At 46.6% G+C, this 72,089-nt stretch overlaps 1 protein-coding gene across 1 annotated transcript; it reads left to right on the forward strand.

Moving 5' to 3' along the window:
- The first annotated feature begins 28,605 nt into the window (after positions 1 to 28,605).
- Positions 28,606 to 33,137, forward strand: LOC120062195 (sporozoite surface protein 2-like). Its single transcript, XM_039011997.1, has 8 exons — positions 28,606 to 29,376; positions 29,526 to 29,626; positions 29,902 to 30,386; positions 30,883 to 30,890; positions 30,928 to 30,935; positions 31,171 to 31,412; positions 32,764 to 32,812; positions 32,900 to 33,137. Exons 1-8 carry the CDS (start codon positions 28,606 to 28,608, stop codon positions 33,135 to 33,137), a joined length of 1,902 nt encoding a protein of 633 aa, XP_038867925.1.
- The last annotated feature ends 38,952 nt before the right edge of the window (positions 33,138 to 72,089 follow it).

Genomic DNA, 72,089 nt, shown 5'->3' on the forward strand with positions numbered 1-72,089 from the left:
TCCAGCATCACTCTACACCCATGCACATCTAGAGGATAGCTGCTCCAGCACCACTCTACACCTGTCACGTTCCTGACCTGTTTTCTGTTAGTTTTTGTATGTGTTAGTTGGTAAGGACGTGAGTTTGGGTGGGCAGTCTATGTTTTCTGTTTCTATGTTGGTTTAAGGGTGACCTGATATGGCTCTCAATTAGAGGCAGGTGGTTTTCATTTCCTCTGATTGAGAGTCATATTAAGGTAGGTGTTTTCACACTGTTTGTTGTGGGTGGTTGTCTTCCGTGTCAGTGTATGTTGCGCCACACGGGACTGTTTCGGTATGTTTGTTCGTTCGGTTTTTGTGTAGTCTATTTTCCTGTTCGTGCGTTCTTCGTGTCATGTAAGTTCGTTTGTTCAGGTCTGTTGACTGCGTTTGTTATTTTGTATATTCTCAAGTGTTTCGTGTTTGTCTATCATTTAAATAAATTCATTATGACTGCATACCTCGATGCGTATTGGTCCGACCCATGCTTCTCCTCTTCAGACGAAGAGGAGGAGAGCAGCCGTTACGGAACCACCCACCAATCCAGAACCAAGCAACATAAGTTCGAGCAGTGGAACACGAAACAGGAATGGACATGGGAGGACGTATTAAACGGCAAGGGTTGCTACACATGGGAGGAGATCCTGGCTGGAAGGGATCGCCTCCCATGGGAACAGCTGGAGGCACTGAGGAGAGCAGAGGCAACCGGACAAGGGAACCGGAGATATGAAGGTACGCGGCTAGCGAGGAAGCCCGAGAAGAAACCCCAAAAATTTCTTGGGGGGGGGCTAAGAGGTAGTGGGCCAAGGGCAGGTAGGAGACCTGCGCCCACTTCTCAGGCTAACCGTGGAGAGCGGGAGTACGGGCAGACACCGTGTTACGCAGTAGAGCGCACGGTGTCTCCTGTACGTGTGCATAGCCCGGTGCGGGTTATTCCACCTCCCCGCACTGGTAGGGCTAGATTGAGCGTTGAGCCGGATGTCATGAAGCCGGCTCTACATATCTGGCCACCAGTACGTCTCCTTGGGCCGGCTTACATGGCACCAGCCTTACGCATGGTGTCCCCGGTTCGCCTACATAGCCCGGTGCGGGTTATTCCACCTCCCCGCACTGGTCGGGCGACGGGGAGCATTCAACCAGGTAAGGTTGGGCAGGCTCAATGCTCAAGGGAGCCAGTACGCCTGCACGGTCCGGTATTTCCGGCGCCACCTCCCCGCCCCAGCCCAGTACCACCAGTGCCTACTCCACGCACCAGGCTTCCAGTGCGTTTTCAGAGCCCTGTTCCTCCTCCACGCACTCTCCCTATGGTGCGTGTCTCCAGCCCAGTGCCTCCAGTTTCGGCACCACGCAGCAAGCCTCCTGTGCGTCTCCAGAGCCCTGTACGCACTGTTCCTTCTCCCCGTACTCGTCCTGATGTGCGTGCACTCAGCCCGGTGCCACCAGTGCCGGTACCACGCACCAGGCCTATAGTGCGCTTCGAGAGGTCAGTGTGCCCTGTCCCTGCTCCCCGCACTAGGCTTGAAGTGCGTGTCTCCAGTCCGGTGCCTCCAGTTCCGGCACCACGCACCAGGCCTACAGTGCGTCTCAGCCGGCCAGAGTCTGCCGTCTGCCCAACGGCGCCTGAACTGTCCGTCTGCCAAGCGCCGCATGAACTGCCCGTCTGTATTGAGCCTTCAAAGCCGCCCGTCTGCCATGAGCCTGCAAAGCCGCCCGTCTGCCATGAGCCTACAGAGCCTTCCGCCAGACAGGAGCCGCTAGAGCCTTCCGCCAGACAGGAGCCGCTAGAGCCTTCCGCCAGACAGGAGCAGCCAAAGCCTTCCGCCAGACAGGATCAGCCAGAGCCATCCGTCTCCGCAGCGCCATCTGAGCCATCCGTCTCCGCAGCGCCATCTGAGCCATCCGTCTCCTCAGCGCCATCTGAGCCATCCGTCTCCTCAGCGCCGTCTGAGCCATCCGTCTCCCCAGCGCCGTCTGAGCCATCCGTCTCCCCAGCGCCGTCTGAGCCATCCGTCTCCCCAGCGCCGTCTGAGCCATCCGTCTCCCCAGCGCCGTCTGAGCCATCCGTCTCCCCAGCGCCGTCTGAGCCATCCGTCTCCCCAGCGCCGTCTGAGCCATCCGTCTCCCCAGCGCCGTCTGAGCCATCCGTCTGTCCCGAGCCATTAGAGCCGCCCGTCTGTCCCGAGCCGTCAGAGCCGTTAGTCAGTCAGGAGCCGCTAGAGCCATTCGTCAGTCAGGATCTGCCAGAGCCGCCAACCAGACAGGATCTGCCAGAGCCGCCAACCAGACAGGATCTGCCAGAGCCGCCAACCAGACAGGATCTGCCAGAGCCGCCAACCAGACAGGATCTGCCAGAGCCGCCAACCAGACAGGATCTGCCAGAGCCGCCAACCAGACAGGATCTGCCAGAGCCGTCAGCGAGCCATGAGCGTCCAGAGCCGTCAGCCAGCCATGAGCGTCCAGAGCCGTCAGCTAGCCATGAGCGTCCAGAGCCGTCAGCTAGCCATGAGCGTCCAGAGCCGTCAGCCAGTCATGAGCTGCCCCTCAGCCCAGAGCTGCCATTGATCCAGAACTGTCCCTCAGTCCAGAGCTGTCTCTCTGTCCGGAGCTGCCCTTCAGTCCGGAGTTGCCCCTCTATCCTGAGCTACCTCTCTATCCTGACCTACCTCTCGGTCTTGAGCTATCTCTCTATCCCGGTGCTGCCCCTTGTCCTGGTGCTGCCCCTTATCTTAAGGTTAACATTTAAATTAAGTGGGTGTAAGATGAGGGTGGTCATTCTAAGGGGGAAACGTAAACTGGGATTGACTATGGTGGGGTGGGGACCTCGCCCAGAGCCTGAGCCACCACCGTGGTCAGATGCCCACCAAGACCCTCCCCTAAACTTTGTGCTGGTGCGCCCGGAGTTCGCACCTTAAGGGGGGGGTTATGTCACGTTCCTGACCTGTTTTCTGTTAGTTTTTGTATGTGTTAGTTGGTCAGGACGTGAGTTTGGGTGGGCAGTCTATGTTTTCTGTTTCTATGTTGGTTTAAGGGTGACCTGATATGGCTCTCAATTAGAGGCAGGTGGTTTTCATTTCCTCTGATTGAGAGTCATATTAAGGTAGGTGTTTTCACACTGTTTGTTGTGGGTGGTTGTCTTCCGTGTCAGTGTATGTTGCGCCACACGGGACTGTTTCGGTATGTTTGTTCGTTCGGTTTTTGTGTAGTCTATTTTCCTGTTCGTGCGTTCTTCGTGTCATGTAAGTTCGTTTGTTCAGGTCTGTTGACTGCGTTTGTTATTTTGTATATTCTCAAGTGTTTCGTGTTTGTCTATCATTTAAATAAATTCATTATGACTGCATACCTCGATGCGTATTGGTCCGACCCATGCTTCTCCTCTTCAGACGAAGAGGAGGAGAGCAGCCGTTACAACACCCACGCACATCTAGTGGATATCTGCTCCAGCATCACTCTACACCCACGCACATCTAGTGGATAGCTGCTCCAGCATCACTCTACACCCAAGCACATCTAGTGGATATCTGCTCCAGCATCACTCTACACCCACGCACATCTAGTGGATAGCTGCTCCAGCATCACTCTACACCCACGCACATCTAGTGGATAGCTGCTCCAGCATCACTCTACACCCACGCACATCTAGTGGATGTCATCTCCAGCATCACTCTACACCCATGCATATCTAGCGGATAGCTGCTCCAGCATCACTCTACACCCACGCACATCTAGTGGATATCTGCTCCAGCATCACTCTACACCCACGCACATCTAGTGGATAGCTGCTCCAGCATCACTCTACACCCACGCACATCTAGTGGATGTCATCTCCAGCATCACTCTACACCCATGCATATCTAGCGGATAGCTGCTCCAGCATCACTCTACACCCACACACATCTAGCGGATAGTGGCTCCAGCATCACTCTACACCCACGCACATCTAGCGGATAGTGGCTCCAGCATCACTCTACACCCACGCACATCTAGCGGATAGTGGCTCCAGCATCACTCTACACCCATGCACATCTAGTGGATATCTGCTCCAGCATCACTCTACACCCACGCACATCTAGCGGATAGCTGCTCCAGCATCACTCTACACCCACGCACATCTAGTGGATGGCATCTCCAGCATCACTCTACACCCACGCACATCTAGCGGATAGCTGCTCCAGCATCACTCTACACCCACGCACATCTAGAGTATAGCTGCTCCAGCACCACTCTACACCCACGCACATCTAGTGGATAGCTGCTCCAGCATCACTCGACACCCACGCACATCTAGCGGATAGCTGCTCCAGCATCACTCTACACCCACGCACATCTAGTGGATAGCTGCTCCAGCATCACTCTACACCCACGCACATCTAGAGGATAGCTGCTCCAGCATCACTCTACACCCACACACATCTAGAGGATAGCTGCTCAAGCATCACTCTACACCCACGCACATCTAGAGTATAGCTGCTCAATCATCACTCTACACCCACGCACATCTAGTGGATAGCTGCTCCAGCATCACTCTACACCCACGCACATCTAGCGGATAGCTGCTCCAGCATCACTCTACACCCACACACATCTAGAGGATAGCTGCTCAAGCATCACTCTACACCCACGCACATCTAGAGGATAGCTGCTCCAGCATCACTCTACACCCACGCACATCTAGTGGATAGCTGCTCCAGCATCACTCTACACCCACGCACATCTAGCGGATAGCTGCTCAAGCATCACTCTACACCCACGCACATCTAGAGTATAGCTGCTCAAGCATCACTCTACACCCACGCACATCTAGCGGATAGCTGCTCCAGCATCACTCTACACCCACGCACATCTAGCGGATAGATGCTCCAGCATCACTCTACACCCACGCACATCTAGTGGATAGATGCTCCAGCATCACTCTACACCCACGCACATCTAGTGGATAGATGCTCCAGCATCACTCTACACCCACGCACATCTAGTGGATAGATGCTCCAGCATCACTCTACACCCACGCACATCTAGTGGATAGATGCTCCAGCATCACTCTACACCCATGCACATCTAGTGGATAGATGCTCCAGCATCACTCTACACCCATGCACATCTAGCGGATAGCTGCTGGAGCATCAGACCACAGTTGGAAAGAGGAGATGTAGAAAGTTTAATAGACAGACAAAGTTAGCTAAACAATCACTTATAATCATTAGTAAACACTCCCACTATTAGGTCAAGTTAATCTACATGACAATTAAGTGAATACTTTTTAAAAAAGTGACACAGACATGCACAAACTCCAGTCCAGGTATGTCCTCACTTAGACAAAGCGCTAACTCTGAGTTCCTACCACACATAGACATCTCCACAGTCACTAAAACATGTCTTGTTTGACACAATAACCACACTGAACATTACCATTAACAGGCTAAGTCTTCCTTTAAACATTACCAGGCTGTGGAAAGCGACCCTATGCTAATAATAGGTTGGTTTCATTGCCTGTGGTTGTTGGGGTAGCACAGGGTGACAACAGCTCGTCATGATCAAAATACCACTTACCAGCTAACTGAATCAAAATGCTAACTTAGTCTAATCCTCTTTCCTGCTTGGTGTTTCAACGTTTTTATTTTGTCTTTATGTTTGGAAAGGCAGTTACCATTTCAAAGTAATGTAGTAGTTTAATAGTTCACTGTGTCTGATGATAGAGACACAAAACCCTGAGAGGCAAGTTCACCTTCACTTACTGCTATGAATCAGCAGATTTGGAGACTGCATGCTCAGTGACTAGTAGTGCTCCGTCCATGTGAACTCTACTTGGGACATCAAATGAATGGAAGGATTCTGATGAAGATAAGCAACTCGGTATCTCCACAACAGTCACAGGCCTAAGGCATCCATCCTCTAGAGCAGGAAGTGTCCCTGACTCCACTCTCTCTGTTCCTGTCTCCAGTTATCCCTCTATAACCCTCTCTCTGCGCACGGCCATTTTTATGCAAATAAGCCTTATCTCTAATGCCTTGCAGCATTTCCTGCCATACAGGAAATGCTCGTCTGGATACGAGGAACTGGGACAGGAAGTAATTAGGACTATAACACACACACAGACACAAGCAGAGAGAAACGCGCACACAAAGTAAAGACACGTGCACAAACACACACAGCGACACACACACACACACACACACACACACACACACACACACACACACACACACACACACACACACACACACACACACACACACACACACACACACACACACACACACACACACACACACACAGAGAGATACCCACACACCAATACTTAACTGACATAAAGACTATAAATACCGTCTAACAAACGTAGTCCTGTTGCCTTGTTTCCCCTTACTTCCAGAGTTTAACTCTGTTATCAAGCTGATAATATAATATAATGCTTTCACGATGTTCATTATTCCAGTTCACACCAGCAGAGCAACAGTAGACTGTTAACCAGAGCCCCCATTGAGACATCAGGGACTAATTTTAGGATTTGACCCCCAGGGGCCACAGGACCTAAATATACAGGTCAGCCAGGAACCATGCTCACATTACTGTAAGCCTACACCATAACACAGCTCCACATTACTGTAAACCTACACCATAACACAGCTCCACATTACTGTAAACCTACACCATAACACAGCTCCACATTACTGTAAGCCTACACCATAACACAGCTCCACATGACTGTATACTGACACCATAACACAGCTCCACATGCCTGTATACTGACACCATAACACAGCTCCACATTACTGTAAACCTATACCATAACACAGCTCCACATTACTGTAAACCTACACCATAACACAGCTCCACATGACTGTATACTGACACCATAACACAGCTCCACATTACTGTAAACCTACACCATAACACAGCTCCACATTACTGTAAACCTACACCATAACACAGCTCCACATTACTGTAAGCCTACACCATAACACAGCTCAACATGACTGTATACTGACACCATAACACAGCTCCACATTACTGTAAACCTACACCATAACACAGCTCCACATTACTGTAAGCCTACACCATAACACAGCTCCACATTACTGTAAGCCTACACCATAACACAGCTCCACATGATTGTATACTGACACCATAACACAGCTCCACATGACTGTATACTGACACCATAACACAGCTCCACATTACTGTAAACCTACACCATAACACAGCTCCACATTACTGTAAGCCTACACCATAACACAGCTCCACATTACTGTAAGTCTACACCATAACACAGCTCCACATGACAGTAAACCTACACCAAAACACAGCTCCACATTATTGTAAGCTTACATCATAACACAGCTCCACATTACTGTAAACATTACACCATAACACAGCTCCACATTATTATAAACCTACACCATAACACAGCTCCACATGACAGTAAACCTACACCATAACACAGCTCCACATTATTATAAACCTACACCATAACACAGCTCCACATTACTATTAGCCTACACCATAACACAGCTCCACATTACTATTAGCCTACACCATAACACAGCTCCACATTACTATTAGCCTACACCATAACACAGCTCCACATTACTATTAGCCTACACCATAATACAGCTCCACATTACTGTAAACCTACACCATAATGCAGTTCCACATTACTGTAAGCCTACACCATAACACAGCTCCACATTATTATAAACCTACACCATAACACAGCTCCACATTACTGTAAACCCACACCATAATGCAGTTCCACATTACTGTAAGCCTACACTATATGTCAGAAATGCATATTACACAAATTGAAATCCAATCTAATCACTGTGTTGGTGTTCATTTCATTCTAAATATACGAGTCACTAAACGTACACCTTTGTCAATCCAGTGGTAGCTTTTTTTCTCCCTAACATCGTGAGAGATGAATGACCAGCATGTCAAACACTTCAAACAGGAGTTCCAAAAACAAATCTCCTTAATTACCGTGGCAACACAGTTTTCAACTCAGATGATTATGGTTTTAGCATAATCACTTTTAACTGAAGAGTTTAGTAGAAGTATTCATCCTCTTTGTTCCCATTAGGTCTGTCTCCGACTAAAACAAATCTTGATTGACCAAGAGTCGTCTGTTTAAACAATGTGAATAAATAATTAGACACACCTTACGTTTGAATAAAATCAACTATATGTAGGCTACTGAGCTTGTCTGATGCTTTAAGCACTGTGATTAAACATTAAGACACAAACAAATTACTAAAGAGGAAGTCAGCCTCCTCCTCCTGCTGCCCGCTGCTGCAGGTCTTCTGCCATTACACTCCTGAAGTTGTCGGTAATAGGCTACACCAACGGTCGGCAACCTTTTCCATTTGGAGTGCCAAGTTATCATACCATTTCTACTGATCTGCGTGCGAGGGTTTTCATATGCACATTTTCATGGAACAGTTTCATTTCATTTACAATAAAGTCTTCATATCTCAAAATCAATGTCATGACCTGTTATGGCTGCAAGGGAAAGTATTGAGTAGCCAGATAAAAGATGCCCATTTCAAACGGCCTTGTACTCAATTCTTGCTCGTACAATATGCATATTATTATTACTATTGGATAGAAAACACTCTCTAGTTTCTAAAACCGTTTGAATTATTTCTCTGAGTGAAACAGAACTCATTATGCAGCACTTTTCCTGACCAGGAAGTGGAATGTCAGAAATATATGCTCTGTTCAACTTCCTGCCTATACATGGTCATGATACGTAAGAGTCTACGTACACTTCTTACGCCTTCCTCTGGGTGTCAAGAGGATGTGAGAGAAGAAATTTTGTGTTTATCTTGGTCTGAGGTGGAATAAAAGCTATTTCTTTGACGTGACCGTCCACTTCCGGTACTCTGAAGCGCGCGACTTGGACATGGATATGCCTTCTGTTTAGCTGTCGTTATGAACGACTAACATCTCCGTCTTAGATTTTATTTGATACATGTGACCATATCATAGTAACGTATGTTTTTTCAATATAGTTTAATCAGATTATTGAAATTTTTTCGGGAGTTTTGCCGTGTTCCGTTCTCTGACTTTGTTTACGTTGGAGAGATTCGTACCACTTGGCAAGTGCCCATGCTAAATGAAGAGGGATATTTGCCGTTCCAGATCAAAACAACGACTCTTCTGGACAAAGGACACCTTGTCCAACATTCTGACGGAAGATCACCAAAAGTAAGAAACATTTTATGATGCTATTTCTAATATCTGTCGTGCATGTGAACTGGTCGTGGGCGCCCAAGTGTTTCTGGCTATTGTGGCTACGCTAATATAGCGCTACATTTTGTTTTCGCTGTAAAACATTTAATAAATCGGAAATATTGTCTGGAATCACAAGATGCCTGTCTTTCAATTGCTGTACACTATGTATTTTTCTGAAATGTTTTATGATGAGTAATTAGGTATTTGACGTTGGTGTCTGTAAATATTATGGCTGCTTTCGGTGCAATTTCTGATTGTAGCTGAAATGTAAACTATGATTTATACCTGAAATATGCAAATTTTTCGAACAAAACATATGCTATACAATAAATATGTTATCAGACTGTCATCTGATGAAGTTTTTTCTTGGTTAGTGGCTATTTATTTCTTTATTTGGTCGAATTTGTGATAGCTAGTGATGGAGTAAGAAACTGATGGAGTTAGAAAAGTGGTGTCTTTTGCTAACGTGGTTAGCTAATAGATTTACATATTTTGTCTTCCCTGTAAAACATTTTAAAAATCGGACATGTTGGCTTGATTCACAAGATGTGTACCTTTCATATGCTGTATTGGACTTGTTAATGTGTGAAAGTTAAATATTTAAAAAAATATATCTTTTGAATTTCGCGCCCTGCACTTTGAGCTGGCTGTTGTCATAAGTGTACCGGTGTCGGGCTGCAGTTAATCAAAATTCTATCTGAATGAAAATGATACAAATCTAAAAGTAACGTTTATTGCCATTGCCAATATGTAAAAATAGCCTACATAAAGCCAACAAATAAAAACATTGCAGCCCACAGGTAGAAAATATCCTGATGAAGATAAATATCCTATAAATCACATTGGCTACACATGGCCTGTCTGCAAGAAACTTGAAACATTGTATCAACTATTAACTTGGTCCTGCCGCAAACTTGCAACATTGTACAAAATATTCGGGGCCCTCAGAGTTTCCCACACCAGTGAGCTCCGGACAGACAGACACAGCTATTTGGGATAAGAAGTAATCAGGTAGGCCTTTTTTATATGACGTTTCCACCAGATCAGAGCATTTCATGCTGAGTGGATATCGAAATGGAGAGAGCTGGAAAGATATTTTCAAATGGGCTACATTGAGGAACTATTGTCATTCTCAATGGATGTAAAAATAGACTTGGTTTACTTGCTGTTTGAGGCGAAGAAAAAATTACTTTGAGAAGCTCCACAGTGATGGTGAGTTAAGACAATCAGAAATGGTATCAGATCCCCAAATGGGAACATTTATAGACCTACATTTACAAGCAGGCCAGGTAGCCTAGGCCTACTTCATGCGTCATCAGGTGTGTGTCCTTACACAAGATGAGCTCTCCAAACAAAAGACAATGAATAAATTGAAAACTTGTAAATGGAATGAAATAAACCAAAACTTTTTTCTCAAGTGTAGCCTAGGTTGTACGCTCTGCAAAACAACAAAACATCTTGGTCGACCAACAGCCTACCGACCAAACAATCGACCAGTTGACTAAATGGGGTCAGCCCTAGTTCCCATGCACAGGTCTGAACCAGACCAGACCTCTTCTCCTATTACCCCACCTAGCACCATCTGTGCTGTGACCTAGGCTCTCTTCATGTTCCTCACACCTGACCTTTGACATGATCCCTGACCACTATAGCCCCCCCCCAGGATCCCTTATCAGCAGCCAGCCCAGGCAACCCTCCCCAGCATGGGCTAAATGAAGATGGAGTGAAGAAGAATAGATCAAAGTCACCATTCATGACTAATCTATCACTGATCTATCACTGAAAGAGTCTGGATGTGAGTGATCTGTGAGTCCCAGTCCAAGTTGGGGGGGGGGGGGTAGTAGAATACTGTGAAGGAAACTATTTTGATTCACTTTTTTTTATTCCCCAATAAAAGCAGAAAGTGAATTTCCAAGTCAGACATCCATGTCACAGGTATAGCGTATGGAGAAAATGTTGACCATAAAGCAGAGCATGGTGTGTGTGTGTGTGTGTGTGTGTGTGTGTGTGTGTGTGTGTGTGTGTGTGTGTGTGTGTGTGTGTGTGTGTGTGTGTGTGTGTGTGTGTGTGTGTGTGTGTGTGTGGATACAGTAAGTGCAGGAGAAAAGAGATACGATCGAGATGTCTCCAGTGCGCCACAGCTGTCCAGACCAGCATGAAGCAGCTAGAGCCCAGTAAATACCTGGCATACATACAGGCCAACCTCTGCTAATACTATTATGTAAAACAAATCCATTTCTCCATCAGTAACATTGGTGGATCATCTTTCTCACACTCTCGTCTGATCTACAAAACTTCCACATCTGGAATAGTGTGTCTACTCAAAGAGAAGAGAGATGTAGTGATATTGAATGGATGAATGTGTGTTTCTTTGTTCCACTTACAGGTAAAGATGTACAGTACTTCACTTGGGCCAATACCCAGAAGCCAACATGGACATCCTTGCTAATGTGTGGGCGGGTCACAGTTTCCGTTCTAGGTATGGTTGAATCAATTAGGGGGTAGGAAACTGGCTTTGTGCTGGGCTCACTCTACTGTAGGCAGTGGGGGAGTGATGTTTCCATTCCTGGTACAGAACAGTCACTCAGGGACCAGACTCAGATGTCAGCGCTGTTATATTAGCTTAGCATCATATCCCAGTTATGACTCAACTCACGTGCACACACACTCTCTCACAAACACATACACACATAACACACATGTGCGATGTATGTAAGTGCACACTCTACATCCAGCCCAGAGCAAGGCAATGGAAGAGGACCAGGTGACTGTGATCATTAGAATAATAGACAGCCATTATTCATTTAGTGTTTATTCCTTACAGACAGAAAGATGGTCCATAAAGGAAGATTGATTGTGGAGCTGCAGTATTAAATTGATCATCTGAGTCCACAGGAACCACATAATGTTTCTATTCATCACCTGTCTTCAATGTCAGACCACAGTTAGTGTTTCCCTCATACACACACATGCACGCACGCACGCACGCACGCACGCACGCACGCACGCACGCACGCACGCACGCACGCACGCACGCAAGTTTTGAGGGAGGACAGATGGCTGCCATTTCTCATCTTCTCAATAAAGTGAACTCACATCTGACCCAGGGAGCAGGGCTACAGGGCACAGTGTGTGTGTGTGTGTGTGTGTGTGTGTGTGTGTGTGTGTGTGTGTGTGTGTGTGTGTGTGTGTGTGTGTGTGTGTGTGTGTGTGTGTGTGTGTGTGTGTGTGTGTGTGTGTGTGTGTGTGTGTGTGTGTGTGTGACATTTGAAATGCTTGAAACCTTCTTTATGTATTGTGATTTGTGGATTCAAATAAAGTATTTAAATTGTGTGTGTGTGTGCACATGCGAGCGTGTCTCTGAGTGCATGCTTGCGTTTGTGTGTGCCATTACATAGAGGACCTCCAGCCCTTAACCCCTCCAACAGCAGAGGACAGGGGTAGGGGGTAGGAGAGGGGACATTCCTCTCCCCAGCGCCAGGCTCTGCATTGGTGAGCTAGGTAGAGGGGTGGAGGAGTGGAGGGTGGACGACCGGGGGGCCAAAGGCTGCTGTTCACTGTCCATGTCAATCACTCACAGGGGTACATCTGGGCCTCATGAGAACTGACAATCATAGGATGGGGTAAAGGGTCCGGAGCCCTAGGACCAAGCCTCAGAACTACCTGGCCTGACAACTCCTGGCTGTTCCCAGTCCACCTGGTCGTGCTGCTGATCCAGTTTCTGCTATTTTGACTGGGGCTATGGAACCCTTACCTGTCCCTAGATGTGCTACCTTATCCCGGACCTGCTGTTTCGACCCTCTTTCTCTCCCTCTCCCTTTCTGCCTCTCTCTCTCTCTACCGCACCTGCTGTCTCGACCACTGAATGCTCGGCTGTGAAAACTAACTGACATTTGCTTATTTTAGTCTGGGTTTCTGTATAGGCACTTTGTGAAAATACATTTGATCGATTGATTTAATGATTGATTGGGGTAAGGGGGCATGGGGGGGAGATGAGGTAAGGGTGGGGCACAGGGGCAGAAAGGTAAAGGGCCGTACGAGGATGCGAGGATGACCCACTTCAGACAGCATGCCTTAGACAGATCACTACTACTACCATAGTCCTGTCTTCAGACATTCCACTGAGCAGACAGACTGAAAGAGGAGACTGTCTGAGTTCAAACGGGAATCTAGACCAAAATATCTGTTGGTATTGTGTTAAATAAACTACTTGTTAAATGTGTGAGCGGGTCACAGTTTCCATTCTAAGTATGGTTGAATCAATTAGGGGGCAGGAAACAAGCTTTGTGCTGGGCTCACTCTACTGTAGGCAGTGGAGGAGTGATGTTTCCATTCCTGGTACAGAACAGTCACTCACAACAATTCTAACAATTCTTCATTCAAACACCAATGTGGTGGTGGATGGGGTGAGTTAACTTACCCCCGATACAATGTGAATCACATTAAGACCTAGTGAAAGACAGAACATCATTGTGGGAAGTCCATTCATTAGCTAGATCAGTGCTTTAGAAATCAACATGGGGAGAAATAAACACATATACTAAACATTAACATTGACGACGTCCATTACACTCTGGCTCGAGACGTGGGAAGATCACCTGTGCCAAAAGACTTTCATATCCAATCTGTGTATTAATAAATCAGCTATTAAAACAGAGTGAAGTACATATTTCTCCTTTGATTTGCATCTGTAGTGTAGGAGTGTTTACACACAAACATCTGGTAAACACACAGACTGTACACAAGGCCAAACTGGCAGCGGCACAGACACACAGTGTATTATACATGAATTCACAGTCCTCTTCCATCCCCCCGAAATGACTAACGTGCCAAAGACAAACACACACACACAAACACACACTACAGATACATTATTAGAGTATTGTACTGCACCACTCCAGTGTCCAGACCACATAGGGTTAATCTGCCCTGAGCGCCTGAAGAGAGGGATTTTATAGACACAGAGTTTTAATATACACTTTAACACTAGAACCGCTAAAGCAGTCATTTTCACTGCTCATGAATTTGTTTTGTTTATTACTCTGCCATTATTAAATCATGCCCCCCTCCGTCCTTGAATTTTCCTAAATAAGTCTATAAAACACACTGTCTTGTTAGAATCTTAATAACACAAACAGAACTGAAGTTATAATACATTTTTTGAATGGTTTTCCCCGTTGCTCCCCCTTCTCCCAACAGTAGGGCCTGATCCGTTTCTTCTACCAACAGTTGAACGTTCCTAGCTGATAATCACCCCGATAATTGCCTCGAAACTGAACCTAAACTATACTGGAATAAATTTCACAGATACTGTACAACAACAGATAAAATAAATGAAGTATGATGGGGAGAAAGGGGGAGAATGGGTGAGTTGATGAGTGAGGGGAACTATTGTATTGATCTATTCTAATTATAATCTTAAAATGGTATGTATCCTATATCATTCCACCCAATCAAATCAGTCTACTCTTGCCTACTTTATGTCGGCAAGGGGAGAAATGTCACCATTGACAATTCTGCCACTTTCATATGCGAACAATTTAATTGCAAAGAAAACAAATCTGGCCGGCAGACGGGAGCAGTCCCAAATGTTAGGAAAAGGAATAACAGCTAAATTAAATCCAACTGAAGCCATTGTGTGTAGATGCACGCACGCATGAGCTAACAATATCTTACTATTTTTGACTGCTGTCACTTCGCCACATTCACTATAATGTCATTATTGCTTTAGTTTCGCTATTTATCAAGGCCACTTGGTGCTTATAATGATGTTTAGGCTACTGATGTTTTCATCATTTGACCGTGTCTTGACCGTGTCTTGACCGTGTCTTGAACGTGTCTTGACCGTGTCTTGACCGTGTCTTGAACGTGTCTTGACCGTGTCTTGAACGTGTCTTGACCGTGTCTTGACCGTGCGTCTTGGTGGTTGAGGTATTTTTTTATATTTTGAAGCTGTTACTGTGTTCCAACACATATGTTTTCTATTTCACAGTTGTAACAAAGCCACTCCACAAATACAATTGACTGAACAGTTGAATTTAGTTGTTTTTAGTGGTTTGTGTTATATAGCCTACAGTAACATAAACTAATGAGAATGCTATTGTGTTAAAATAAAATAAACAATGTATTCTAATGTTACCAAAGCCCTTCATAAACACAATCAAATTATTATTTTTGCTATAGCATGCATGAAATGAATTACACCATTAGAATGTTGCAGTCAGAATGACTGCTCGTTAGCTTGAAGAGTGTCTGTTGAGGCCCAGCAGTTCTAGTGTTAATTTAGGGCTAGGCGTCCCGCTAGCGGGACAACTTTCGGTGAAACTGGAGGGCGCGCAATTCAAATAAATAATCATACAATTATGGATATTAAACATTTAGGTACATATAAGTGTCTTATATCGGTTGAAAGCTTAAATTCTTGTTAATCTAACTGCACTGTCCGATTTACAGTAGCTATTACAGTGAAAACATGCCATGCGATTGTTTGAGAACGGCGCCCCAAATCAAAATATTTTTCAGCCGGCACAGGTTTCATAAATTCACAAATAGAGATTAAATATTCACTTACTTTTTGAAAATCTTCCTCTGATTTGTCATCCAAAGGGTCTCAGCTATAACATGTAGTGTCGTTTTGTTAGATAAAATCCTTCTTTATAGCCCAAAAAGTCTGTTTAGTTGGCGCCATCGATTTGAGTAATCCACTCGTTCAACTTGCAAAGAAAAGAATCCGAAAATATACCCCTAAACTTTGTTTCAACAAGTCAAAATATGTTTCTATTTACTCCTCAGATACATTAAAATGTAATCAAACTATAATATTTCTTACGGAAAGAGGTGCATCCTGTCTTCATGGCGTGCACAAACACAAATTTCCAAGACTGTGTCCTTCTACTAAAACTGTTATTTCTTATTAGTTTTTGAAGTTACAAGCCTGAAACCTTGAACATAGACTGCTGACACCCTGTGGAAGCTACAGGAATTGCATCCAGGGAGCTAATTTTCAGTATGACCTCATACTTGCCATTGTAAGAGGATGGTCTCTCTCAAAACAAATGCTGGTTGTTTTTTCTTTGGATTTTCTCCTACCATATCTATTGTGTTATATTCTCCTACATTATTTTTACATTTCTACAAACTTCAAAGTGTTTTCTTTCCAATGGTACCAATTATATGCATATCCTGGTTTCAGGGCCTGAGAAACAGGCAGTTTACTTTGGGCATGTCATTCAGGCGGAAATTGAGAAAAAAGGGGCCTAGCCCTTAATTAAATAATGTTTCATTTGACATTTTAAAGCTTATAATACCATACCACTACGTCAATGTGTAAATCAGTCAGCTGTAAATGTGTCACACAGGCATGGCAACGAGGCACACGATTCTAGTCCAACAACACCACTTGCACACCCTGCTGAATAAAATAGCATAGACCAGCAAACATTTCAAGCTGGTCCATGCTGGTCTACGCTGGTCAGTGCTGGCCAAGCTGGTCTGACCAGCATGGTCTAGCTGGTCAAGCTGCATTGTCTAACTGGTTCTACTGGCCGACCAGCAGGGCCTAGCTAGTCAAGCTGGTCAACCAGCAGGGTCTAGCTAGTCAAGCTGGTCAACCAGCAGGGTCTAGCTAGTCAAGCTGGTCAACCAGCAGGGTCTAGCTATTCAAGCTGGTTGACCTGCATGGTCTAGCTAGTCAAGCTGGTCAACCAGCATGGTCTAGCTAGTCAAGCTGGTCAACCAGCATGGTCTAGCTAGTCAAGCTGGTCAACCAGCATGGTCTAGCTATTCAAGCTGGTCAACCAGCATGGTCTAGCTAGTCAAGCTGGACAACCAGCATGGTCTAGCTAGTCAAGCTGGTCAACCAGCATGGTCTAGCTAGTCAAGCTGGACAACCAGCATGGTCTAGCTAGTCAAGCTGGTCAACCAGCATGGTCTAGCTATTCAAGCTGGTCGACCAGCATGGTCTAGCTGGTTATTCTGGCAGACCCGCCTTCGTTGTGTTTTTGCTGGAGACCAGCCTTCGTTGTGCCCCCCAGATAGCATATGAACATATGACGCACACAAAATGTATGGTCTCAGTTTTGTGTATATTTGATATGTTTTAGATTTTTAAGAAATGTTTTATATTTGTGAGCCATAACCTTTCTTACTTTGATTTCATTATTGGAGTCCTCCAGGTTTCTGCATGAATTGAAATGCATAGAAAGGTATTGGTACCACAAGGTGGAGCGAGCAGATCTGTTGGTTGGCGGCCTTTACACTTTTGATCGTGACCTCACACATTGTTTGTGTGATGTTAAAGTGCATTTTTTATTAAATTTTTTCATAGCTAGAAAATGCTGAGTCTCCCCATTATAAGTAATGAAGCCAGACTAGGTGAAAAGGATTTAACATTGAGGTGAACCTAACAAAATGGCATTGCAGATTTTTCAAAGTTATATATAAATGTTTACGCTCCGGATGACTTTATTTTATAAAACGAAGGCTCCGATGTATATAGATATATGTTGCACTATTGAATCCTTGTAGATAATGTTTTAATGATTTATATTATTGTGTTAATTAATGATTAGAAAGTTCTCTAGCTAGCCTCATGCTAAGTGCTAGTTTAGCCCTAGCTATACACTTAGTTGTTCAAGTACATTACTGTTAGCTGATCGATTGTGTAGCAATGGGTAACATCAATGTTTACACTACTATAGTAAGTAATCTGTTGAGATGTGTTGGACAAATATACATACAATTTGATAGTTTTAGATTCTAGATAGCTTATCTTTTGCACTGGACTTCCTGATGGGCCGCCCCCAGGTGGTGAAGGTAGGAAACAACACCTCCACTACGCTGATCCTCAACACAGGGGCCCCACAAGTGTGCCTGCTCACTTATCTGGTGTCTTCTGATCTTCCATATATGATCACTTATCTGGTATCTGGTTTCTTCAGATCTAGGGTTTGTTTAAGGACACACACACACACACACACACACACACACACACACACACACACACACACACACACACACACACACACACACACGCACACACACACACACACACACACACACACACACACACACTATATCGCTGTCTCTCTTCTGTCTTTATCCCAATTGGCGGACTCTCACCACTCTCACTCCATCCCACATTTCATTTTCCATTTCTAAAAGTGATTGTGTTGGAATATTCTAGAACACTCAGGCCTGAAACCTCTTACAGAAAGCCTTGATGGGACAGTGGTAAGACAAGCCTCCCTGAGGGGATAGAAAGCATTTATACCATTTAGAACAGTGTGGTATGATGGTGAGAGAGTGAGAGAGAGCAGGCCAGGCCAGGCCATGCATGGCCACACACAGCGTTGGCTTGTGTTCTATCATTTAACTGGTTAATTATGGTCACCGTAGGGAAGCTGAAGTTCATTATCAACTGTGCAGTCAGCAGTATGATACCCCACAGTTCTCACACAGACAAACAATGACGAAATGACTTTGGGGTGGCATTAAGTTAATAATACAGCTTTATAATGCCACTAAGTCTCCAATGTCTCATCTTGGTATAACATGGCATGTAAAATGCTATCAGGGGTGAGTGGGATGACAGGGGGTGAGGGGGCTGACGGGGAGAGGGGGCTGACAGGGGGAGAGGGGGTTGACAGGGGGAGAGGGGGCTGACAGGGGGTGAGTGGGATGACAGGGGGAGAGGGGGCTGACAGGGGGTGAAGGGGCTGACAGGGGGAGAGGGGGCTGACAGGGGGAGAGGGGACTGACAGGGGGTGAGGGGGACTGACAGGGGGTGAGTGGGATGACAGGGGGTGAGTGGGATGACAGGGGGAGAGGGGGCTGACAGGGGGTGTGGGGGCTGACAGGGGGAGAGTGGGCTGACAGGGGGTGAGGGGGCTGACAGGGGGAGAGGGGGCTGACAGGGGGAGAGGGGACTGACAGGGGGTGAGTGGGATGACAGGGGGTGAGTGGGATGACAGGGGGAGAGGGGGCTGACAGGGGGTGAGGGGGATGACAGGGGATGAGGGGGATGAGAGTGGGTGAGGGGGCTGACAGGGGGAGATGGGGCTGACAGGGGGTGAGGGGGCTGACAGGGGGAGAGGGGGGCTGACAGGGGGAGAGGGGGCTGACAGGGGGAGAGGGGGCTGATTAATTGAAAAGTGAAAGACTAAAGTTACATACATGGGATGCTTTAGTGAATTTCAGAATGTCTGGAATAGAAAAGGCAGAAATAAAACAATTCAATAAGCATTCGCAGCCAGTCATCCAAAACATGTATAAGCCACTCATCCCGCTGGCCTGCTCTACAATAATGCCCAGCTTGTACATGCCATGGAGGCATCAGGCTGTCTAACGTTACACACCCAGGGGGCAGAGGGCCGTGGAGAATGCTAACTAGACACGCACAAACACACACACACACAGACAGAGAATATGACACCAGGCATTCAGCATCACATCACAGAGACAACAGCAGGCCAGGAAATCCCACCCTGGTCTTACTGATCCATTAGAACCTTCAGTGTTCCACGTGTAGCCCTGACACTTCTAAAGGAGCGTTCAATATTTCATATGTCATTTTATGGAACATTCCACAGGTAATCCTCAGTGTTCTAAGCAACGTTCAGTTCCACAGGTAATCCTCAGTGTTCTAAGCAACGTTCAATTCCACAGGTAATCCTCAGTGTTCTAAGCAACGTTCAGTTCCACAGGTAATCCTCAGTGTTCTAAGCAACGTTCAGTTCCACAGGTAATCCTCAGTGTTCTAAGCAACGTTCAATTCCACAGGTAATCCTCGGTGTTCTAAGCAACGTTCAGTTCCACAGGTAATCCTCAGTGTTCTAAGCAACGTTCAGTTCCACAGGTAATCCTCAGTGTTCTAAGCAACGTTCAATTCCACAGGTAATCCTCAGTGTTCTAAGCAACGTTCAGTTCCACAGGTAATCCTCAGTGTTCTAAGCAACGTTCAGTTCCACAGGTAATCCTCAGTGTTCTAAGCAACGTTCAGTTCCACAGGTAATCGTCAAATTCCATGCATATAATTTGGACATGTGATCTAACCATCACCATTTGTTTTCTATACATACTGCACTTCTCATCAATCAGTCTGTTTACTGTATGTCTTTTTATACAGCATGACGTGTAAAGTGTCAACATGTTAACACAAGGATTAATGACAGAGGTCCTTCTTGGACAGCATGATCACGGCACCTCGTTAACGTAGGCATAAACACATACTCCATATGTACCATAGAGATGGCTCGAGGACAGCTTGATGACATGTCAGGAAGTAGAGAGAACAGTGGCATACGAAAGATATAAAAATGACCTGCCTATTTCTAACTAATCTTCCTTCCGATCCCTAGTCATTTTAAACAGATTACTTCTTAATTAAACAGCTCATCAAAAACGGCCAAATATAGACAGAACGGAATGAGAATGTTAATCAAACTAGAACCAGTTCAGTGTTAAACAGCGTGTAAAGGTTAGATGCCTTTTAAATGAAACACGCTCCCATATATTGGGAGTCTATTTCCACAGACACTCATGGAAAATATATTAGCGGTCCCACAGCTAGTGGCTAGACGTCACTATGTCTGAAGAGGAGACCTTATACCCAAGGATGATCAACCCTCACTAGGATATCCCTCACACACACACACAGGTCATCAAGGAAGAGCACACAGCATCACGGAAGGGTCACCGCGGGGTCATCAAGGAAGGGCACACAGCATCACGGAAGGGTCACCGCGGAAGGGAACAGAGCTTCCTGAAGGTGCCTCGTCAGTGAGAGATGAGATGGACGGGTAGCCCCTACACATCCATCTTCTACTCTGTACCATGGCCACAATACACCAATCCTCCTTTACACACCTACTCCTTTACACCACTCCTCCTCTACACCACACCTCCTCCTCTACACCCCACCTCCTCCTCTACACCACTCCTCCTCTACACCACACCTCCTCCTCTACACCACTCCTCCTCTACACCACACCTCCTCCTCTGCACCACACCTCCTCCTCTACACCACTCCTCCTCTACATCACACCTCCTCCTCTACACCACACCTCCTCCTCTACACCACTCCTCCTCTACACCACTCCTCCTCTACACCACACCTCCTCCTCTACACCACTCCTCCTCTACACCACACCTCCTCCTCTACACCACACCTCCTCCTCTACACCACTCCTCCTCCTCTACACCACTCCTCCTCTACACCACCCCTCCTCCTCTACACCACTCCTCCTCTACACCACCACTCCTCCTCTACACCACACCTCCTCCTCTACACCACTCCTCCTCCTCTACACCACTCCTCCTCTACACCACACCTCCTCCTCTACACCACTCCTCCTCTACACCACACCTCCGCCTCTACACCACTCCTCCTCTACACCACACCTCCTCCTCTACACCACTCCTCCTCTACACCACTCCTCCTCTACACCACTCCTCCTCTACACCACAACTCCTCCTCTACACCACTCCTCCTCCTCTACACCACACCTCCTCCTCTACACACCTCCTCCTCTACACCACTCCTCCTCTACACCACCACTCCTCCTCTACACCACTCCTCCTCCTCTACACCACACCTCCTCCTCTACACCACCCCTCCTCCTCTACACCACTCCTCCTCCTCTACACCACACCTCCTCCTCTACACCACTCCTCCTCTACACCACACCTCCTCCTCTACACCACTCCTCCTCTACACCACTCCTCCTCCTCTACACCACACCTCCTCCTCTACACCACTCCTCCTCTACACCACTCCTCCTCCTCTACACCACACCTCCTCCTCTACACCACTCCTCCTCTACACCACACCTCCTCCTCTACACCACTCCTCCTCCTCTACACCACACCTCCTCCTCTACACCACACCTCCTCCTCTACACCACACCTCCTCCTCTACACCACACCTCCTCCTCTACACCACTCCTCCTCCTCTACACCACAACTCCTCCTCTACACCACTCCTCCTCCTCTACACCACAACTCCTCCTCTACACCACTCCTCCTCTACACCACACCTCCTCCTCTACACCACTCCTCCTCCTCTACACCACAACTCCTCCTCTACACCACTCCTCCTCCTCTACACCACTCCTCCTCCTCTACACCACAACTCCTCCTCTACACCACACCTCCTCCTCTACACCACACCTCCTCCTCTACACCACTCCTCCTCCTCTACACCACACCTCCTCCTCTACACCACTCCTCCTCTACACCACTCCTCCTCTACACCACACCTCCTCCTCTACACCACACCTCCTCCTCTACACCACACCTCCTCCTCTACACCACTCCTCCTCCTCTACACCACACCTCCTCCTCTACACCACTCCCCCTCCTCTACACCACACCTCCTCCTCTACACCACTCCTCCTCCTCTACACCACAACTCCTCGTCTACACCACTCTTCCTCTACACCACACCTCCTCCTCTACACCACTCCTCCTCTACACCACTCCTCCTCCTCTACACCACAACTCCTCCTCTACACCACTCCTCCTCTACACCACTCCTCCTCTACACCACACCTCCTCCTCTACACCACTCCTCCTCTACACCACTCCTCCTCCTCTACACCACACCTCCTCCTCTACACCACTCCTCCTCTACACCACACCTCCTCCTCTACACCACTCCTCCTCTACACCACACCTCCTCCTCTACACCACTCCTCCTCTACACCACACCTCCTCTACACCACACCTCCTCCTCTACACCACTCCTCCTCTACACCACACCTCCTCCTCTACACCACTCCTCCTCCTCTACACCACTCCTCCTCTACACCACCACTCCTCCTCTACACCACACCTCCTCCTCTACACCACTCCTCCTCCTCTACACCACTCCTCCTCTACACCACACCTCCTCCTCTACACCACTCCTCCTCTACACCACACCTCCTCCTCTACACCACTCCTCCTCTACACCACACCTCCTCTTCTACACCACTCCTCCTCTACACCACTCCTCCTCTACACCACTCCTCCTCTACACCACAACTCCTCCTCTACACCACTCCTCCTCCTCTACACACCTCCTCCTCTACACCACTCCTCCTCTACACCACCACTCCTCCTCTACACCACTCCTCCTCCTCTACACCACACCTCCTCCTCTACACCACTCCTCCTCTACACCACTCCTCCTTCTCTACACCACTCCTCCTCTACACCACACCTCCTCCTCTACACCACTCCTCCTCTACACCACTCCTCCTCCTCTACACCACACCTCCTCCTCTACACCACTCCTCCTCTACACCACACCTCCTCCTCTACACCACTCCTCCTCTACACACCTCCTCCTCCTCTACACCACACCTCCTCCTCTACACCACTCCTCCTCTACACCACTCCTCCTCCTCTACACCACACCTCCTCCTCTACACCACTCCTCCTCTACACCACTCCTCCTCCTCTACACCACTCCTCCTCCTCTACACCACACCTCCTCCTCTACACCACACCTCCTCCTCTACACCACACCTCCTCCTCTACACCACTCCTCCTCCTCTACACCACAACTCCTCCTCTACACCACAACTCCTCCTCTACACCACAACTCCTCCTCTACACCACTCCTCCTCTACACCACACCTCCTCCTCTACACCACTCCTCCTCCTCTACACCACAACTCCTCCTCTACACCACTCCTCCTCCTCTACACCACAACTCCTCCTCTACACCACTCCTCCCCTACACCACACCTCCTCCTCTACACCACACCTCCTCCTCTACACCACACCTCCTCCTCTACACCACTCCTCCTCCTCTACACCACACCTCCTCCTCTACACCACTCCTCCTCTACACCACTCCTCCTCTACACCACACCTCCTCCTCTACACCACTCCTCCTCTACACCACACCTCCTCCTCTACACCACACCTCCTCCTCTACACCACTCCTCCTCCTCTACACCACACCTCCTCCTCTACACCACTCCTCCTCCTCTACACCACACCTCCTCCTCTACACCACTCCTCCTCCTCTACACCACAACTCCTCCTCTACACCACTCCTCCTCTACACCACACCTCCTCCTCTACACCACACCTCCTCCTCTACACCACACCTCCTCCTCTACACCACTCCTCCTCTACACCACACCTCCTCCTCTACACCACTCCTCCTCTACACCACACCTCCTCCTCTACACCACACCTCCTCCTCTACACCACTCCTCCTCTACACCACTCCTCCTCCTCTACACCACAACTCCTCCTCTACACCACTCCTCCTCTACACCACTCCTCCTCTACACCACACCTCCTCCTCTACACCACTCCTCCTCTACACCACTCCTCCTCCTCTACACCACACCTCCTCCTCTACACCACTCCTCCTCTACACCACACCTCCTCCTCTACACCACTCCTCCTCTACACCACACCTCCTCCTCTACACTACTCCTCCTCTACACCACACCTCCTCCTCTACACCACACCTCCTCCTGTACACCACTCCTCCTCCTCTACACCACTCCTCCTCCTCTACACCACTCCTCCTCCTCTACACCACACCTCCTCCTCTACACCACTCCTCCTCTACACCACTCCTCCTCCTCTACACCACAACTCCTCCTCTACACCACTCCTCCTCTACACCACTCCTCCTCTACACCACACCTCCTCCTCTACACCACTCCTCCTCTACACCACTCCTCCTCCTCTACACCACACCTCCTCCTCTACACCACTCCTCCTCTACACCACACCTCCTCCTCTACACCACACCTCCTCCTCTACACCACACCTCCTCCTCTACACCACTCCTCCTCCTCTACACCACACCTCCTCCTCTACACCACTCCTCCTCCTCTACACCACAACTCCTCCTCTACACCACTCCTCCTTTACACCACAACTCCTCCTCTACACCACTCCTCCTCTACACCACTCCTCCTCTACACCACACCTCAGTGTCTTACTGCAGGGCCCTGGGTGGTGGTGCATGCTGTGTGTATCTCCACAGTCAGAATCAGTCCAGATCCCATCCTCACCTGGATGATGGACATATCACACATTACTGTGTGTGTGTGTGTGTGTGTGTGTGTGTGTGTGTGTGTGTGTGTGTGTGTGTGTGTGTGTGTGTGTGTGTGTGTGTGTGTGTGTGTGTGTGTGTGTGTGTGTGTGTGTGTCTATGTTAACATAGTGAGGTCTGGGTATCTTTCTTTAACTTTTACTACTGTAGTAATGCTAGAGAAATGCAGGCTGGCGTGCCAAGCATTGAAAACAACCTGGGAGAAACATAAATACTGCAACGGGTAATCCAGAGGGTAGAGGTCAAGACTGTAGGTATTCAGTCTGTAGCCAATCATCTCATTCCCCTCTATCAGGACAAACATGTCTTAGATATAACTTGAAAGAAAAGAAAAGTATTTATTGCCGAGGCCTTCATCCAAGCCTATAGGCTTCCAGCAGTGTAGGGACCATAGAACTCTAAGATAGATTATATTTCTATGGTAGGGACAGGGCCAATGTCAGGACTCACCATCAGGTTATCATCGTTATGTTTGACTTGTACCTCTGATTTAACTTTGGCAGGAGAACCTCTCATTAACATACAGGTAACTGTTTGGACTTTGGCAGGAGAACCTGTCACGTTCTGACCATAGTTCTTTTGTATTTTCTTTGTTTTAGTGTGGTCAGGGCGTGAGTTTGGTGGGTAATCTATGTTTTCTATTTCTGTGTTGGTTTTCTGTGTTTGGCCTGATATGGTTCTCAATCAGAGGCAGCTGTCAATCGTTGTCCCTGATTGGGAACCATATTTAGGTAGCCTGTTTTCTGTTGGGTTTTGTGGGTGGTTGTTTTCAGTCTTTGTGTGTCTGCACCAGATAGAACTGTTTCGGTTTTCACTTTGTTGTTTTTGTATTTTGAGTTGTTCACTTCCATTAAATAATGTTTGATCCTTCAAACTTCTCCTCCTCAGACGAGGAGGAAGACGACAGCCGTTACAGAACCTCTCATTAACATACAGGTAACTGTTTGGACTTTGGCAGGAGAACCTCTCATTAACATACAGGTAACTGTTTGGACTTTGGTATCACACAGGTATCACACAGACTATTACAATCACATGTAACACACACACAATCACACACACACACACACACACAGGAGGAGCAGAAGAGGTGAGGCGTTGAAGCGTGACTTGACACCCAGCACTAACCCCTTAGTGGGAGTGTAACTCTTCCCTCTCTCTCCTGTCCTCACCTGTTCCAACAGACGCCACATGGTCAGTCAGCCAATAAGAACCATCCCTCACACCTGTCAGAGGTCATGACCTCTGTAACTCTGTTGGATCAGAGGAATCCATTCCATCACCTCCTTCTGTCTGTCTCTTCATGCCTCCATCAGTCTACTCACAGAGGTGACAATCCCCCTCTTCATTACTCTGTATCTCCGGACCTGATCAGCAGCAGACCAGGTTTACATGCCAAGCCCTTCACACTTGGACACAAGCACGGACACACGCACGCAGGCACGCACGCACACACGCACGCACGCACACACCCACACACACATGCCCACACCCACACACACACACTAAGCCCCTCCACACACCCTCCTGTCTGGAACAGGCCAACACTTGTGCCATCAGTCTTACGATAGACACCTGAGAAGGAACTGGGATCTGAGACAGGGGATAATGAAAGACTATATATAAACCCTGATCCCCAACAGCAAGTGGCTTCATTAAAAACAAACACAGGAATTCACAGAGTGCTACTTAGCGTGCTAATAGGCAAATGTGTGTGTCTCTGGTGACACAATGGGCTATATGGAGGAGAGAGGTAGGGACTGTGTACTGGGCTGTATGGAGGAGAGAGGGAGGGACTGTGTACTGGGCTGTATGGAGGAGAGAGGTAGGGACTGTGTACTGGGCTATATGGAGGAGAGAGAGAGGGACTGAGTACTGGGCTATATGGAGGAGAGAGGTAGGGACTGTGTACTGGGCTGTATGGAGGAGAGAGGGAGGGACTGTGTACTGGGCTGTATGGAGGAGAGAGGTAGGGACTGTGTACTGGGCTGTATGGAGGAGAGAGGGAGGGACTGTGTACTGGGCTGTATGGAGGAGAGAGGTAGGGACTGTGTACTGGGCTGTATGGAGGAGAGAGGTAGGGACTGTGTACTGGGCTGTATGGAGGAGAGAGGGAGGGACTGTGTACTGGGCTGTATGGAGGAGAGAGGTAGGGACTGTGTACTGGGCTGTATGGAGGAGAGAGGGAGGGACTGTGTACTGGGCTGTATGGAGGAGAGAGGTAGGGACTGTGTACTGGGCTATATGGAGGAGAGAGAGAGGGACTGAGTACTGGGCTATATGGAGGAGAGAGGTAGGGACTGTGTACTGGGCTGTATGGAGGAGAGAGGTAGGGACTGTGTACTGGGCTGTATGGAGGAGAGAGGTAGGGACTGTGTACTGGGCTGTATGGAGGAGTTGTCAGACTTGATTTGCCCTAAGGAGAAATGTATCAACCCCTACACAACATGTCCATTCATTATAATCCACATAACAATTCACATTTCCTATGGCAGCAGGAATATTTTCCTGTTCTGTGAACTGTAGAAGGGGAAGGTCACAGAGAGTGATTGTGTGGGTGTCAGAGTGGGAAAGACAATGTTCTGAATGGATGGATGGAGGAAGAGAAAGACTAGAGGTTAAGGTGATAGAGAGATACAGCATATAGGCTAAGGTCATGGATAACGTTACAGCTCGGATCATGTTTAAACATGGTTAGATGGAGGATGGAAGAGAGAGAGAGAGAGAGAGAACAGGAGGAGGACGACATGGGGACAGTTCTATGGAGAGACGCGATCTCAGTAATGATAAGAACAGGTGTAGGATCAGCCAGAGATATGCACCACAGAAGCACATGCCATGATACAATGGAAATATTGAATCACTGTAACCAATAGAAAACACCTTGCTTTGTACTCACTACTCTGTGTATTGGCTGAATCATATAAATACAATCCAGATTATATTGCTATGGGCTGAATGCAGAGACGGAGGAAGGAATAGAAAAAGAAAAATAGAACATATAGAACAGTGGTGACTCAGTGGGTATGGTCATTCTAGTCATTCTTCTCATTCCGTTTCTATAGAGGACTCTGGTGCTAGTTAAACCAGCCAGATGCAGCTAGTCCTAATGGTGCTAACATGCTGGGCCCTGCAGCGCTCAGCTCAGTTTGTTTGTGTGTGTGTGTGTGTGTGTGTGTGTGTGTGTGTGTGTGTGTGTGTGTGTGTGTGTGTGTGTGTGTGTGTGTGTGTGTGTGTGTGTGTGTGTGTGTGTGTGTGTGTGTGTGTGTGTGTGTGTGTGTGTGTGTGTGTCAATGTCTGCTTCTGTGCATGCTCATGTGCCCAGTACCCCAACCCAATACACCCAGTGCCCCCACCCCATTACCCCCAGTAGCCCCCCCAGTACCCCAACCCAATACACCCAGTTCCCCCACCCTATTACCCCCAGTAGCCCCCCCAGTACCACAACCCAATACACCCAGTGCCCCCACCCTATTACCCCCAGTAGCCCCCCCAGTACCCCAACCCAATACACCCAGTTCCCCCACCCCATTACCCCCAGTAGCCCCCCAGTACCCCAACCCAATACACCCAGTGCCCCCACCCTATTACCCCCAGTAGCCCCCCCAGTACCCCAACCCAATACACCCAGTTCCCACACCCTATTACCCCCAGTAGCCCCCCCAGTACCCCAACCCAATACACCCAGTGCCCCCACCCTATTACCCCCAGTAGCCCCCCCCAGTACCCCAACCCAATACACCCAGTTCCCCCACCCCATTACCCCCAGTAGCCCCCCAGTACCCCAACCCAATACACCCAGTGCCCCCACCCTATTAGCCCCAGTAGCCCCCCCAGTACCCCAACCCAATACACCCAGTGCCCCCACCCTATTACCCCCAGTACCCCAACCCAATACACCCAGTGCCCCCACCCTATTACCCCCAGTAGCCCCCCCAGTACCCCAACCCAATACACCCAGTTCCCCCACCCCATTACCCCCAGTATCCCCCCCAGTACCCCCAACCCAGTATACCCAGTGCCCCCACCCCAGTACCACAAGTAGCCCCCCAGTACCCCAACCAGTACACCCAGTTCCCCCACCCCATTACCCCCAGTAGCCCCCCCAGTACCCCAACCCAATACACCCAGTGCCCCCACCCTATTACCCCCAGTAGCCCCCCCAGTACCCAACCCAATACACCCAGTGCCCCCACCCTATTACCCCCAGTAGCCCCCCCAGTACCCCAACCAGTACACCCAGTTCCCCCACCCCATTACCCCCAGTAGCCCCCCCAGTACCCCCAACCCAGTATACCCAGTGCCCCCACCCCAGTACCCCCAGTTCCCACACACCAGTACAGTACACACAGTTCCCCCACCCCTATTAACCCCCAGTACCCCCAACCCAGTGAACCCAGTATCCCCAGTATCCCCAGTATCCCCTTTAACCCCAGTAACCCCAGTATCCCCAGTATCCCCAGTAACCCCAGTATCCCCTTTAACCCCAGTATCCCCAGTATCCCCAGTAACCCCAGTATCCCCAGTATCCCCAGTATCCCCAGTAACCCCAGTATCTCCAGTATCCCCAGTATCCCCAGTATCCCCAGTATCCCCAGTATCCCCAGTAACCCCAGTAACCCCAGTATCCCCTTTAACCCCAGTAACCCCAGTAACCCCAGTAACCCCAGTAACCCCAGTAACCCCAGTAACCCCAGTAACCCCAGTAACCCCAGTAACCCCAGTAACCCCAGTAACCCCAGTAACCCCAGTAACCCCAGTAACCCCAGTAACCCCAGTAACCCCAGTAACCCCAGTAACCACAGTAACCCCAGTAACCCCAGTAACCCCAGTAACCCCAGTAACCCCAGTAACCCCAGTAACCCCAGTAACCCCAGTAACCCCAGTAACCCCAGTAACCCCAGTAACCCCAGTAACCCCAGTAACCCCAGTAACCCCAGTAACCCCAGTAACCCCAGTAACCCCAGTAACCCCAGTAACCCCAGTAACCCCAGTAACCCCAGTAACCCCAGTAACCCCAGTAACCCCAGTAACCCCAGTAACCCCAGTATCCTCAGTAACCCCAGTATCCCCAGTATCCCCAGTATCCCCAGTATCCCCAGTATCCCCAGTAACCCCAGTATCCCCAGTAACCCCAGTATCCCCAGTATCCCCAGTATCCTCAGTATCCCCAGTATCCCCAGTATTCCCAGTATCCCCAGTATCCCCAGTATCCCCAGTATTCTCAGTATCCCCAGTATCCCCAGTAACCCCAGTATCCCCAGTAACCCCTCTAAACCCAGTATCCCCAGTATCCCCAGTAACCCCAGTATCCCCAGTATCCCCAGTATCCCCTCTAACCCCAGTATCCCCAGTATCCCCTCTAACCCCAGTATCCCCAGTATCCCCAGTATCCCCAGTAACCCCAGTATTCTCAGTATCCCCAGTATCCCCAGTATCCCCAGTATCCCCAGTATTCCCAGTATCCCCAGTATCCCCAGTATCCCCAGTATCCCCAGTATCCCCAGTAACCCCAGTATCCTCAGTATCCCCAGTATCCCCAGTATCCCCAGTATCCCCAGTATCCCCAGTATTCCCAGTATCCCCAGTATTCCCAGTATTCCCAGTATCCCCAGTATCCCCAGTAACCCCAGTAACCCCAGTAACCCCAGTAACCCCAGTAACCCCAGTAACCCCAGTAACCACAGTAACCCCAGTAACCCCAGTATCCCCAGTAACCCCAGTAACCCCAGTAACCCCAGTAACCCCAGTAACCCCAGTAACCCCAGTAACCCCAGTAACCCCAGTAACCCCAGTAACCCCAGTAACCCCAGTAACCCCAGTATCCTCAGTATCCCCAGTATCCCCAGTATCCCCAGTAACCCCACTAACCCCAGTAACCCCAGTAACCCCAGTAACCCCAGTAACCCCAGTAACCCCAGTAACCCCAGTAACCCCAGTAACCCCAGTAACCCCAGTAACCCCAGTAACCCCAGTAACCCCAGTAACCCCAGTAACCCCAGTAACCCCAGTAACCCCAGTAACCCCAGTAACCCCAGTAACCCCAGTAACCCCAGTAACCCCAGTAACCCCAGTATCCTCAGTAACCCCAGTATCCCCAGTATCCCCAGTATCCCCAGTATCCCCAGTATCCCCAGTAACCCCAGTATCCCCAGTAACCCCAGTATCCCCAGTATCCCCAGTATCCTCAGTATCCCCAGTATCCCCAGTATTCCCAGTATCCCCAGTATCCCCAGTATCCCCAGTATTCTCAGTATCCCCAGTATCCCCAGTAACCCCAGTATCCCCAGTAACCCCTCTAAACCCAGTATCCCCAGTATCCCCAGTAACCCCAGTATCCCCAGTATCCCCAGTATCCCCTCTAACCCCAGTATCCCCAGTATCCCCTCTAACCCCAGTATCCCCAGTATCCCCAGTATCCCCAGTATTCTCAGTATCCCCAGTATCCCCAGTATCCCCAGTATCCCCAGTATCCCCAGTATCCCCAGTATCCCCTCTAACCCCAGTATCCTCAGTATCCCCAGTATCCCCAGTATTTCCAGTATCCCCAGTATTCCCAGTATCCCCAGTATTCCCAGTATCCCCAGTATCCCCAGTATCCCCAGTATCCTCAGTATCCTCAGTATCCCCAGTATCCCCAGTATCCCCAGTATCCCCAGTAACCCCAGTATCCCCAGTATCCCCTCTAACCCCAGTATCCCCAGTATCCCCAGTAACCCCAGTAACCCCAGTATCCCCAGTATCCCCAGTATCCCCAGTATCCCCAGTAACCCCAGTATCCCCAGTATCCCCAGTATCTCCTCTAACCCCAGTATCCCCAGTAACCCCAGTATCCCCTTTAACCCCAGTATCCCCAGTAACCCCTCTAACCCCAGTATCCCCAGTATCCCCTCTAACCCCAGTATCCCCAGTAACCCCTCTAACCCCAGTATCCCCAGTAACCCCCCTAACCCCAGTATCCCCAATATCCCCAGTAACCCCAGTAACCCCAGTATCCTCAGTATCCCCAATATCCTCAGTAACCCCAGTAACCCCATAATCCCCAGTATCCCCAGTACCCCCAGTAACCCCAGTATCCCCAGTATCCCCAGTATCCCCAGTAACCCCAGTATCCCCAGTATCCCCAGTATCCCCAGTATCCCCAGTAACCCCTCTAACCCCAGTATCCCCTCTAACCCCAGTATCCCCTCTAACCCCAGTATCCCCAGTATCCCCTCTAACCCCAGTATCCCCAGTATCCCCAGTAACCCCAGTATCCCCAGTAACCCCTCTAACCCCAGTATCCCCAGTAACCCCAGTAACCCCTCTAACCCCAGTATCCCCAGTATCCCCAGTATCCCCTCTAACCCCAGTATCCCCAGTAACCCCAGTATCCCCAGTAACCCCTCTAACCCCAGTATCCCCATTATCCCCAGTACCCCCAGTAACCCCAGTATCCCCATTATCCCCAGTAACCCCAGTACCCCCACCCCAGTATCTCCAGTATTCCCAGTTTGCCCAGTATCCCCAGTGTCCTCAGTATACACAGTAACCCCAGTATCCCCAGTAACCCCAGTATCCCCAGTAACCCCAGTACCCCCACCCCAGTATCTCCAGTATTCCCAGTTTTCCCAGTATCCCCAGTGTCCTCAGTATACACAGTAACCCCAGTATTCCCAGTATCCCCAGTATCCTCAGTATCCCCAGTATTCCCAGCATTCCCAGTATCCCCAGTATCCCCAGTATTCCCAGTAACCCCAGTACCCCCACCCCAGTACCCCCACCCCAGTATTCCCAGTTTTCCCAGTATCCCCAGTGTCCCCAGTATTCCCAGTATCCCCAGTAACCCCAGTATTCTCAGTATCCCCAGTAACCCCAGTATTCTCAGTATTCCCAGTAACCCCAGTATCCTCAGTATCCCCAGTATCCCCACCCCAGTATCCCCAGTATCCCCAGTATCCCCACCCCAGTATCCCCAGTATCCCCAGTATTCCCAGTATTCCCAGTATTCCCAGTAACCCCAGTATCCCCAGTATCCTCAGTATCCTCAGTATTCCCAGTAACCCCAGTATCCCCAGTATCCCCACCCCAGTATCCCCAGTATCCCCAGTATTCCCAGTATCCCCAGTATTCCCAGTATCCCCAGTATCCCCAGTATCCCCAGTATCCCCTCTAACCCCAGTATCCCCTCTAACCCCAGTATTCCCAGTATTCCCAGTATTCCCAGTAACCCCAGTATCCCCAGTATCCTCAGTATCCTCAGTATTCCCAGTAACCCCAGTATCCCCAGTATCCCCACCCCAGTATCCCCAGTATCCCCAGTATTCCCAGTATCCCCAGTATTCCCAGTATTCCCAGTAACCCCAGTATCCCCAGTATCCCCACCCCAGTATCCCCAGTATCCCCAGTATTCCCAGTATCCCCAGTATTCCCAGTATCCCCAGTATCCCCAGTATTCCCAGTATCCCCAGTATCCCCAGTATTCCCAGTATCCCCAGTAACCCCAGTATCCCCAGTATTCCCAGTATCCCCAGTATTCCCAGTATCCCCAGTATCCCCAGTATCCCCAGTATCCTCAGTATCCCCAGTATCCCCAGTATCCCCAGTATCCCCAGTATTCCCAGTATCCCCAGTAACCCCAGTACCCCCACCCCAGTATCCCCAGTATCCCCAGTATCCTCAGTATTCCCAGTATTCCCAGTATCCCCAGTATCCCCAGTATCCCCTCTAACCCCAGTATCCCCAGTATCCCCAGTATCCTCAGTATCCCCAGTATCCCCTCTAACCCCAGTATCCCCAGTATCCCCAGTATCCCCTCTAACCCCAGTATCCTCAGTATCCCCAGTATCCCCAGTATCCCCAGTATCCCCTCTAACCCCAGTATCCTCAGTATCCCCAGTATCCCCTCTAACCCCAGTATCCCCTCTAACCCCAGTATCCCCAGTACCCCCAGTAACCCCAGTATCCCCAGTATCCCCAGTATCCTCAGTATCCCCTCTAACCCCAGTATCCTCAGTATCCCCAGTATCCCCAGTATCCCCTCTAACCCCAGTATCCTCAGTATCCCCAGTATCCCCAGTATCCCCTCTAACCCCAGTATCCTCAGTATCCTCAGTATCCCCAGTATCCCCAGTATCCCCTCTAACCCCAGTATCCCCAGTATCCTCAGTATCCCCAGTATCCCCAGTATCCCCTCTAACCCCAGTATCCCCAGTATCCTCAGTATCCCCAGTATCCCCAGTATCCCCTCTAACCCCAGTATCCCCTCTAACCCCAGTATCCCCAGTATCCCCAGTATCCCCTCTAACCCCAGTATCCCCAGTATCCTCAGTATCCCTAGTATCCCCAGTATCCCCTCTAACCCCAGTATCCCCAGTATCCCCAGTATCCCCAGTATCCCCTCTAACCCCACTATCCCCAGTATCCTCAGTATCCCCAGTATCCCCAGTATCCCCAGTATCCTCAGTATCCCCAGTATCCCCAGTATTCCCAGTATCCCCAGTAACCCCAGTATCCCCAGTATCCTCAGTATCCCCAGTATCCCCAGTATTCCCAGTATCCCCTGTATCCCCAGTATCCCCAGTATCCCCAGTATCCCCAGTATCCCCAGTATCCCCAGTATTCCCAGTATCCCCAGTATTCCCAGTATCCCCAGTATCCCCAGTATCCCCAGTATCCTCAGTATCCTCAGTACCCATTACTGGTTTGAAACTGTGTTTCTAAGCTAAACTATGTAACAGTTACAGATCAGATGTCTATCAGTGACCGGTCAAAGTCAATTCAATTTATTCTTGTTATTAGAATCAGAACTCCCTGGCACTTTAATGTAAAATTCAAACAGCGTTCGTTGAAATGTCAGAGATGAGGTCTGTCCTAAAATATCATCATGGACAGGAGGCTAAACAGATATGCATGTGGTCAACAACAACAGCTGTTTTTGTGTGGTCTTCATACCATGCTAGTGCAGCTAAATTTACATGACAGTCATTCCAAGACATCACGGGCGGATTGGGTTTCTTCTCCCAGTCCGTCTCATCTGAAAGCAGTTCATAATGTCCACAATGTTCCAAAGGACCTCCAACACCTTTTCATTTACACTAATGAAGCATAATAAGACAATAGCTAACTAAATTTGCTGAGCGATTAACCAAACATTCATTTTTTAAACAACTAATTGACCAATGTCAGTTCAATTACTTGAATTCCATTCCCTCTGTGTTTTTTTTCTGTGAGCTGTCACGGGTCAGGGCGTGACTGGGGGGTTGTTCTAGTTTAAATTTTCTATGTGGGGTTTGAAGTATATTTTCTATGTTGGTGATTTGTATGATTCCCAATTAGAGGCAGCTGGTTATCATTGTCTCTAATTGGGGATCATACTTAAGCAGCATTTTTTCCACCTGTGTGTTATGGAATATTGTTTATGTTTAGTTGCCTGTTAGCACTGCATTGTCGTCACGGTTCGTTTATTCTTTATTTGTTTTGTCTTTGCTTAAGTTTCACTTTATTCATTAAAATGATGTGGAACTTTACGTACGCTGCACCTTGGTCCAATCCTTCAAACAACGATCGTGACATGAGCTCAACGCAGACATTGCAGTTTCTCTAGAGATAAAGCAGATCAAGACAGAACTGTGCAATGTAGTATGGAATTGAAGTTTCCAACAGGCGAATATTCCACATAGTTTACGCAGAAAACTAGTAATTAACTATAGTCCATTGCACTCCGACTTGTCCGATGTGCTTCTCGTTTACGCTTGCTACGTAAAAGAGACAGAAGAATGCAGGATGGAGAGGGATAGAGAGCAGTTGCTTCGTGAGGTATCACTACCTGAAAATACATGATCTAAGTCATTGATAGTTGGTATTCAGGCATCATAAAAGTACGCCTTATTTACATTAAAGAACTACTAAAATAGTGATTTTGTCAGACAGCATAGGCAGCAGCTCTATAGAGATGAGAGGATGACTTGGAACGAAATAATAAAGTCACTACATTAAAAAAAAAGTAATATACACAACAACAACATATTTTATTAAAGTAAAGTTAATAAATTATAGTTAATAAGTGATAAGCAGTAATGGGCAGTCACTACTATCATGGGAACTTGTATTAATTGTTTTATTATGTGTTGTTACAGCATTCAACCCACATAATGCATAGTGCATTTCATTTTTTATTTTTTATTATTCTAAATCGAAAAACCGTGATGTTTGTTTTATAATGGAACTGAAATCAAACCGACCTCAATACGAACTAAATATTGTGTACAAGCCTGTGAATAGAATGCGTCTGACTATACGATGGGAAGACTACAGTATCTATTTCAGTTTTACCTTTGTGTTTACTAAGAAAAGGCTGTATGTTTTATTTCAGTAGTATGTGTTCAGCAAGCGGAAATGTGTCTGATAAGCTATAAGAAGTATGTTGATGGGTATTTATATTTTGTGTTTTAAGTTTTTATCGTTTCAGTTTTACTTGGTGTTATCACTGTTACACACAATACCTATTCAAATAGACAAAAGCACTAATCGCTAAGCACTACTAACTAGATATTCAAATAGACAAACCTAGTCTGATTTTTGTTGTGTCTTTATCTCAATAAACACACACACACACACACACACACACACACACACACACACACACACACACACACACACACACACACACACACACACACACACACACACACACACACACACACACACACACACACACTATATCGCTGTCTCTCTTCTGTCTTCCTGAGGTCACGCAATGAATTGTTAGATCTACTGTGATGGCAGGGCCGTCAACATGAAAGATGAAATGACTGTTAAAGGTGTTTTTTGATGAATATGGTCAAAGAGCAGAGAAAGTACATAGAAAAGACATGGCATTACACGCCAAGATCTGACCACACTTCACAGGGGTGAGGGAGGAGAGAGGGAGAGATGGAAAGGAGGATGAGAAGTGAGGTAGAGAGGGAGAGGAGGATGAGGAGTGGGGGAGAGAGGGAGAGGAGGATGAGGTGTCAGAGAGAGGAAGAGAGTGCAGGAAGACAGTGCAGGAAGAGAGGCAAAAATACATCTAAGAAAGACAGGAGAGGAGACAGGAGAGAGGAGACAAGAAAGAGGAGACTTGAACGATGAGAGATGAGACAAGAGAAAGGAGACAGGAGAGGGGAGACAGGAGAGGGGAGACAGGAGAGAATAGACAGGAGTCAGGAGAGGGGAGACAGGAGAGGGGAGACAGGAGAGAGTAGACAGGAGAGAGTAGACAGGAGAGAGTAGACAGGAGAGGAGACAGGAGAGGGAAGACAGGAGAGGGAAGACAGGAGAGGGAAGACAGGAGAGGGAAGACAGAAGAGGGAAGACAGAAGAGGGAAGACAGGAGAGGGAAGACAGGAGAGGGAAGACAGGAGAGAGAAGACAGGAGAGAGGAGACCAGAGACAGGAGAGAGGAGAGGGGTGACAGGACACAGGAGAGAAGAGACAGGAGACAGGAGAGTGGAGACAGGAGAGGACAGGCAGGAAAGAGGAGACTGGAGAGGAGACCGGAGAGAGGACACAGGAGATGGGAGACAGCAGAGAGGAGTCAGCAGAGAGGAGACAGGAGAGGGGAGACAGGAGAGGGGAGACAGGAGAGGGGAGAGGGGAGACAGGAGAGGGGAGACAGGAGAGAGGAGACAGGAGAGAGGAGACAGGAGATGGGAGACAGCAGAGAGGAGACAGCAAAGAGGAGTCAACAGAGAGGAGACAGGAGTGGGGAGACATGACAGGAGAGAAGAGACAGGAGAGAGGATACAGGAGAGGGGAGACAGTACAGAGGAGACAGTAGAGGGTGAGAGGAGACAGGAGACAGCAGAGAGGAGACAGGGAGAAAGTAGAAAGTGAAGCAACGGGAGAGAAGACAAGGGGGGGTTGAAGGATAAAGGGAGTGGGGGGAAATGGGGAAAGAGGGGGAAGCATGTGGAGGGAACTGGGGTAATGAGAGAAAAAGGGGTAGAAAGAGGAATGTGTGAGAGGAGGAGGGGGTTAGTTAGGATGGCTTCCAGCAGCTTTCTCTCCACTCTGATCTTATCTGGCCTGTTTGCTTGGCGTACAGAAAACCTCCTTCCCTGTCCCCCTCAATCCCTCCTTCCCTCAATCAATCAATCCATCCACCCACCCCTCTCAATGCCTCAATCCCTCCTTCCCTCTATCCATCCATCCATCCAGCCAGCCAGCCATCCATCCATCCATCCACCCCTCTCAATGCATCAATCCCTCCTTCCCTCTATCCACCCACCCCTCTCTCCATTCATGACCCCAATGAACTGCTTCACCCCTGAACTACCTCCTGTTCTGTGTATTGGATGGTTTCTACCCATACTGCGTCACTCGGGAGCCCGGGGAACAAAAACTATAGACAGCTACTTAATAAACCACTGCAGATATAACAGCACACAATATCAATGGAGGGAAATAGCAAACCAAATGTAATCCAATCAAAAAGATAAAAGGCAATGAGAATTATAATTCGGCAAGTTACTGATGTAAGAATATAAAAAAATTAGCCAATAGCTTTGGCTTGGTCTGTGTACTACAGCTGTAGCACAGAGACCATGTAGAACACTTAACTATGGAGATGTCTTTGTCTCAATGAGTATGGTTACATGCACACAATAATACAATTATTGTAAACACTCAGATCAATAGTTTATTAGGTACACCCATCTAGTATTGGGTCGGACCTCCCTTTGCCTCCAGAACAGCCTGAATTCTTCAGGGCATGGATTCTACAAGTTTCTACAAGTTTTTCAACATGCTATGAAAAATGAGGGGCATGGTGTCCTCTCACCCAGGAAACGGTTTAGGTTGAGGAAGTGGGTCACAACAGTGAGTAAGGGTCTACCTTCAGACACTGTTTAGATGTATAGTTTCTTTCTGCCACTGGGGCTTTTTGAGCTTTGCTATTTCTCTTTCTTTGCTGGCTTTTCTCCCACTTCTTATGGAGACTCTTCGGGTAGGATGGCTCAATATAAATGGCGCCAGAGATGCGGGAAAGAGGAGTGTGTTGGGTGAAAAAGAGGAGTGTGTTGGGTGAATATGTAAAACAAAAAAAGTACAGGTGTTGTTTCTGCAGGAGACACATAGTGATGTGGTGAATGAAGTTGATTGGGGGCTCTGGTGGAAAGGGGCAAGTGTGTTGAGCCATGGTACACATTTTAGTGCAGGGGTGGCAGTCCTTTTTGTACCGGGTCTGTCTGTAAAAATGTGCTCCTCAAAGGAGGTGTGTAGGGGTAGGCTGCTTGTTGTAAAAGCAGAAATTAACAACATGGGTTTTGTCTTTATAAATGTGTATGAGCCTAACACAGGGAGAGAGAGGGGGGTTCTGTTTGGGTCTTAGACAGGTACTCTCACAAGTAGCGCCTGAGGAGACGCTGGTGGTCGGCGGGGATTGGAACTGTACAATGGATTATACGGAAGACAGAAATGGGGAAGAGACTCATTCAGTGTCAGTGGGAGTGTTAAGGGACATCATTAACCAGTTCGACCTAGTGGATGTTTGGAGAACTAAACATCCCAACACAAGACAGTATACAAGGCTGAAGGTTTTTGGGACTAGGGTGAGTGCAGCCCGATCGTTTTTACATGTCCAGAAATCGGAGCAATAGGCTGTTGGGCGCTACCATTCTCCCAGTGGGGTTTTCAGATCACACCATAACCATGGCTCAGCTGTCTATTTCACCAGCGCCCCGGCATGCATCTTATTGGGAATTTAATGTAAAGCTCTTACAAGATGCCACTTTTTGTGGCAGTTTTCCAAACCTTTTGGGAAAGGTGGGGGGTAGCGAAGAGAGGAGTATGAGTCTCTGAGTCAATGGTGGGATGTGGGAAAAGTCAAAATTCGGCTTTTCTGTCAACAGTATACAGCTCTCTCATCCTCAGAGGCTAGGAGAGTATTGGGGGAACTAGAGCGTTGTATTAGTGAGATGGAGGTAGAGATGGTGGGGCAAGGCAATGTAGGCCTCCAGGCTAATTTAGCTGAATTACGTAGGGACCTGGGTAGTTTTTCCAGGTTAAAGCAACAGGAGCTCTTGTAAGAGCTAGGTTCTCCATGCTCAAGGAGATGGATGCTCCCATCTCCTTCTTCTTTGGTTTGGAAAGACAGAGCAGTGAAGCCAAGGGTATGCATTGTCTACGGCTGTCTGATGGGCGGGTGACCTCTGTGGTGGGATGAGATGCGGGAGCGGACTGTGGAGTTTTATACTGAGTTATATAGGGCAGAAATGTGTGATCCTATGTGTGCTCAGGTCTTGTTCACAGGACTCCCTAAGCTCTCTCTGGCACAGAGGGATGAAATGGACATTCCTCTGTTGTCCCATGAACTGGCAGAGGCCGTAACCCAGATGGACTCCCAGTGGAGTTTTATAAAAAATTATGGGGAATAATTGGACTGGACTTATTTTGCGTGCTGCATGAATGCGTCGGGGTAGGAGAGTTGCCGATGAGTTGCCGTCGGGCGGCTCTGACTCTCCTGCCCAAAAAAGGGGACTTGTGTAAACTTAAGTACTGGAGGCCTGTGGCATTGCTCTGTGCGGACTACAAGATATTTGCCAAGGTCCTTTCTAACAGACTGTCCCATCTGGACTCGATAGTACATAAGGACCAAACATATTGTGTACCAGGATGCTCAATCACGGACAACTTGTTCTTAATCAGGGACATGTTGGACTTGTCGAGAGGTTCTAATGTGAACTTTGGACTGGTCTCTTTAGATCAAGAGAAGGCTTTTGATAGAGTGGACCATGCGTATCTGTTTAATGTGAGGTTTGGGTTTCGGAAGAGTTTTTTGACCTGTGTGAAGCTGTTGTATGCTGGGGCATCATGTATGGTCAAGGTGGGAGGGGGGCTCAGTAGGCCAGTCTGGGTGAGACGGGGCATTGGACAAGGATGCCCTCTCTCTGGGCAGTTATATACGCTAGCCATTGAGCCTTTTTTGAGACTGCTACGCAGGAGACTGCAGGGAGTGTGCTGGACAGGCATGGATGAGGGGACAGGCATAGCAGTGTCAGCATATGCAGATGACGCTTCTGTGATGGTCAGGGATGGTCAGGATATGCAGGCACTAGAGACCAGTCTGAAGGTGTACGAGGGAGCTTCATCAGCTAAGGTAAACTGAGGCAAGAGCAAAGCTCTGTTATGTGGAGCATGGGGGGATAGGGCCCCTCTGCTTCCAGGGGGTTTGTAGTGGGGTTGTGAAGGGCTTAAAGTGTTGGGGGTGTACCTGGGCTCGGAGAGGTGGGCCAGGAAGAACTGGGAGGGGCTGTCACAGACAGTGGTGTCAAGACTGGCCAGGTGGAGGTGGTTCCTGTCCCAAGTGTCATATAGAGGAAGGGAGCTAATAATCAACAACCTGGTGGCATCTTCCCTGTGGCATAAACTGGCTGTCCTCAACCCCCCTGCCGGTCTGCTTGCAGACCTGCAACGCAAGCTGGTGGACTTCCTTTGGTCGGGACATCACTGGCTGAGGGCGGCAGTGTTGTACATGACCGTCCACGAAGGAGGACAGGGCCTGGTGGAACTGGAGAATAGGATGGCTACTTTCCGGCTAAAGATGGTGCAGAGACTGCTGTACCATACGGATGTTGGCTGGAGGGAACCAGCATGCGCAGTGCTGAGGAGAGCTGGCGGATTAGGGTTGGACCGGCAGCTATTCCTCATGAGGCTGGAGAGGCTGAGTACAGCAGGTCTCTCAGATTTTTACTCTGCAGTGCTGAGGGCCTGGCAGCTGCTAAGGCCCACAGGAGAAGGGGGTGTGGAGCCTGGGCTGTGGGTGTGGGAGGAGCCTATTTTCCACCCTGCAGAGGTAACTGATGGCAGCGGGTTTACAAAGGCTGGGTGACCTGTGACTGCTGGGAGAGGAGGGGTGGAAAACTCAGAAAGTCCTGGCTCAACAAACAGGAATAACATCTCTTAGGCTGCTGGAGAGATTCCTGGAGGAGGTCCAGGAGGCAGTGTCTGAGCCGGTAAGGGGGGTGTTTGAGCGGCCAAAGGGGGAGGGGCCACCAATGTTTTCGCCACTGCAGATGACGGCAGAGACTGGGGACTGGCAAGGGGGTCTGGAGGACTTGTTAGATTTTAACACTCCGAGCCTGGGGGAGTTTGAAGGGGTGGGAGGTAAAGCCCTCTACAACCTCTGCGTTAAGGTTAGGAACAGTAGGAGCCTAACAGGAGTGATGGCACATCAGTGGCAGGGGGTATGTGGGGAGGAGAGTATGGTGGGTTTTAGATGGAGGGGTCTGTACAAACCCCCAGTACCAAAGAGGTCAGGGGACCTCCAGTGGAGGGTTCTTCATGGAGCCCTGGCCACTGGTTGGCACGGGTTGTACTGGGAATCAAGCACGGGTGTCCTTTCTGTGGAATGAAAGAAACTGTGTGTTCGTGTGTTTTCTGTGTGCGCCAGGTTAATGCCATTAATGTCTCTGTTGGAATGTCTGTGTGCGCCAGGTTAATGCCATTAATGTCTCTGTTGGAATGTCTGTGTGCGCCAGGTTAATGCCATTAATGTCTCTGTTGGAATGTCTGTGTGCGCCAGGTTAATGCCATTAATGTCTCTGTTGGAATGTCTGTGTGCGCCAGGTTAATGCCATTAATGTCTCTGTTGGAATGTCTGTGTGCGCCAGGTTAATGCCATTAATGTCTCTGTTGGAATGTCTGTGTGCGCCAGGTTAATGCCATTAATGTCTCTGTTGGAATGTCTGTGTGCGCCAGGTTAATGCCATTAATGTCTCTGTTGGAATGTCTGTGTGCGCCAGGTTAATGCCATTAATGTCTCTGTTGGAATGTCTGTGTGCGCCAGGTTAATGCCATTAATGTCTCTGTTGGAATGTCTGTGTGTGCCAGGTTAATGCCATTAATGTCTCTGTTGGAATGTCTGTGTGCGCCAGGTTAATGCCATTAATGTCTCTGTTGGAATGTCTGTGTGCGCCAGGTTAATGCCATTAATGTCTCTGTTGGAATATCTGTGTGCGCCAGGTTAATGCCATTAATGTCTCTGTTGGAATGTCTGTGTGCGCCAGGTTAATGCCATTAATGTCTCTGTTGGAATGTCTGTGTGCGCCAGGTTAATGCCATTAATGTCTCTGTTGGAATGTCTGTGTGCGCCAGGTTAATGCCATTAATGTCTCTGTTGGAATGTCTGTGTGCGCCAGGTTAATGCCATTAATGTCTCTGTTGGAATGTCTGTGTGCGCCAGGTTAATGCCATGAATGTCTCTGTTGGAATGTCTGTGTGTTCAGGTTAATGCCATTATTGTCTCTGTTGGAATGTCTGTGTGCGCCAGGTTAATGCCATTAATGTCTCTGTTGGAATGTCTGTGTGTTCAGGTTAATGCCATTAATGTCTCTGTTGGAATGTCTGTGTGCGCCAGGTTAATGCCATTAATGTCTCTGTTGGAATGTCTGTGTGTTCAGGTTAATGCCATTAATGTCTCTGTTGGAATGTCTGTGTGCGCCAGGTTAATGCCATTAATGTCTCTGTTGGAATGTCTGTGTGCGCCAGGTTAATGCCATTAATGTCTCTGTTGGAATGTCTGTGTGCGACAGGTTAATGCCATTAATGTCTCTGTTGGAATGTCTGTGTGTGCCAGGTTAATGCCATTAATGTCTCTGTTGGAATGTCTGTGTGCGCCAGGTTAATGCCATTAATGTCTCTGTTGGAATGTCTGTGTGTGCCAGGTTAATGCCATTAATGTCTCTGTTGGAATGTCTGTGTGCGCCAGGTTAATGCCATTAATGTCTCTGTTGGAATGTCTGTGTGCGCCAGGTTAATGCCATTAATGTCTCTGTTGGAATGTCTGTGTGCGCCAGGTTAATGCCATTAATGTCTCTGTTGGAATGTCTGTGTGCGCCAGGTTAATGCCATTAATGTCTCTGTTGGAATGTCTGTGTGCGCCAGGTTAATGCCATTATTGTCTCTGTTGGAATGTCTGTGTGTTCAGGTTAATGCCATTAATGTCTCTGTTGGAATGTCTGTGTGCGCCAGGTTAATGCCATGAATGTCTCTGTTGGAATGTCTGTGTGCGCCAGGTTAATGCCATTAATGTCTCTGTTGGAATGTCTGTGTGCGCCAGGTTAATGCCATTAATGTCTCTGTTGGAATGTCTGTGTGCGCCAGGTTAATGCCATTAATGTCTCTGTTGGAATGTCTGTGTGCGCCAGGTTAATGCCATTAATGTCTCTGTTGGAATGTCTGTGTGTGCCAGGTTAATGCCATTAATGTCTCTGTTGGAATGTCTGTGTGCGCCAGGTTAATGTCATTAATGTCTCTGTTGGAATGTCTGTGTGTTCAGGTTAATGCCATTAATGTCTCTGTTGGAATGTCTGTGTGCACCAGGTTAATGCCATTAATGTCTCTGTTGGAATGTCTGTGTGCGCCAGGTTAATGCCATTAATGTCTCTGTTGGAATGTCTGTGTGCGCCAGGTTAATGCCATTAATGTCTCTGTTGGAATGTCTGTGTGCGCCAGGTTAATGCCATTAATGTCTCTGTTGGAATGTCTGTGTGCGCCAGGTTAATGTCATTAATGTCTCTGTTGGAATGTCTGTGTGTTCAGGTTAATGCCATTAATGTCTCTGTTGGAATGTCTGTGTGCACCAGGTTAATGCCATTAATGTCTCTGTTGGAATGTCTGTGTGCGCCAGGTTAATGCCATTAATGTCTCTGTTGGAATGTCTGTGTGCGCCAGGTTAATGCCATTAATGTCTCTGTTGGAATGTCTGTGTGCGCCAGGTTAATGCCATTAATGTCTCTGTTGGAATGTCTGTGTGCGCCAGGTTAATGCCATTAATGTCTCTGTTGGAATGTCTGTGTGCGCCAGGTTAATGCCATTAATGTCTCTGTTGGAATGTCTGTGTGCGCCAGGTTAATGCCATTAATGTCTCTGTTGGAATGTCTGTGTGCGCCAGGTTAATGCCATTATTGTCTCTGTTGGAATGTCTGTGTGCACCAGGTTAATGCCATTAATGTCTCTGTTGGAATGTCTGTGTGCGCCAGGTTAATGCCATTAATGTCTCTGTTGGAATGTCTGTGTGCGCCAGGTTAATGCCATTAATGTCTCTGTTGGAATGTCTGTGTGCACCAGGTTAATGCCATTAATGTCTCTGTTGGAATGTCTTTGTGCGCCAGGTTAATGCCATTAACGTCTCTGTTGGAATGTCTGTGTGCGCCAGGTTAATGCCATTAATGTCTCTGTTGGAATGTCTGTGTGCGCCAGGTTAATGCCATTAATGTCTCTGTTGGAATGTCTGTGTGCGCCAGGTTAATGCAATTAACGTCTCTGTTGGAATGTCTGTGTGTTCAGGTTAATGCCATTAACGTCTCTGTTGGAATGTCTGTGTGCGCCAGGTTAATGCCATTAACGTCTCTGTTGGAATGTCTGTGTGCGCCAGGTTAATGCCATTAATGTCTCTGTTGGAATGTCTGTGTGCGCCAGGTTAATGCCATTAACGTCTCTGTTGGAATGTCTGTGTGCGCCAGGTTAATGCCATTAACGTCTCTGTTGGAATGTCTGTGTGCGCCAGGTTAATGCCATTAATGTCTCTGTTGGAATGTCTGTGTGCGCCAGGTTAATGCCATTAATGTCTCTGTTGGAATGTCTGTGTGTTCAGGTTAATGCCATTAATGTCTCTGTTGGAATGTCTGTGTGCGCCAGGTTAATGCCATGAATGTCTCTGTTGGAATGTCTGTGTGCGCCAGGTTAATGCCATTAATGTCTCTGTTGGAATGTCTGTGTGCGCCAGGTTAATGCCATTAATGTCTCTGTTGGAATGTCTGTGTGCGCCAGGTTAATGCCATTAATGTCTCTGTTGGAATGTCTGTGTGCGCCAGGTTAATGCCATTAATGTCTCTGTTGGAATGTCTGTGTGTGCCAGGTTAATGCCATTAATGTCTCTGTTGGAATGTCTGTGTGTGCCAGGTTAATGTCATTAATGTCTCTGTTGGAATGTCTGTGTGTTCAGGTTAATGCCATTAATGTCTGTTGGAATGTCTGTGTGCACCAGGTTAATGCCATTAATGTCTCTGTTGGAATGTCTGTGTGCGCCAGGTTAATGCCATTAATGTCTCTGTTGGAATGTCTGTGTGCGCCAGGTTAATGCCATTAGTGTCTCTGTTGGAATGTCTGTGTGCGCCAGGTTAATGCCATTAATGTCTCTGTTGGAATGTCTGTGTGCGCCAGGTTAATGTCATTAATGTCTCTGTTGGAATGTCTGTGTGTTCAGGTTAATGCCATTAATGTCTCTGTTGGAATGTCTGTGTGCACCAGGTTAATGCCATTAATGTCTCTGTTGGAATGTCTGTGTGCGCCAGGTTAATGCCATTAATGTCTCTGTTGGAATGTCTGTGTGCGCCAGGTTAATGCCATTAATGTCTCTGTTGGAATGTCTGTGTGCGCCAGGTTAATGCCATTAATGTCTCTGTTGGAATGTCTGTGTGCGCCAGGTTAATGCCATTAATGTCTCTGTTGGAATGTCTGTGTGCGCCAGGTTAATGCCATTAATGTCTCTGTTGGAATGTCTGTGTGCGCCAGGTTAATGCCATTAATGTCTCTGTTGGAATGTCTGTGTGCGCCAGGTTAATGCCATTATTGTCTCTGTTGGAATGTCTGTGTGCACCAGGTTAATGCCATTAATGTCTCTGTTGGAATGTCTGTGTGCGCCAGGTTAATGCCATTAATGTCTCTGTTGGAATGTCTGTGTGCACCAGGTTAATGCCATTAATGTCTCTGTTGGAATGTCTGTGTGCGCCAGGTTAATGCCATTAACGTCTCTGTTGGAATGTCTGTGTGCGCCAGGTTAATGCCATTAATGTCTCTGTTGGAATGTCTGTGTGCGCCAGGTTAATGCCATTAATGTCTCTGTTGGAATGTCTGTGTGCACCAGGTTAATGCCATTAATGTCTCTGTTGGAATGTCTGTGTGCGCCAGGTTAATGCCATTAACGTCTCTGTTGGAATGTCTGTGTGCGCCAGGTTAATGCCATTAATGTCTCTGTTGGAATGTCTGTGTGCGCCAGGTTAATGCCATTAATGTCTCTGTTGGAATGTCTGTGTGCGCCAGGTTAATGCCATTAACGTCTCTGTTGGAATGTCTGTGTGTTCAGGTTAATGCCATTAACGTCTCTGTTGGAATGTCTGTGTGCGCCAGGTTAATGCCATTAACGTCTCTGTTGGAATGTCTGTGTGCGCCAGGTTAATGCCATTAATGTCTCTGTTGGAATGTCTGTGTGCGCCAGGTTAATGCCATTAACGTCTCTGTTGGAATGTCTGTGTGCGCCAGGTTAATGCCATTAACGTCTCTGTTGGAATGTCTGTGTGCGCCAGGTTAATGCCATTAATGTCTCTGTTGGAATGTCTGTGTGCGCCAGGTTAATGCCATTAATGTCTCTGTTGGAATGTCTGTGTGCGCCAGGTTAATGCCATTAATGTCTCTGTTGGAATGTCTGTGTGCGCCAGGTTAATGCCATTAATGTCTCTGTTGGAATGTCTGTGTGCACCAGGTTAATGCCATTAATGTCTCTGTTGGAATGTCTGTGTGCGCCAGGTTAATGCCATTAATGTCTCTGTTGGAATGTCTGTGTGCGCCAGGTTAATGCCATTAATGTCTCTGTTGGAATGTCTGTGTGCGCCAGGTTAATGCCATTAATGTCTCTGTTGGAATGTCTGTGTGCGCCAGGTTAATGCCATTAATGTCTCTGTTGGAATGTCTGTGTGCACCAGGTTAATGCCATTAATGTCTCTGTTGGAATGTCTGTGTGCGCCAGGTTAATGCCATTAGTGTCTCTGTTGGAATGTCTGTGTGCGCCAGGTTAATGCCATTAATGTCTCTGTTGGAATGTCTGTGTGCGCCAGGTTAATGCCATTAATGTCTCTGTTGGAATGTCTGTGTGCGCCAGGTTAATGCCATTAATGTCTCTGTTGGAATGTCTGTGTGCACCAGGTTAATGCCATTAATGACTCTGTTGGAATGTCTGTGTGCGCCAGGTTAATGCCATTATTGTCTCTGTTGGAATGTCTGTGTGCGCCAGGTTAATGCCATTAACGTCTCTGTTGGAATGTCTGTGTGCGCCAGGTTAATGCCATTAATGTCTCTGTTGGAATGTCTGTGTGCGCCAGGTTAATGCCATTAACGTCTCTGTTGGAATGTCTGTGTGCGCCAGGTTAATGCCATTAACGTCTCTGTTGGAATGTCTGTGTGCGCCAGGTTAATGCCATTAATGTCTCTGTTGGAATGTCTGTGTGCGCCAGGTTAATGCCATTAATGTCTCTGTTGGAATGTCTGTGTGTTCAGGTTAATGCCATTAATGTCTCTGTTGGAATGTCTGTGTGCGCCAGGTTAATGCCATGAATGTCTCTGTTGGAATGTCTGTGTGCGCCAGGTTAATGCCATTAATGTCTCTGTTGGAATGTCTGTGTGCGCCAGGTTAATGCCATTAATGTCTCTGTTGGAATGTCTGTGTGCGCCAGGTTAATGCCATTAATGTCTCTGTTGGAATGTCTGTGTGCGCCAGGTTAATGCCATTAATGTCTCTGTTGGAATGTCTGTGTGTGCCAGGTTAATGCCATTAATGTCTCTGTTGGAATGTCTGTGTGTGCCAGGTTAATGTCATTAATGTCTCTGTTGGAATGTCTGTGTGTTCAGGTTAATGCCATTAATGTCTGTTGGAATGTCTGTGTGCACCAGGTTAATGCCATTAATGTCTCTGTTGGAATGTCTGTGTGCGCCAGGTTAATGCCATTAATGTCTCTGTTGGAATGTCTGTGTGCGCCAGGTTAATGCCATTAATGTCTCTGTTGGAATGTCTGTGTGCGCCAGGTTAATGCCATTAATGTCTCTGTTGGAATGTCTGTGTGTTCAGGTTAATGCCATTAATGTCTCTGTTGGAATGTCTGTGTGCGCCAGGTTAATGCCATTAATGTCTCTGTTGGAATGTCTGTGTGCGCCAGGTTAATGCCATTAATGTCTCTGTTGGAATGTCTGTGTGCGCCAGGTTAATGCCATTAATGTCTCTGTTGGAATGTCTGTGTGCGCCAGGTTAATGCCATTAATGTCTCTGTTGGAATGTCTGTGTGCGCCAGGTTAATGCCATTAATGTCTCTGTTGGAATGTCTGTGTGCGCCAGGTTAATGCCATTAATGTCTCTGTTGGAATGTCTGTGTGCGCCAGGTTAATGCCATTATTGTCTCTGTTGGAATGTCTGTGTGCACCAGGTTAATGCCATTAATGTCTCTGTTGGAATGTCTGTGTGCGCCAGGTTAATGCCATTAATGTCTCTGTTGGAATGTCTGTGTGCACCAGGTTAATGCCATTAATGTCTCTGTTGGAATGTCTGTGTGCGCCAGGTTAATGCCATTAACGTCTCTGTTGGAATGTCTGTGTGCGCCAGGTTAATGCCATTAATGTCTCTGTTGGAATGTCTGTGTGCGCCAGGTTAATGCCATTAATGTCTCTGTTGGAATGTCTGTGTGCACCAGGTTAATGCCATTAATGTCTCTGTTGGAATGTCTGTGTGCGCCAGGTTAATGCCATTAACGTCTCTGTTGGAATGTCTGTGTGCGCCAGGTTAATGCCATTAATGTCTCTGTTGGAATGTCTGTGTGCGCCAGGTTAATGCCATTAATGTCTCTGTTGGAATGTCTGTGTGCGCCAGGTTAATGCCATTAACGTCTCTGTTGGAATGTCTGTGTGTTCAGGTTAATGCCATTAACGTCTCTGTTGGAATGTCTGTGTGCGCCAGGTTAATGCCATTAACGTCTCTGTTGGAATGTCTGTGTGCGCCAGGTTAATGCCATTAATGTCTCTGTTGGAATGTCTGTGTGCGCCAGGTTAATGCCATTAACGTCTCTGTTGGAATGTCTGTGTGCGCCAGGTTAATGCCATTAACGTCTCTGTTGGAATGTCTGTGTGCGCCAGGTTAATGCCATTAATGTCTCTGTTGGAATGTCTGTGTGCGCCAGGTTAATGCCATTAATGTCTCTGTTGGAATGTCTGTGTGCGCCAGGTTAATGCCATTAATGTCTCTGTTGGAATGTCTGTGTGCGCCAGGTTAATGCCATTAATGTCTCTGTTGGAATGTCTGTGTGCGCCAGGTTAATGCCATTAATGTCTCTGTTGGAATGTCTGTGTGCGCCAGGTTAATGCCATTAATGTCTCTGTTGGAATGTCTGTGTGCGCCAGGTTAATGCCATTAATGTCTCTGTTGGAATGTCTGTGTGCGCCAGGTTAATGCCATTAATGTCTCTGTTGGAATGTCTGTGTGCGCCAGGTTAATGCCATTAATGTCTCTGTTGGAATGTCTGTGTGCGCCAGGTTAATGCCATTAATGTCTCTGTTGGAATGTCTGTGTGCGCCAGGTTAATGCCATTAATGTCTCTGTTGGAATGTCTGTGTGCGCCAGGTTAATGCCATTAATGTCTCTGTTGGAATGTCTGTGTGCGCCAGGTTAATGCCATTAATGTCTCTGTTGGAATGTCTGTGTGCGCCAGGTTAATGCCATTAATGTCTCTGTTGGAATGTCTGTGTGCGCCAGGTTAATGCCATTAATGTCTCTGTTGGAATGTCTGTGTGCGCCAGGTTAATGCCATTAATGTCTCTGTTGGAATGTCTGTGTGCACCAGGTTAATGCCATTAATGTCTCTGTTGGAATGTCTGTGTGCGCCAGGTTAATGCCATTAATGTCTCTGTTGGAATGTCTGTGTGCGCCAGGTTAATGCCATTAATGTCTCTGTTGGAATGTCTGTGTGCGCCAGGTTAATGCCATTAATGTCTCTGTTGGAATGTCTGTGTGTCCAGGTTAATGCCATTAATGTCTCTGTTGGAATGTCTGTGTGCACCAGGTTAATGCCATTAATGTCTCTGTTGGAATGTCTGTGTGCGCCAGGTTAATGCCATTAATGTCTCTGTTGGAATGTCTGTGTGCACCAGGTTAATGCCATTAATGTCTCTGTTGGAATGTCTGTGTGCGCCAGGTTAATGCCATTAACGTCTCTGTTGGAATGTCTGTGTGCGCCAGGTTAATGCCATTAACGTCTCTGTTGGAATGTCTGTGTGCGCCAGGTTAATGCCATTAATGTCTCTGTTGGAATGTCTGTGTGCGCCAGGTTAATGCCATTAACGTCTCTGTTGGAATGTCTGTGTGTTCAGGTTAATGCCATTAACGTCTCTGTTGGAATGTCTGTGTGCGCCAGGTTAATGCCATTAACGTCTCTGTTGGAATGTCTGTGTGCGCCAGGTTAATGCCATTAATGTCTCTGTTGGAATGTCTGTGTGCGCCAGGTTAATGCCATTAACGTCTCTGTTGGAATGTCTGTGTGCGCCAGGTTAATGCCATTAACGTCTCTGTTGGAATGTCTGTGTGCGCCAGGTTAATGCCATTAATGTCTCTGTTGGAATGTCTGTGTGCGCCAGGTTAATGCCATTAATGTCTCTGTTGGAATGTCTGTGTGCGCCAGGTTAATGCCATTAATGTCTCTGTTGGAATGTCTGTGTGCGCCAGGTTAATGCCATTAATGTCTCTGTTGGAATGTCTGTGTGCACCAGGTTAATGCCATTAATGTCTCTGTTGGAATGTCTGTGTGCGCCAGGTTAATGCCATTAATGTCTCTGTTGGAATGTCTGTGTGCGCCAGGTTAATGCCATTAATGTCTCTGTTGGAATGTCTGTGTGCGCCAGGTTAATGCCATTAATGTCTCTGTTGGAATGTCTGTGTGCGCCAGGTTAATGCCATTAATGTCTCTGTTGGAATGTCTGTGTGCGCCAGGTTAATGCCATTAATGTCTCTGTTGGAATGTCTGTGTGCGCCAGGTTAATGCCATTAATGTCTCTGTTGGAATGTCTGTGTGCGCCAGGTTAATGCCATTAATGTCTCTGTTGGAATGTCTGTGTGCGCCAGGTTAATGCCATTAATGTCTCTGTTGGAATGTCTGTGTGCGCCAGGTTAATGCCATTAATGTCTCTGTTGGAATGTCTGTGTGCACCAGGTTAATGCCATTAATGACTCTGTTGGAATGTCTGTGTGCGCCAGGTTAATGCCATTAATGTCTCTGTTGGAATGTCTGTGTGCGCCAGGTTAATGCCATTAATGTCTCTGTTGGAATGTCTGTGTGCGCCAGGTTAATGTCATTAATGTCTCTGTTGGAATGTCTGTGTGTTCAGGTTAATGCCATTAATGTCTGTTGGAATGTCTGTGTGCACCAGGTTAATGCCATTAATGTCTCTGTTGGAATGTCTGTGTGCGCCAGGTTAATGCCATTAATGTCTCTGTTGGAATGTCTGTGTGCGCCAGGTTAATGCCATTAATGTCTCTGTTGGAATGTCTGTGTGCGCCAGGTTAATGCCATTAATGTCTCTGTTGGAATGTCTGTGTGCGCCAGGTTAATGCATTAATGTCTCTGTTGGAATGTCTGTGTGCTCCAGGTTAATGCCATTAATGTCTCTGTTGGAATGTCTGTGTGCGCCAGGTTAATGCCATTAATGTCTCTGTTGGAATGTCTGTGTGCGCCAGGTTAATGCCATTAATGTCTCTGTTGGAATGTCTGTGTGCGCCAGGTTAATGCCATTAATGTCTCTGTTGGAATGTCTGTGTGCGCCAGGTTAATGCCATTAATGTCTCTGTTGGAATGTCTGTGTGCGCCAGGTTAATGCCATTAATGTCTCTGTTGGAATGTCTGTGTGCGCCAGGTTAATGCCATTAATGTCTCTGTTGGAATGTCTGTGTGCGCCAGGTTAATGCCATTAATGTCTCTGTTGGAATGTCTGTGTGCGCCAGGTTAATGCCATTAATGTCTCTGTTGGAATGTCTGTGTGCGCCAGGTTAATGCCATTAATGTCTCTGTTGGAATGTCTGTGTGCGCCAGGTTAATGCCATTAATGTCTCTGTTGGAATGTCTGTGTGCGCCAGGTTAATGCCATTAATGTCTCTGTTGGAATGTCTGTGTGCGCCAGGTTAATGCCATTAATGTCTCTGTTGGAATGTCTGTGTGCGCCAGGTTAATGCCATTAATGTCTCTGTTGGAATGTCTGTGTGCGCCAGGTTAATGCCATTAATGTCTCTGTTGGAATGTCTGTGTGCACCAGGTTAATGCCATTAATGTCTCTGTTGGAATGTCTGTGTGCGCCAGGTTAATGCCATTAACTGTCTCTGTTGGAATGTCTGTGTGCGCCAGGTTAATGCCATTAATGTCTCTGTTGGAATGTCTGTGTGCGCCAGGTTAATGCCATTAATGTCTCTGTTGGAATGTCTGTGTGCGCCAGGTTAATGCCATTAACGTCTCTGTTGGAATGTCTGTGTGCTTCAGGTTAATGCCATTAACGTCTCTGTTGGAATGTCTGTGTGCGCCAGGTTAATGCCATTAACGTCTCTGTTGGAATGTCTGTGTGCGCCAGGTTAATGCCATTAATGTCTCTGTTGGAATGTCTGTGTGCGCCAGGTTAATGCCATTAACGTCTCTGTTGGAATGTCTGTGTGCGCCAGGTTAATGCCATTAACGTCTCTGTTGGAATGTCTGTGTGCGCCAGGTTAATGCCATTAATGTCTCTGTTGGAATGTCTGTGTGCGCCAGGTTAATGCCATTAATGTCTCTGTTGGAATGTCTGTGTGCGCCAGGTTAATGCCATTAATGTCTCTGTTGGAATGTCTGTGTGCGCCAGGTTAATGCCATTAATGTCTCTGTTGGAATGTCTGTGTGCACCAGGTTAATGCCATTAATGTCTCTGTTGGAATGTCTGTGTGCGCCAGGTTAATGCCATTAATGTCTCTGTTGGAATGTCTGTGTGCGCCAGGTTAATGCCATTAATGTCTCTGTTGGAATGTCTGTGTGCGCCAGGTTAATGCCATTAATGTCTCTGTTGGAATGTCTGTGTGCGCCAGGTTAATGCCATTAATGTCTCTGTTGGAATGTCTGTGTGCACCAGGTTAATGCCATTAATGTCTCTGTTGGAATGTCTGTGTGCGCCAGGTTAATGCCATTAGTGTCTCTGTTGGAATGTCTGTGTGCGCCAGGTTAATGCCATTAATGTCTCTGTTGGAATGTCTGTGTGCGCCAGGTTAATGCCATTAATGTCTCTGTTGGAATGTCTGTGTGCGCCAGGTTAATGCCATTAATGTCTCTGTTGGAATGTCTGTGTGCGCCAGGTTAATGCCATTAATGACTCTGTTGGAATGTCTGTGTGCGCCAGGTTAATGCCATTAATGTCTCTGTTGGAATGTCTGTGTGCGCCAGGTTAATGCCATTAATGTCTCTGTTGGAATGTCTGTGTGCGCCAGGTTAATGCCATTAATGTCTCTGTTGGAATGTCTGTGTGCGCCAGGTTAATGCCATTAATGTCTCTGTTGGAATGTCTGTGTGCGACAGGTTAATGCCATTAATGTCTCTGTTGGAATGTCTGTGTGCGCCAGGTTAATGCCATTAATGTCTCTGTTGGAATGTCTGTGTGAGAGGTTGGGGATGGGTTTTACTGTTGGGATGTTTATAATGGGATACAGGTATTTGAATAAGGAAAAGGCCAAATGTGTTTTGTTGGCTAACAAGGAGGAACAGGGTCAAAGGTGGGGGATAACAGACCCTTTACTATTGTTTAATGGGATGGTCTCCGCGCGCCTTAGGGTTGAGTTTGAGTTCTATAAAATGATAAAAATTGTAGAGATGTTTCAGGAGAAATGGTGTGCTGGGGGGGCTGTCTGTATAGCAGGGTGAAATGTTTGAGGAGATATGGTGTGCTGGGGGGGCTGTTTGTATAGCAGGGGAAGATGTTTCAGGAGAAATGGTGTGCTGGGGGGGCTGTCTGTATAGCAGGGGAAGATGTTTGAGGAGATATGGTGTGCTGGGGGGGCTGTCTGTATAGCAGGGGAAGATGTTTCAGGAGAAATGGTGTGCTGGGGGGGCTGTCTGTATAGCAGGGTGAAATGTTTGAGGAGATATGGTGTGCTGGGGGGGCTGTTTGTATAGCAGGGGAAGATGTTTCAGGAGAAATGGTGTGCTGGGGGGGCTGTTTGTATAGCAGGGGAAGATGTTTCAGGAGAAATGGTGTGCTGGGGGGGCTGTCTGTATAGCAGGGTGAAGATGTTTCAGGAGAAATGGTGTGCTGGGGGGGCTGTTTGTATAGCAGGGTGAAGATGTTTGAGGAGATATGGTGTGTCAGGGGGGCTGTCTGTATAGCAGGGGAAGATGTTTCAGGAGAAATGGTGTGCTGGGGGGGCTGTTTGTATAGCAGGGGAAGATGTTTCAGGAGAAATGGTGTGCTGGGGGGGCTGTCTGTATAGCAGGGTGAAGATGTTTCAGGAGATATGGTGTGCTGGGGGGGCTGTCTGTATAGCAGGGGAAGATGTTTCAGGAGAAATGGTGTGCTGGGGGGGCTGTCTGTATAGCAGGGTGAAATGTTTGAGGAGATATGGTGTGCTGGGGGGGCTGTTTGTATAGCAGGGGAAGATGTTTCAGGAGAAATGGTGTGCTGGGGGGGCTGTCTGTATAGCAGGGTGAAGATGTTTCAGGAGATATGGTGTGCTGGGGGGGCTGTCTGTATAGCAGGGGAAGATGTTTCAGGAGAAATGGTGTGCTGGGGGGGCTGTCTGTATAGCAGGGTGAAGATGTTTCAGGAGAAATGGTGTGTTGGGGGGGCTGTCTGTATAGCAGGGTGAAGATGTTTCAGGAGATATGGTGTGCTGGGGGGGCTGTTTGTATAGCAGGGGAAGATGTTTCAGGAGAAATGGTGTGCTGGGGGGGGCTGTCTGTATAGCAGGGGAAGATGTTTCAGGAGAAATGGTGTGCTGGGGGGGCTGTCTTTATAGCAGGGGAAGATGTTTCAGGAGAAATGGTGTGCTGGGGGGGCTGTCTGTATATGTATAGCAGGGGAAGATGTTTCAGGAGAAATGGTGTGTTGGGGGGGCTGTCTGTATAGCAGGGGAAGATGTTTTGGATATACGGTTGTAGAAGTGGGTATTGTTTTGGGTATTGTGATGTTGGTTTTGTATCATGTGGTAGATGGTGAGTATGGTAGGTGAGTATGGTACATGTATGCAGTACAGGATATATTTTGGTGTTTAATTTGTAAGGGGGGGGGGGGGGGGTTTAAATGAAATGAGAATGTTTCAGTAAAGAAAGTCAAAAAGTCAAAAGTCTCTCTCTCTCTTTCGTCCCAGAGTTCCACAGTGATAACCAGATGCAGATGATGACACAACATTCTAAATAAATGAACAGGTTCCGTCAGAGGACACAGGGCATTAGGCTTTATGGGCCCTGTGCAGGGGTCCTAGAACCATAGGGGTGGCATTGGCCAGCATCTCCTCGCCTGTGGCCACCTATTTGTTGACTATGGAGATGTAAATATAACGTGTGTGTGTGTGGGTTTGTATTCTCTCCCACCTTGTAAAAGCGCAGCAAACCAGCCTCTACTCCGCGTGTGGCCAGAAGAGAGCTCCTGAACCGCGACACTACTTTAACGAGACTGGGCTGTGGCACACACACACGCGCACACACACACACACACACACACACACACACACACACACACACACACACACACACACACACACACACACACACACACACGCAAACAAACACGCGCACACACACGCTCCACAGCAGAAGCTTTCTAAATGAGGTTGGACGACGCACCCTTAAAGGTTTAAATCCTATCTAAAGCATGTTTAAGCCTCTAGAACCAGAGACTGGAGGGAAAGACAGAGAGGAGAGACAGAGAGGAGAGACGGAGAGGAGAGACAGAGACAGAGAGGAGAGACGGAGAGGAGAGACGGAGAGGAGAGACGGAGAGGAGAGACGGAGAGGAGAGACGGAGAGGAGAGACGGACACTTAGAAACACACACTTAACACTATTAACACTCATTGGGCCTGAACTCAGCCCCATAGGCATCCATCCTATTCCTTATGTAGTGCACTACTTTTGACCAGGGCACTGCTTTGACCAGGGCACTGCAGTGCACTACGTAGGGAATAGGGTGCCATTTGGGATGCAGACCTGTCATCTCTCATAGCTCACTCTCTGATGTAGCTTTGGCAGATCCTCAACATCCTAATCAAGAGAGACAATGGTTGTAGAACATAACTGTAATTATGTTAGCGTATCCGCACTGACGGAAGAGCAATAATGTGTGAAATCCTTAAATCCAATCCTCATCGTCCACTTGTATGAGTGTATGAAGTCATCTCAGTTCATTGGCAGACAGTGTTGTTTACAGTGTGACAGCTGAACAACAGCGGTGGAATGATAGATGTCTTTCTCAGGGTAAATGGCAAAATACTTATGTTAGTTTGACCTCCTGGGTTGTTCTTGTAGCAGTCCAAGATTTGGGGACTGAAGAACTAGGAGGATGTAGGCTAAAACTCTGTGCCTGAACATTTGGCTAAATTGCCATATAAATGTCAAATTCCCTAACCGTTCTCTGTCCCCTGTCACTTTGTCTGCCTGACATTGACTGACTGTGTGAGGGAGAGAGTACTACTCTAGGGAAAGAGCTTGTGGGTTGGACGCACCTGCAGGGGACCACTTTTAACGTGGGACGTAAATCATACTCTACATCCTGACTGTGTTTATACAGGGTGTGCAATAGCCATCTCAGTCCCCTCCCCTCACTATTAGCTGAACTTTGTGCTAACGTATACACAACATTAACAGATTGCCCTACTGTAGATCCCTAGGACCTCCGTGATAACAGGCTAGTAAAGCTCTGGGATGCAGTCAAACATTCCCTACTTGAAAACATATAGAGAGACAAAGAAGGGATGAAGGGAGAGAGAGAGAGAGAGAGAGACAGAGAGAGAGAGAGAGAGAGAGAGAGAGAGAGAGAGAGAGAGAGAGAGAGAGAGAGAGAGAGAGAGAGAGAGTGTACAGAAAAGGCCTAGGGCTGGAACCTTGGACTTACAAACCATGAAGAATTCAGACACAGAAACACTCACTTCTGGAGGGAGTGACTGGTGTTGATACCCAGGTGCTGAATGTCCTACTAACCACCATTTGATACACACACCTTATGGAGTGACTGATGTTGAGTGTTTGAGAGCCAGGCAGCGTAATCACAGACTTTCAGACTGACAGGGATCAGTGATGCTGAGGGCCTTTCAAAGAGTTCAGCTCCAGTTTTACAAGCTTTTATATCCTCTCATTTAGGAGGTGGTGGGAGAGTGACGTGTCTACAGAGAAGAGTTTTAATACTAACCAGGGCTTGTTGGGGCTGTGAAGTGATCAGGGTCACTGCAGAGAGGTGGAAACTGTTATTCTATCACCAGGGCTTTATTAAATATCAGAAATATCACATCTGGGAGCAAGTGTGTGTGTGCGTGTGCATGTGTGTGTGTGTGTGGTAGCCCTCCTTCTTTATATATTTCATGGCAAGCTCCTGTCGTATGATTTGGATATGAAAAATGACTCTCTTTTCACCATCTTCCTCACTCTAACTCTCAGCACCTCGGTCACAGGGAAGGATACTTCGCATGGTTATACATCTGAGGGGCAGGGAAGAAGACATGGGAAAATAGTGATGTGCACGGTTATTTGAATATCCGAATGGACTTTGGTATTCAAATACATGTGAGTATTCATTTTTTGCGCAAAAACATTTTATAGGCCTATTTTGGTCAGAGTTAAAACTGAAAAATCCGCAATGCGAAAAACAAACAAACTAACATTTTCACAAGTGGGTGTGTTTAAATGTGGAATGTCTGTCATTGGTCAAATTCACAGCCAACACTTCCTGTCCCTTCAAAATATGAGTTCACATTTCTAACATATTTCTATTCATCTACTATCTATTAAGTCATCTATTAATGCCAAGATAAAGATATGTTTCTCCATTTCTATTTCATGTTTAAGATGATAAGATAGTCACAACAATTATAGTGTTTACTGACCTATTAATGAACGTCTGCTACTGTAAATGATAGCTAACTGATATGGCCTAGCCACCTAGTTAACCATTGGTTATCTGACCATCGTAGACTGTATCATTTCAGAATGAGGGGTACTGTAGCTCTGCTCGTGTTGCTATTCTGTCTGTTGAGGGCATGGGCTCAGGAGGAGGGGAGAGGTCAGAGAATGACATCATTCAACAGTGTCAACGAAGAGGTAGAGAGCAGGGTGAGATATTCAGATTAAGAGCCAAAAGGTCTGAGGCTACAGAGATGACCTACAAATGACTGGCCAGGACACCACACACCTGCAGTCCACTCCCTGCCCCCACGTATTCACACCCCTAACATTTAGGGAGCTCTAGGCCTGTACTCACAAAGTGTCTCAGAGTAGCTGATCTAGGATAACTGATTAGGTCCCCCTTATCCATGTAATCAGCAGATGCAGCTGTTATTTCAGCACTGAGGATGATTGATTGAACCTGACTGAGTTCTCATTATAGGAAAAGGTCTATTGAATACATTTTTGTGGAGATTATTCCTCTTTATATTGAATTGTTGCATCCATGTATGACATTTTATTATAGGGAATATCATGGAACTCAACCTGGTCTCAGAGCATTTCATATTATTCTGTACGTAACTCTGACACGCAATTTAGTATGATATGTTATGTTTCAAATGGTATGTATTCATTTGTGGATGTCCATCAATTTTGTATGATACATTACAAATTACAATTCATATTATATGTTACACATTTGCTAAATGTACAATATTTTATGAATTTGCAAACGTATGATATGTTACGAATTCTAGCTAGGTGGCTAACATTAGCTAGCTTGCAAACTTTAGCTAGGGTGGGGGTTAGGTGTTAAGGTTAAAGTTAAGGTTAGAGTTAGGGAAAGGGTTAGCTAACATTCTACCTAGTTGCTATGTAGTTGTAATTAGCTAAAATGTAGTAAGTAGTTGAAAAGTTGTTAATTAGCTAAAATGCCAAAGTTGTCCGTGATGAGATTCGAACTCGCAACCTTTGGGATGCTAGACGTTTGTGTTATACACCCATCCACACCGACCAACCACCCTACTTTTGTTTTTGCCTTAAGTAACCATCTGTCTTATGTAACCATACCAAACGTAATATATCATACACGTTTGTCCCGGATTTACATGTACTATGTTACATCTAGTCTATGAGATATATATGTAACTATATATGGAACCATATACCATGTACAAGATGTGCAACCACAGGGTTTTCATGAGACAAGCTCACAGGTCTCTCCATTCTATCCTATCAAGGGACCATACCCTGTCATACTGATTCTGTGCCACAGTGCACAAAATTATTCTAGAAATGTCCTATCTTTTTAACGCTCTCACAGACCTAAAACTCATCAGTATTAACAATCAGATATGTTCTTTCATGGACATAAACAATGATTTTGGGGGTTCTTATTAACGTTTTAGAAAAAGGCCTATTTAATTAAGTTGAATAGTATGTAGTAGCCTTTTCAATTCCACTAGATGGCAGTAAGGAGCAGCAATTAATCCTGGAGTCTTTTATTTATTGTATTTTACCTTTATTTAACTTGGCAAGTCAGTTAAGAACAAATTCTTATTTACAACGACGGCCTTCCCCGGCCAAACCCGGACAACGTTGGGCCAATTGTCCGCCGCCCTTTGGGTCTCCCAATCACGGCCGGATGTGATACAGCCTGGATTCTATTGGAACCCTGTTGGTACTTACAGCTTTAAAATGGTTGGACGCACACACGCACGCACGCACGCACGCACGCACGCACGCACGCACGCACGCACACACACACACACACACACACACACACACACACACACACACACACAAACACTGCATTAAAAAGAGAGGCAGTCAGACTATTCTATCACTATGTTTTCTTTATGTTTATATTGCATTTTACCCACACGCCCACTTGCCGTCAAATCCTTGCTTCCTCCATCCTTGTTTCCTCCATTCCTCACCTCTCTTTCAAAGCACTCCTTCTCAATGTGCTTTGAGAAGGAGATGAGGAATGAAGGAAACAACCCCTAGCCCCTACTCCCTAGACACTTGTGGAGATCTGAGAGGATTAGACACGTGGAAGCAATACGGCCAAAACTCCACCAAGACTATCAGAGGGTAATGTGCAGCTCTCACCATGTCACCACCCATCAATCCCTCTCAGACTAGGGTTTGTGTCTGGACAGGGCCTGGGTATCATGGCTACTCACTCACTCACACTCTAAAAATGTTACTAGCTGTAAAATCCTTGCTTCCTCTATCCTTGTTTTCTTCATTCCTCACCTCCTTCTCAAAGCACATTGGGGGAGAGGATTGAAGGTTCCTCCCCTTGGGCCTCCTCCGATGTGCTTTGAAAGGCGAGGAATGGAGGAAACAAGGATTTGACGGGAAGTGTGTGTCTGGGGGGTCAATAAACACACATTTTTGTGACTATCTTAAATCAAAAATAGAAATTGAGACATATAAATGTATCCTGACATTAATAGACAACTTACTAGCTATTAATAGATGACTTAATAGATAGTAGATTAATAGAATGACAAAGTCTACGATGCTCAGATTACCAATGGTTAACTAGGTGGCTAGGACATATCCGTTTACAGTAACAGCAGTTCTTTAATAGGTCAATAAACACTATTTTATCATCTTAAATATGAAATAGAAATGGAGAAATATCACTTTATCTTGGCATTAATAGATGACTTAATAGATAGTAGATTAATAGAATGATGTTAGAAGGGTGAACTTGTATTTTGAAGGGATAGGAAGTGTTGGCTGTGCATTTGACCAATGACAGGCATTCCACATTTAACCCCATCGAAATATCAAGTGTTTTACTTTTATTTTAGTAAAAAAAAGCAAACTAAATGCATGCTCTTCAACCGATCGCTGCCCGCACCTGCCCGCCCGTCTAGGATCACTACTCTGGACGGTTCTGACTTAGAATATGTGGACAACTACAAATACCTAGGTGTCTGGTTAGACTGTAAACTCTCCTTCCAGACTCACATTAAGCATCTCCAATCCAAAGTTAAATCTAGAATCGGCTTCCAATTTCGCAACAAAGCATCCTTCACTCATGCTGCCAAACATACCCTCGTAAAACTGACCATCCTGCCGATCATCTACTTCGGCGATGTCATTTACAAAATAGCCCCCAACACTCTACTCAACAAATTGGATGCAGTCTATTACAGTGCCATCCGTTTTGTCACCAAAGCCCCATATACAACCCACCACTGCGACCTGTACGCTCTCGTTGGCTGGCCCTCACTTCATACTAGTCGCCAAACCCACTGGCTCCAGGTCATCTACAAGTCTCTGCTAGGTAAAGCTCCGCCTTATCTCAACTCACTGGTCAACATAGCAGCACCCACCCGTAGCACGCGCTCCAGCAGGTATATCTCACTGGTCACCCCCAAAGCCAATTCTTCCTTTGGCCGCCTTTCCTTCCAGTTCTCTGCTGCCAATGACTGGAACGAACTGCAAAAATCACTGAAGATGGAGACTCAAATCTCCCTCACTAGCTTTAAGCACCAGCTGTCAGAGCAGCTGTACCTGTACATAGCCCATCTGTAAACAGCCCATCCAACTACCTCATCACCATCTACCATTCCAGTGTTTAATTGCTATATTGTAATTACTTCGCCACCATGGCCTATTTATTGCCTTACCTCCCTTATCCTACCTCATTTGCACACAGTGCATATAGACTTTTTCTACTGTATTATTGACTGTATGTTTGTTTATTCCATGTGTAACTCTGTGTTGTTGTATGTGTTGAACTGCTTTGCTTTATCTTGGCCAGGTCGCAGTTGTAAATGAGAACTTGTTCTCAACTAGCTTACCTGGTTAAATAAAGGTGAAATATATATATATATTTTTAAATAAATTTTTCTGTTTATCTTTTTTTTTTTTTTATGCTGTTTTAGGTTGTAGATGTTTACCTTTTAACTCAGGAAAACAATTGGCCAAAGAGTACACACTACACAGACCTATTTTAACACTAAAAAGTGTTTTTCTAAATGACATTAAAATATCCATGTGACATTGTTACGTATATATGGGAACATTGCTTCTGCTTTCTCAAAAATGTTCAAGCATTTATAGCAGTACTTGATCATCACATTTCCAGGGCCTTCAGAAAGTATTCACACCCCTTGACTTTTTCCACATGTTGTTGTGTTTACAGCCTGAATTTAAAATGGATTCCATTTAGATTTTTTGGGGTCACTGGCCTACACACAATACCCCATAATGTCAAAGTGGAATCATGTTTAATTTTTTTGGTACAAACTAATACAAATTTAAAAGCTGAAATGTCTTGTGTCAATAAGTATTCAATCCATTTGTTATGGCAAGCCTAAATAAGTTCAGTAGTAAAAATGTGCTTAACAAGTTCTGTAATAAGTTGTATGGACTCTGTGTGCAATATTAATGTTTAACATGATTTTTGAATGACTATCCCATCTCTGTAAGGTCCCTCAGTCGAGCAGTGAATTTCAAACACAGATTCAACCACAAAGACCAGGGAGATTTTCCAATGTCTCGCAAAGAAGGGCACCTATTGGTAGATGGGTATACATTTTAAAAAGCAGACATGGAATATTCCTTTGAGCACGGTGATGTTATTAATTACACTATGGATGGTGTATCAATACACCTAGTCACTACAAAGATACAGATGTCCTTAACTCAGTTGCCAGAGAGGAAGGAAACCGCTTAGGGATTTCACCATGAAGACAATGGTGACTTTAAAACAGTTAAAGAGTTTAACGGCTGTGATAGGAGAAAACTGAAGATGGATAGACAACATTGTAGTTACTCCACAATACTAATCTAATTGACAGAGTCAAAAGAAGGAAGCCTATACAGAATACAAATAATCCAAAACATGCATCATGTTTGCAATAAAGCACTAAAGTAAAACTGCAAGAAATGTGGCAAAGAAATTAACTTTATGTCCTGAATACAATATGTTATATTTGGGGCAAATCCAACACAACACATCACTGAGTACCACTCCTCATATTATCAAACATGGTGGTGCCTGCATCATGTTATGGGTATGCTTGTCATCGGCAAGGACTAGGGAGTTTATTATGATAAATGAAACGGAATAGAGAATTAGAGTGTTCTGCCTCTACATAGTCTGAATCCCAAATGTCACCCTATTCCCGAGTGCAGGTATTCCCAAACTGGGGTACGCATACATTTGAAAAAAAAATGTTTTCTTCACATTTTCAAACAGTACATTTATATTTTCCAATGGGGCTATACATTTGGGTGAGGTTTATTTTCCGGCCCTGAGTATTTTTTTATTTTATTTATCTAGGCAAGTCAGTTAAGAACAAATTCTTATTTTCAATGACGGCCTAGGAACAGTGGGTTAACTGCCTTGCTCAGGAACAGAACAAAATATTTTTACCTTGTCATCTCGGGGATTTGATCTTGCAACCTTTTGGTTACAAGTCCAACACTCTAACCACTAGGCTACCAGCGAAATAACAACACAATGTCAAATACAGGTAGCCTAGTCAAATAATTAACAATCACATTAACCGTTACTCTCTCGCGGGAAACCTTCACTATTGCACAGAAATTTAGAAACGAAACATAAAAATTTGACAAATAAGTGACGGGAGTTTTTTGAGCGAGAATAAAGATTACTTTTGAGTAGTAAGACATGTATAAAAGCAACAGATACCATTAATAAAAAGAGGCTAGAAGCGTCTTATATGGTGAGCTACCAAGTGGCTAGGACAGGCAAGCCCCATACTATTGTGGAGGACGTAATTCTTCCTGCTGCCACGGATATGGCTGGGACAATGCTGGGGGAAAAGGCCAAATAAACTATACAGACAATGACTTCATCAAACAACCCTGGTTCACGACGCATTAGTGACATGGCAGGAGATGTTTTGAAACAATTACTGCTTCGTATACAAGCCAGTGAATTATATGTGTTACAGCTGGATGAGTCAACAGACGTGGCGGGCCTGGCACAGATCCTGGTATATGTCCTTTACGTTTATGGGGGTTCAATTAAGGAAGACATCCTCTTCTGCAAACCACTGGAAACCAGGACAACACGAGAGGATATTTTTAAAGTTCTGGACAGCTTTGTGTCATCAAATGGACTTTGGTGGTCAAGATGTGTTGGTATCTGTACTGATGGCGCAAAAGCCATGACAAGAGTGGCTGTGGAGTGGTAACGCACGTGCAAGAAGTTGCTCCCGACGCCACTTGGGTACACTGCAGCATCCACCGAGAGGCTCTTGCTGCCAAGGGAATGCCTGACAGCTTGAAATATGTTTTGGAAACTACAGTGAAAATGATAACTTTGTTAAAGAAAGGCCCCTGAACTCTCTGTGTATTTTCTGCATTATGCAATGATATGGGCAGTGACCATGTAACGCTTTTACAACATACAGAAGTGCACTGGTTATCAAGGGGCAAAGTATTGACAAGTTTTTTTGAATTGATATACGAGCTTAAAGTTTTCTTTACTGACCATATTTTATACATATTTTATACGAGTTTCTCACACGAGGTGATGTTTTTTCTCACCTGAATGATCTGAATCTAGGATTATAGGGACTCTCCGCAACTTTATTCAATGTGCGGGACAAAATTGAGGCTATGATTAAGAAGTTGTAGCTCTTTTCTGTCTGCATTACACAGGTCTTTCCATCATTGCATGATTTTTTTGTGTGCAAATGAACAGAAGTTTACAGACAATGTCAAATGTGATATAGCAAAGCACCGAGTGAGCTGGGTGAGCAGGTACTTTCCCGAAACGGACGACACAAACAACTGGATTCGTTATCCCTTTCATGCCCTGCCTCCAGTCCACTTACCGATATCTGAACAAGAGAGACTCAAAGAAATTGCAACAAGCGGTTCTGTGAAAATGTAATTTAATCAGAAGCCACTGCCAGATTATTATTATAGTATTATTTGTGCCCTGGTTCTATAAGAGCTCTTTGTCACTTCCCACGAGCCGGGTTGTGACAAAAACACACTCATTCTTATGTTTAATAAATGTATCGTATAGTGTGTGTGTGGCAGGTTTACAATGATGGCAAAAACACCATTTGAAAGTACGCTGATCCTGGTGCTAGAGGGGGTACGCAGCTGGAGGTTGAATGTTTGAAGGGGTACAGAACTACAAAAAGTTTGGGAACAACTGCCCTAGTGCACTACTATTGACAAGCACCCTATAGGCTTTGGTCAAAAGCAGTGCACTACATAGGGAATGGGGTGCCATTTGGGACGCATACATACTATACTATGGACTCCACTGTGAGCTGGGCTGAGACTGACTGGGTTTAGTGCAGTAATAAGGGCACTGTGAGAAATATCCTATATTTCCAAACTAAATACTAGGAATAAAGGAAGAAAGTCAGCATACGCTATGCTGCTCCAGATGGTGGTGCAGGTATATCAAAACATATGGGACCTGCATTATACTGTACGTTGGCTTACCTTCTGTAGCCATTGCTAGAATAATCAGAAATCCTGAAGAATAGGGGAAAACGGAGGGAAATAAGAGCAAGGTTGGAGAATGATGCCATGTTTATTATCCACTCTCTACATTATGGTAGGTTCAGAGTGGGAGATAACCTTGTAAAGACATCTCAGTCATCGCTCTACCTCGCGTCTCCACTTCCTCTCTACCTCATGTCTCCACTTCCTCTTGGAGAGATGCTTGTAAAAACAACGCTCAACAAAAAAAGCATAGAAATAGTGCACATAGAACAGATCTACTTGGTTTGAAAGAGACTTGCTTTCAATTCCAATTTGGTCGGCTCGCCCACAAAGCTGCAATATACTGGACCTTTAAGTCAAACATACGTTTGTGTTGCTGTTGTTGCTCAGTTGCTGCATGGGACTCTGTGGAATGAGATCTTCACGGTCTCTGTGGAAGGAGATCTTCACGGTCTCTGTGGAAGGAGATTGTCACGGTCTCTGTGAAAGGAGATCTTCACTGTCTCTGTGGAAGGAGAGCTTCACGGTCTCTGTGGAAGGAGAGCTTCACGGTCTCTGTGGAAGGAGAGCTTCACGGTCTCTGTGGAAGGAGAACTTCACGGTCTCTGTGGAAGGAGAACTTCACGGTCTCTGTGGAAGGAGATCTTCACGGTCTCTGTGGAAGGAGATCTTCACGGTCTTTTCCTGACAGTTTACTGCCAGACATCTAAGGTAAATACCAATATAAGCCAGTTGTTTAAAGTGGAACTGACAGCGTCTTAACTACTTTGCAGATATGAAGCAAACAGACAACCGTAATATCTGTTAAAAATATCAAATTCCCAGTTTACGCTTCAAACCAACTTTATAAGAGGTTTTAAAAATAGGTTATATTTGACTCAAACTTCCATGACATACAGTAAAGAATTGTTGGCAGAATACAGTAGGTAGATGGATGCAGTTCAATGCATGATAAATAATAATTCTCCAATACTAAAGGTGTCGTCATATTCTTCCTGGGGGTGTAAACGAACAGATTTGAATAAGATTTCATGTTGCTAAAATGCTGTCAGTTCCACTTTAAATATGAACACATGCACACACATAATGTCTCACAGACATATCCCATTCATTTTCACTTTATCAATCCAATCCCAGCAGTTAATCATTTACAGGATTCAACGGATTACAGCCAATATCACCACTTTACCACATTACAGCCAATATCACCACTTTACCACATTACAGCCAATAGCACCACTTTACAGCCATTATTACCACTTTACTCCCATTCTGGAGTGTTTTCTAACAGCCAGGATTAGCATGTGCAGAACTGTGTGTGTGTGTGTCACACTAACCATGGGCTGTGTGTGCTGTACAGTGGCAGGGTTAGAGGTCCCAAGCCCGTTCTATTCATTCTATTTCTATGGGCATGAGAGGGTCCTCTCTCCTGGGGTCCCGTGGTCCTCCTCGGGCTGCACTGTGGCCTGCCTGCATCCAGCTGTTTATTTTTCAAAGGGAAGAATGTGCGAGTCAGCCCAGCTCTAAACAGGGTGGTTTTACAAAGCTAACTTTAATAAGATGGCCGATGAGAGACAAGGAGGTAAAAGGGCCCGAGTGTGGTGTATGTGTGTCTGGGCGTCTGTGCGTGTGTCTGTGTGTCTGTGTGTGCGCATATACCACCCAGGGTTCAGTGAAGCCCCCATCACACATACACAAACATGTCTTTTCACCCCACCTGGCAGAGCCCCCCTCACCCCTACTCCCTCTGGTCTCTCTGACCAAACCCCCCCCCCTCTACCACATTTCCTGAGCTTAGTTTTGGATTGTTTAAAAGGTCATTAGTAATACTTATAGGGCCCTGTGGCGGTGGCGTTGTATATGAACCTTACAGTCTGTTTTATTATGGCTTTAAAATCAAACGCAGCCCTAGGGAGGGTGTTAGATCAAGTGTGGTTCTACACAGGCTGGCCAGCCCAGTCTTCTCCTCCTCTATCCTCCCTTGTTCTCCTGGCTGGCCAGCCCTGTCTTCTCCTCCTCCATCCTCCCTGGTTCTCCTGGCTGGCCAACCCTGTCTTCTCCTCCTCCATCCTCCCTGGTTCTCCTGGCTGGCCAGCCCCAACTCTTAACCAGGCCTGAGTAGGAGGAGGCTGGGTTGGGAGAGTCCCTACTCTACCTGTCTCTCCAGGGCTGGAGGTTGAGTGAGACAGGTCTGCTTTCCCTCTCTCTAATGAAGTGTTACAGAGCCCTTATCTGATTAAATCTGATCTGATCGCACAGCAACTGTTCTAACCTCTGACACGCACATATGCAGGGACGTACGCACAAACACACACACATACTTCAGTAGAGTAAGCTCTCCATGAGGTTGGGGGGGTTAGGGGACCTAGCTAGGCCCTTTTAACAATGGGTGCGGTTGACATGTACTGTATATATATTTGGGTGGGTGCCCCTAACCTATGTACCACGGCTGTTAAAAGGGCTTCATATTTGTGGGTGCCCCTAACCTATATTCCACGCAGTGGCGGATTTAGGTATAGGCGACATGGGCAGCCGCCCAGGGGCGCCCGCACAAATTTTTTGGAATGGTGACATTCGATCGGTTTTCTATCGCGCATTTGCACGTCACGTCAATGATATCATGTCACCGTGTGGGACTGTGGGTCAATTAACCTTGTCGGAGTGGGCGCCCTGATTCTAGTTTGTGAGTTAGGCAGGCTACTGCCTGGGAAGGTCTCCCACTTAGAAGTACGAGATGGAGAGGGGGGCGGGGGTAGGTTGACCTCCGGTCTCCCCACTGGAAGCCCTAAGTAGGGGGAGCGAGGGAATCTATCAAATAGCGCACCCATAACTTTGTACAGTACGATTGCAATTAGTAAAATCAGTCACACTACGAAATGCTACCAAATAAATAAAGCACTGAAGTGGGTGTTCGCCCAGGGAGCCATACAAGCTAGAACTGCCACTGATACCACGGCTGTTAAACTTCTCTAGGATAGGGGGCAGCATTTTCACGTTTGGATGAAAAGCATACCCAAATTCAACTGCCAGCTACTCATCCCCAGAAGATAAGATATGCATAGTATTAGTAGATTTGGATAGAAAACACTCTGAAGTTTCTAAAACTGTTTGAATCATGTCTGTGTGTATAACAGAACTTATTTAGCAGGCGAAACCCCGAGGACAAACCATTCAGAATTTTTTTTTTGAGGTCACTTTCTTTTCAATGGATATTCATTGGGAATCCAGATTTCTAATTGCAGTTCCTACCGCTTCCACTGGATGTCAACAGTCTTGAGAAATTGGTTGAGGGTTTTTCCTTTGTGTAATGAAGAAGTAGCCCTGTTCAGAACGAGAGTCGAGTGAAGTGTACTTCTTGTTTGAGGCGCGTAACCAGAAAGCATGCTACAGTTTGTTTTAATCCTGTATTGAACACAGATCATCCCGTCTTCAATTTGATCAATTATTTACGTTAAAAAAATACCTAAAGTTGTATTACAAAAGTAGTTTGAAATGTTTTGGCAAAGTTTACAGGTAACCTTTGAGATATTTTGTAGCCACGTTTGAGCAAGTTGGAACCGGTCAAACGCGCTAAATAAATGGACATTTTGGATATATATCGACGGAATTAATCGAACAAAGGGACCATTTGTGATGTTTATGGGACATATTGGAGTGCCAACAACAGAAGCTCGTCAAAGGTAAGGCATGAATTATATTTTTATTTCTGCGTTTTTTGTGTCGCGCCTGCAGGTGTCACGATCGTCTTCGTGAGAGAGAGAGGACCAAGGCGCAGCGTGTGAAAAATACATCTTCTTTAATGAAGGAAAAAACAACCACTTACAAAATGAACAAAACAAACGATCGTGAAGCTAAACAGAACTAAGTGCACAACTGCAACATAGAACATAGACATAGACAACACCCCACAAAAGCCTACTGCCTATGGCTGCCTTAAATATGGCTCCCAATCAGAGACAATGAATGACAGCTGTCTCTGATTGAGAACCAATCTAGGCAGCCATAGACATAACTAGACAACACTACTCTACTCTGCCCCATACACATACAACACCCCTAGACATTACAAAACACATACCTTCCCCATGTCACACCCTGACCTAACTAAAAACATAAAGAAAACAAAGAATACTAAGGCCAGGGCGTGACAGCAGGGTTGAAATATGCTTCTCTCTCTTTGTTTACAATGTTGCTATCCTCAGAAAAAAGCATTGTTTACTTTCGCCGAAAAGCCTATTTGAATTCTGACATGTTGGCTGGATTCACAACCAGTGTAGCTTTAATTTGGTATTTTTCATGTGTGATTTAATGAAAGTTAGATTTTTATAGTATTTTATTTGAATTTGGCGCGCTGCATTTTCTCTGGCTTTTGGCCAAGTGAGACAGTAGCGTCCCGCCTAAACTCCGATTTTTGGATATAAATATGAATTTTACCGAACAAAACATACATGTATGGTGTAACATGAAGTCCCATGAGTGTCACGCCCTGGCCTTAGTTATCTTTGTTTTCTTTATTATTTTAGTTAGGCCAGGGTGTGACATGGGGGATGTATGTGTTTTGTATTGTCTAGGGTTTTTTGTATGTTTATGGGGCAGTGTTTAGTCTAGGTGTATGTATGTCTATGGTTGCCTAGATTGGTTCTCAATTAGAGACAGCTGTCTATCGTTGTCTCTGATTGGGAGCCATATTTAGGCAGCCATAGTCATTAGGTAGTTGGTGGGTGATTGTCTATGTCTATGTGTAAGTTGCCAGTGTCTGCACTTATTGTTTGTATAGCTTCACGTTCGTCTGTTTGTTGTTTTGATTAGTTTGTATAGTGTTCGTTTCGTTTTCGTCTTCCAATAAATAAGAAGAATGTATTGTTATCACGCTGTGCCTTGGTCCTCCTCACTTAAATGTTACGACGAACGTAACAATGAGTGTCATCTGATGAAGATCATCAAAGGTTAGTGATTCATTTTAACTCTATTTCTGCTTTTTGTTACTCCTCTCTTTGGCTGGAAAAATGGCTGTGTTTTCTGTGGCTATGTACTGACCTAACATAATCGCAAGGTCTGCTTTCACCGTAAATCCTTTTTGAAATCAGACACTTTGGCTGGATTAACAAGAAGTTTATCTTTAAAATGGTGTATAATACTTATATGTTTGAGGAATTTGAATTATGAGATTTCTGTTGTTTTGAATTTGGCACCCTGCAATTTCACTGGCTGTTGGTTAGGTGGGACGCTACCGTCCCACATATCCCAGAGAAGTTTTAAAAGGGCTTTCATGCCAAATACAGAGATGTCCCCTTCACTCTGCTACAGACTACACATGGCTTTCATAAAGTGCAAAAGTGTTTGTGTGTGTGTGTGTGTGTGTGTTGTGTGTGTTGTGTGTGTTGT

Source organism: Salvelinus namaycush, chromosome 17, assembly GCF_016432855.1.
Source record: "Salvelinus namaycush isolate Seneca chromosome 17, SaNama_1.0, whole genome shotgun sequence".
Taxonomy (NCBI): domain Eukaryota; kingdom Metazoa; phylum Chordata; class Actinopteri; order Salmoniformes; family Salmonidae; genus Salvelinus; species Salvelinus namaycush.

What these genes read in the sequence shown, in the direction of transcription:
- LOC120062195 (XM_039011997.1), top strand. Translation starts at nt 28,606, where the DNA reads ATGTCTGCTTCTGTGCATGCTCATGTGCCCAGTACCCCAACCCAATAC. An exon ending in GCCCCCCAGTACCCCAACCA is followed by an intron (nt 29,377 to 29,525) that starts GTACACCCAGTT and finishes TACCCCCAGTAG; the next exon opens with CCCCCCCAGTACCCCAACCA. An exon ending in CAGTATTCCCAGTTTGCCCA is followed by an intron (nt 32,813 to 32,899) that starts GTATCCCCAGTG and finishes CCCCCACCCCAG; the next exon opens with TATCTCCAGTATTCCCAGTT.